General features: G+C 35.3%; 1 long non-coding RNA gene across 2 annotated transcripts; it reads right to left on the reverse strand.

Annotated features, from left to right (window-relative positions):
• Positions 1–19,305: 19,305 nt before the first annotated feature.
• Positions 19,306–40,349, reverse strand: LOC110358343 (uncharacterized). Of its 2 annotated transcripts, XR_002412703.2 has the most exons (4): positions 38,672–40,349; positions 36,281–36,357; positions 25,432–25,732; positions 19,306–22,252 (listed from the first exon to the last, which is right to left on the reverse strand). It is a non-coding gene; the product is annotated as an uncharacterized LOC110358343 (long non-coding RNA). The 2 variants fall into 2 exon arrangements; XR_010471014.1 differs by having other exon boundaries at positions 19,306–25,732.
• Between the last annotated feature and the right edge of the window lie 31,740 nt (positions 40,350–72,089).

Here is a 72,089-nt window from a genome sequence, read left to right on the forward strand (position 1 = left end):
CTAACTGCTACAGTTAATAATAATGACACTAATAATAACCCATACGTCTCTTCAAGTGAAAAAAAGCCATATGTAGCATGAAGCTTTTCTTCATAATTGTCAGCTAAGTAGGTTAAGACAGATATTGAGCCAAGCCTTGTTTGATCTTTCATAATTTCCGTCCAAATGGAGAATTATACATCCGGGAGAACTATATAGGAAGTAGCTCTAAGATTTAAAGAGAATTTTGTAGTCAGATTACAAATGAATAAAACCTTTATTTCTCAAATCTAACTGTGGAATAATAGTCTTTCCTATTACAATAGTCACCAAGAGAATTCCTTGTTAATATGAAAAATATTACCAAACAGTAGGAAACTAGGTGAGTCAATATTTCAGTAGAGTGGGCCAAAGCTGAGTTATTGTCCAACTGGAATATACTGAGTTCATGGAAATAGAAAAAAAAAAGGATGGGTAAATATGGCTACCCTTCTTTTACATGAGCTTTCCCTTCAAAGGTAGACTTCAAAGTACGTTTTATCTAACGGGACAGACAAGAACACCTTTCCAAACATTGGATTTCAGTTTTTATATATTTTTGTCCTTAGAAACATGGAAATCACCCTATTGTGGCATTATCAGTATTCAGCAATACTGATGCCTCAGAGAAGGGCAATATTCCATGCTATACCAAAGAAACGGTATTAATTGGGAAGGAGAGTGGGGCATTAATATATGAAAAGTAAAGGGAAAAAGTGATTTAATTACTCTTCAGACAGTTGGTTTAAACCCTGAGGCAGGATGCCTGATATTAATGCAGGCAAAATGAAAATCAGCACAGAAAATTTTTGATAAGCACCTAAAAGTCCACCTGTCCAACTTGTATTTTATCTAAATGTTAGCACTTAAAAAAAATCAATTGGAAATGCTAGCAACTTTTTAGCTTTCCAGAGCAACAGCATTTATATGAAGCTCACAAACACATTTTTAAGCTATCTTAACTGCAAGTATTACCACAGTACAGGAATATCAAGAAACTTCTCTCTGATAACTTCTGTGTTATATTAGCCCACAGGGGCAGAGGAAAAACTGACATGACAGTTTTCTGTCCAATTTACTTTTAATCATAACTAGGGAAATGAAAGATAAGTTATGATTTCCCCTTTTTTTCTGAACATGGATGGTAAATTTTGTGATGCAGTGATCTGGAGAAGGTGGACTCTGTAAGACTTAGCTCAGTGATGAAGGATTCTCTCAGTAGGCGGGCTGCAGGAGACACATCCAAAGCAGTTCCTCAGAGACATAGTATGTCTGGGGTGTGAAGCACTGTTGAGATATGGTACAGCCTCATGACCCATAGAATAATTCAAGAAAGGCATTATAATGCTAATTGTCTAACTGCAAACTGCTAACAGCAGTTTGGTCTTGGTGGTCTCAAAGGTACCTTTCAGCTAATCAGCTCTTTTACTCTTCTGCTGCATCTGCTGATTCATTCGTGCCTGTCAGAGGTGCAGAACTGAATCTCACATTTAAGCTTACAAGGTTAACAGAATTGGTATCATGCAGCCAGTTCATTAAACACTTGTAAAATCTACTTCAGAATATAATTCAAGTTAATTTTATTAAATACAAAAGACTTGGGGGAGCAGGGCATAAAGAGACAAGAAAGATGGTGTTATAAAAACTAATGCTCTATCATGCTGTGGGTTAAAGCTGCTCACAAGTGAACCTGGCCATAAGCTGTGGGTGATGGCCTCTAAAAATGTAAAGGTCGAATTAAGAATAAGAGTACAGTTATGTAAGTTCATTACTAATTAAGAGATACCTTGCAAATATTTTAAAATCTGATGCAGTTTCTTGAAGTCAGAAAAATGAGCTTATGTATTTCTGTATGTTTATCTTACACAACTGAAACATTTTCTCATATCACAAAACACATTTAAGTATAGTTGTGAAACATCTTCAGACTCTCTTATTCTGTTCAAAATCATTGTCATCCAAAATGTCCATTCTTCATAAGCCTGAAGTTATTAATTTTGGGAAGTTATATAAAGTTAATTTTTTGGGGAACTTGAAATAAATCCACCCACAATGTAACTTCTATTTGATAATAATAAACTGAGGAAAAAAAAAAATCATTCTTCTGAAGGATCAAATTGCCTTTGCTAGATTTTGATCAGATTCCTGAATGGACTGAATTGAGGTAAATGTCTCCTTTCTGAGTCAAACCTTTCAGTTGATTTGGCTTACTGAAGTAGATTAACTTTGTTTCACTCCCAAATGTATTTGATCTTAGAACCTCTCTAAAGGACTATTCGTTTCACATTCTCTAAGAAGTGTATTTAGAACTGAGTACTGTTTTAAGAATAATTTTTTTGCTACTTGCAGACTCAGATCAGCTTACTAGCATTATCTAATTAAAACCTCACTATTCCCTGGTGTGAGGTAAGCATTAGTATTCTGATTTTACAGATGCAGAGAGTGAGCACAAAAACCTTTGCTTTTGCCCAAGGCCACTGATTGAGTCAAAGAATCAGAAGAATATCCAGAAGTTTCTAGTTTCTAACTATAAGTTTTTCTTCATTTTAATAACATCCTGACCTAGATAAAAAAAAAAAAAAAATAAGTGGGGCTTAGTTTTTTGGTTGGTTGGTTGGTTGTTTTTTTTTTTTTTAAATAGAACTGATGAATTTCACTTTACTCCTGGTAGAAATCAGTTTCATTTCATAGAATGTTCATAGGAAGCTTGTGACTGATATGACTATTCCACATATTTCCTCACTTTATTGTGGGTCATGTTCAATAGGAAGGGAAACATTAATTTTTAGTAACTGAGCAAAGAAAGATGAATTATGTTACCAGTAGTCCACTCAGTCTTCCACACTACTTATTGTTCTTTGTGAGATTTATACCTACCCACACCATGCCTGAAATTCTTCACAGATCATATATCAGGAGAAAGAGAAAACACAAGAAACAGGCAGTAACTATAGCATATGAATCCTTCTAGGGTTTGCTACTAGCTGCACTTGAAAATAAAAGAAAGTGGCAGATCTTGAAAAAAGCAGTCCTGGTTCTGTTCACAAACTTGTTGGAAAACCAAAAATACTAGGAAGCTGGAAATATATTATTTAATAGGCTTCCCAGTTCCATTTTGAAGGTTGGATACTTTGGAATCACTTGAATAAGGCTCAAAGAAACACTCAGCCTTTTGCATAGGTTAACAGGAAACAGATCTAAGCCGAAATCTTTATATCTAGGTCCTAGACCTACACAAGTTTGGAATGACTAAAACTTGCTGAGGTATGAGCATTATTTGACTTCAGTCTAGAATAAACAGCCTATTCAAGGAAAGGGAAATGAAAAAGCTAAAGCAAATGTGTCTCCTGATCAGGAATTACCTTGTACCTGCAGATGGCATTGTTGATCTTTCACAATTTTGCAGATGGCCTGAGTAACCTGATAAGAAAATGCACACGCACACACAGAGGCAGCTGTGCAAAGGTACTGATACATAGATTAAAATAAAGATCTACAAAAACAGTGATAATGCCTAGGAAAAAAAAAAAAAAAAAAAGAACAATACTGTGCTGAAAATCTGATTGGCATGTTAGTTAATTAAAATTAACAAAAGGAAGAGCTTAAGGTCACATTAGGGATTACTTTCTGTGACAACTTTTCCAGAGTATTTCACTGTAGGAGGAAGTCAACACCCAATTTATTCATAGACAAATAATCATATTTAATCTATTGATGACATGAGATAATGAAGAACAGGGTGACACAGCAAACTGATGAACTGATAAATCAGGTCAATTCATGAGGCTCAAATGAAAAGACATATAGGGCTTTTATGGTACTCTATACCTGCTTAGTGAGTACAGCAGCAAACATATAGTTTCCTCTAACTGACTAGTACTTTGGCTAGGTCTAACCTTGATTACTCAAGGTTCTTACACGTCTATGCTGAAGGACACATTGGATTGCATGAAATAGATAAAAAATCTGTTACATTCCACTTTAAACAGTAATGTGTTTTACTTAACCTTAAAAATCCTTACTGGATCTATCTGTTCACTGCTTTACAGCTTCGCTCACTATTTTATGCTATACAGGGTAGTTATAAACTGCTAACAAATCAGAACTGCAATTGGTATTCTATATAGTTGTGAATGACTGCATATAAGGAGAAAAGATGTACTATAAAACATCAGTGATGCTGAAAGCACCTCCTTCAGATTTTACTAAAATCTTCAAAGTTAGTAAACTGTGTTTTTTTTATAATGCCCCCAAATTAAAATATTAAGTGCTTTTAGCTTAATTGTTTTAGCAACTGTTGACAGGAAAACTATTTATTTCCCCATCTGACAGAGAGGAAAAGTTCCTGCTTTGGATCTACTCTGAAGGTGCTGGTATCTTATGATTCAGGATTTCTTCTTTTTCCATATTTTATCCTGGAGCAACTCCAACCGCTTTCTGGAATAGACACATCTCAAAAATTTTTTTGTGGTCTATGTTTCAAAAATTTGTATTATACCCACACTGGTATTGAGACAGAGGTTGATCATACACAGTGGAGATCATTCAACAATACCACTAATCAAACACAAGGATAAAACCACGAATAAATGAAACGTCATTATACACTTGACTACATGAATATAATTTAGAAATAGTAAATGTTGAAGTGATAATAACTGAATTTTAAGAGTTAATTTTGAAGAAGAGTGATTGGCAGAGTAAATTTTGAAGGGACGCCAGCCACTGAAAGTTTTTGAAACCTCCATTATTCTTACAGCTGTTGGCATATACTGCAGAACTTGCTAGATCTTAGTTTTTAGGTAAAAAGAAAAAAAAATGCAAGTCTACAGAGAAGTAAAAATACCTGAATTAATTATCAGTTGAAGATAACTTTTCCGATGATCCAGTCATTTTCATAGATATGTAGACAGTGATGATGTAGACTGTTTCAACTCCCTGCATTAGGTCCATTTCTGAATATACAAATGGACTGCATACACACTTGTTGGTCTAAGCAGATTGCCACCAGCAAAATGGTGATGGCATACAATTTGTCTTTTAACTGGTCTGTTAAAAGACTGTTTTGTACACGGTTATAGCACTAAAATAAATCAGACTAATGAAGTGAATCGTGTTTCAGGTACATTCTGAGAGGCCCTAAGCATTTAGATCAACACGCTTGTTGGCTCATAGGTGAAAACTTACAGCACACGTTTTAATTGCAGGATATAAACTGAGGAATACTGGTCTGGTAGTCCCCATTTTAAAATTTCTAGGAGGTGGCATTGGGAGAAAAAGTTAGACTTCCATATATACCTTGAGACAACACAGTCACTCTTACAAGAATCTGGAAGGGCTTTAGCTGAGCACCTTTGCAGAATTTGAAATGCACATTAAAAATGCAGTGCAGTACTTTGTAAATTCACTTCTGAAGTGTAGTGACAAAAGGGAGAGAGTGAAGAAATTAGAACAGTTTAGATCATTTTATTTTTGTCACTTCAGTTAAAACAACAGAACATCTGCTGTGACTTTGGACATGAAAAAGCTAAGTGTTGTATTGCTCAGCTGTGTGTGGAAGAAGTAGAGCTCTCATTTGAGCAGCAGATACTGTGATTTAAGAACATATGATGTTATTACCAAGGAAAGCAAGCAAAAAACTGCATAATACAGAGGTTGCTGCTGGAACACAGCGTGTATTGCTAGAATGTTACTCTAAACTGAAGCTCAATAAATGAGCAGATTTTCTTTGTGTTTCTTCAGTGTAGATTTAGGTTAATAATCTGTCATTTTTGTGAGCAAATAATACAAATATATGGAGCCATTTTCAATTAACCATCTGAGTATAGTCTACTGATTGTGTAGCTCACTGAGCGTGTCACCCTGTACCACCAAGACGTATTGATACCCACTGCAAGTCTCATTTAAGAGACAAGTCCAAATAGGAAATTCCTGCTGTTCAACTTAATGCTGTATCTCTTTAGTGTTAATAGGACCTTACTTTGCCCTGAAAGACTGTTAGTGATAGATGGTCTTCCAAATAAGAAACAGAACAGGACTGGTAGTGAGGAATCAGAAATTCAGTTTCAAATTATATGAAAGAAAGCTTCAGTAGCATAATTTTGAATACACTATTATTCACTATTTATTTCTTTGCGTAAATCTTTGCAAGTGTCTCAGGCTTTCTGCAGTGCCTGTCCACATAGTCTCAAAATCAATGCCGCTTCTCAGGAGTATAAACTCTTTATGACTGATTTCAAACACTTTCTTGAATGGATTATATATTTTGTAGAACTCAAATAGAGAACTTGTTTTTCTGATGCCTTCACATTTGTGACATATGAGGTTTAATAATCTGATTGTGGTTCATCGTATCAAATGTGCAGCAAACCATAACATAATATTAAAACATGTAGCTGAAATTTTAAATACATTTTTCGTTAGTTACAAGCTGGGCACAGGTATTGAATCCTGAATAGCATTGACATTAATACTTCTTTTGAGTCGCTGCAGTACTTTTATTAATACTTTGTTCAAATTATTTAAAAAATTAAATGTGTTCTGTAAACTGGGTATGTCTTGTTTCCCAAGGCAGCAGACAACAGTAGTTTCAATATTTGCCAAGGTTTCTTTTTTATATCCTGAATTAAATGGAACTGTTGAAAAAGATTATGACTTTTAAAGCTAAAATAATCTGCTGGGCCGTCCATATGGGAAACAGTGACAGCCCTATGTAAATGGATATTTTCTGGTACTACTTACTCTGAGCAAGATGTAGCCAGGATTTTTTATATTTTATTTTATTTTATTTTATTTTATTTTATTTTATTTTATTTTATTTTATTTTATTTTATTTTGTTTTGTTTTGTTTTGTTTTGTTTTGTTTTGTTTTATTTTGTTTTGTTTTGTTTTGTTTTGTTTTGTTGTTGTTGTTGTTTGTTTTTGTTTGTTTGTTTTTTAAAGCTACTTAGAATCAGTGGAGAAAGAATTTATCTAACTTTATGGCCTAAATAAATAATTAATTACCCAGTAAGGACTGATTGGATACATCCTCTGATCACTGTGGAAAATCTTCTGTTTGTTCTAAACCTCACAACTGCCTGTGGTGGGTTTTTTGGTTGGTTGCTGTTTTTTTTCCTATGGTGGTGGTGGTGATGTTGTTTGTGTTTTTCTGTTTTTCTTTTTTTTGTGAAACATCAGATATAAGATATTGGCACAACATTTCAGGACTGAAAAACTGTTTGTCTGAATTGATAGAAAGATTCCTCTATTCAGAACACACTGAAGTTACACATTCAGAAAGTGCGGTCCCCTAACCCCCACTACCTGAAGGAGAGAAAATTATTTTTTAAAGCTTAATCTTTCCTTTTTACTTCCTTTGCCTCCTATTGTTTCATAAATATTTTCCAGAGCTATGGACTTAAATATATCTTTAATAAAACAATACACAGTATTCTTTTTACCTGATGGCCATGATCTCATAAAACCTTTTCTGTAGTTACGTCAGGAGACCTCAGAGGAATGATAAATGAATGTAAATACCAGTACATCACGGATGTCATTTTCACATTAAAAAAAAAAAAAAATTGTGTTTGAAAGACTTCTTTTAAGTTTTACTTTCCATAAAGTATTCTGCCATCTAGTCTAAATCACTTCTTTATTCAATACAAACTCTCTTGTGATAAACTCATTCTCTACTGAAAATACATAATGTTATTTAAAAGATCCCATCTTTTCACATGCCTGATATGAATACTCAGTGTTATTTTCTATAATGAGCTTGGCATACATGAATTGTCAAAACTTCATATTTTCAAACTTTCTAGGGCATACTTTTTTCTATTGTTCTCTCTTTTCAAGGTTAGCTTGATTCCCTTGCATGTTATTTTCTGAGAGCTGGCGCCATGTCTAAATGCTTATTTAATTTCCTTTAAATTCACAGGAGTTCAGAGAAGTTAAAGAAAGAGAAGACCTATTAAGATATCTGGTGTGTCTCCTTGTCCTTTCAGGATTTATACTTATTGTTCATTCACAAGTGTTTTGATCAGTTTAGAATCAGTTAAAATGTTCCATGCCCTGGGCTTTCTGGCATTTATTACCTTTGGGAGTTCTTTTTCTGCAGACTGATAGATTTTTCTTTCAGGAAGTTTTATTAAATGCTCTTGACTTCAAATTGGCATATTCCCTTTCACTGAAATGTGGACTTATTTTTCTCTCTAGATTTAGTAGTCCAAGTTTAAATCAAGTCAAAGACTCTGAGTCACTTCATTTCCATTTAAACACTGTTTCCTTTGAACATCTGATACTCTGAATTACAAAGCCTAGATCCTATGGCTTTCATTTTTTTAAAATTTTTTAATAGAATACCCTCCCATTCTTCCTTGTATTGTCATTTGCTCCAGTTACATTCTTTACAAATGTACTATCCTTTATTTTCACTGATTTTACAAGCACTTTATCTCATATGTCCTCTGCAACTGTTGGAGTTACTCAGTTTCACACCTCCCAACGGGAGTCAGAGTAAGTACTCCTGCAGTCAGTCTTAAAAGGAAAAAATTGAGTTCAAAATTCCAGAAGGTGCTAATAGGACATTCTAAAGGTCTCGTGCTGAGTACTCTTCCAATGCTTTAAATTATTAGTAAAGAAAGCTGAAAACCTGGGAAATTTTAACAGCAGAATGTAAGTGATATTTGTCTTTGAAAATGAGGCTTTAGTACAATCTTTAATGATGTTTCAGCTAGGCAATGTTGATCTGCAAATCTCATCTTCTTCTGCTAAGTCTGTGGTCCTTAAACTGGATGTAATTTGAAAGGGGCACTACAGTTATTCCTCAGGAAAAGTACAGAGTGACAGAAACTTCATACAGTTTGAAAAGGACAAGTGGGGGAGATTTTGCACCATGCTTCAGAATAGGCTTTGAACCAATTAGATGAGTACTATGATACTACAGGTGGTAGTACTCATGGGTGGTTTTGGTGCTTTCTAGGCTGAATATGAAGCTACGGTGTGCTCTCATTGCAAATGACACAAAACACAGACTACAATGCTTTAGGAAAGTTGTGTCCAGCAGACCTAGAGAAGTTATCTTCCTCCTTTAGCCAGTATTAGTGAGGCTGCACCAGGAATAACATACTCAGTTGTAGGTCCCCAGTGGAAGAGAAATGGAAACTGGGAAGGATCCTATGGAGGGTAGAACTCCTATGGAGTTAATGTCTGATGGAAACTGGATGGGAGGAATGGTCTTGTTTAGTCTGACAGAGAGGAAGGAGGCTACAGGGTGATCTAATTGCAATTACCTGAAGAGTTGTTACACTGATGACAGAGCAAAACTTTTCTCATTAGTAGCACGCAAGCAACAGTAACCACAAATTGTTGCTTTGGAGGTTCCAAGTGAATGTTGGATAAAATCTCATCACCAGAAGGGTAATGAATTAGAAATTTTTGTCCAGATAGGATGGAGAATCAGTCACCGGATTTTTTTTTACTCATCTACACAAAGCTGTATCTGACCCAGTCTATCAATCACAATAGGTCTCTTTCAAGTAAAAAAGGACCTCCACATGTCACTTTCCAACTAACATTTTTGTGAATTCTGAGGAATTCTGAATTGTGAGATTCTGAGAAGCCAAGAAAACACTGACAAAAACAAGGTAATGGCTCCTGAGCTTTTTACTGGGAAGTATTTCCAGAGTGTTGTCAGCACAGCTCTGTCCTGACTTAGGTTTGTCCTCCTCCTGTGCTGAAGTATTGCATTTAAGTCACTGTTTTGCTAGAATTGTGTTTCATCTTGCGGATCCATCAATGTGACTTGTATTTCTGCTTGTTTGGTGCACAGGGTTTAACTTAAAAAAATTCAGCAAAACATTGCTGCTAATGTGGACCCCAAATTAACTATGAACCTAACCTACCAACTCCTGATGGTACCTTTATCTTTCAACACAGTTGTGAAAGAAACTGTCATAATTGAATATCCTAATAAATATTGTTGGTCAAAAGCAAACTAATTCTGGAGTCAACTTTACTCACCAATGTATTTTAAAGGAAAGCACTTTCATCTCTCAGACTTATCCATTTCTACTATAGCCATTAATGGTAAAATTCCCATTAACTTCAATGGTTTAAGATGAAGTCCTCAAAAGGATTCATTAAAAAGGAATAATAGCAGAGGAGGAATGGGTCGACTACCTAGTACAACATATTTATCTTTAAATTGCCCAGCCTCTGTTTCTTTTTAGCAATAAATGATGTTGTATTTCCTAAACATAACATAAACCCAGATGCCAGTGTTATTTTCAGTAAGAGGAATCTGCGTATTTTAAATCAATGAGGAAAGAAATTATATATGATTTTCCCATTTGAAGTAAGTAAAAACGTACATTGAGCACTACAAAACCAATAGTAAGATAGTGTCACAGAGCAGCAGAGAACTAATATTCTTAATTATAGAGTATCTGACAGTTATATTTAAAAGCAAGGTCTGGAGAATGTTCTGTGATGGTTCTAGAGTAACTAAATGATAGTATTGGTCTCCTTAATGTTGCACACAACTGTGACATACAGAAGTTGGAAACATCTGTTTGTTCAAAAACAAAACAAAAGCTTTTTGTTTGATAAAGGGTATTTTCTCTTGTAAGTTTGCAGATTTTTAATATCATTTAGAAAGATTAATTGGTTGCTGAATTGCTAATTTTGCTATGTAGTGGAAATGGTATATCACTGGTTCACATCAGAAAATATAATTTATAACGCTAGGTATCATAATATATAATGAAATTATGGCTTTAACCGGTAAAAAAAATACAGCATATTTCATAGTCTTAAAATGTTGTATAGATGTTGGTTAATTAATACTCAGAAGAAACTTGCAAGGTAGTACGAAAGTATAAATCTACTGAGGCAGACTCTAAGTGACTTGCCAAAAGCCATACAGAAACTCATTTTAAAAGCCAAGATTAGAATTCAAAAATTCCTGGCTTTTTGCCCTGCACTCAGTGCACAGTCTGTTATAGATTTGAAATTGTGTAGGTATTTCTAACAAAATGCAATGTTCAAAGTTTAACACAGCAACTGTTTGAAATTATGTTGATTTAAAATATAACAAAATATTTTATTTCTTTGATTTAAAATATAACAAATTATTTTTTTTCTTATCAGAAGTTTATTCTGAGAACAGCTTTCATAGCTGTGATAGAAGTTTTAAGATCTTAATACTTTTTATGTAGAGGAGAGTAAGAAACCATACAGAACACAGGCAAAGCTTTAGATCATTTCTTTCCTTCCACTTGTGTCCTTCAAGCTGTAAAATAATAAAATTCCTTCTTAAGAAGTTCTTCTTTTAGGTTACATTGAGAGACATCATGGATTTCAAAAAGATATATTTATTAAAAATGTTGAACATGCAAAGTGGATTCTGGTTAGAAACTATTTACATTAATCTCTCTCTTAATTATTTCAATGGAAAATACATGGACAAGAAACTACAAAAAATACTTGCAGACTAGAGCCTGAGTGAGATTTACACAAAATTGAGGCAAAAAACTTAAACATTACAATAAAAAGTATAACAATCCCTTACAGTTTATAGCATGTGAAATTTACTTTTGCGTTCAATGGTTATATACACATGCAGAAGTGCAGTATTCTTTCTGAGCCAACTGCCTTGTGGACAGAACAGCTGTCTCCCTCTGAAATTTGGTCATGGGACCCACAGTGCCTGATGTTTTGTATAAGATAGCTTAGCAAATATTCAGAGGAAACCTAACAAGTCTTATGCAATGTTAACAAAGTTACTTGTAAAATCCTCTTCTATAAATGATAGTGCCTATTTTATTTTCTTTAGAAGCCTATTAACCAGTAGGCAGTGACCTGATGTCTAATAAAACATTTCAGATTCCTGGGACCAATAAAAAGGCATCTGAAAAAATATTAATCTAGCAGTCAGTGCTGGAGAAATTTTGTATTATGCTTGGTGTTCTGGGAGCAACTTAGAGAGCTTGCATTCAACACCCATTAATAACATGTATGTAACAGTCCCATTGTGGTTCTGACATTTTATATGCAACCTATGAGCCCAAATTATACTTTTATAAGCTCTTATGCAATATAAAAAGAATGTCTGTCAATTGTACGCTTACAATGTAACCGGGTATGAGATCTGAGACTGCTCGAACACTGTAAAATGCTTACCTTGTGTTCCTAAGATAATAAATACTTCAACCTCACTTAATTATGGTTTGCAATAGTCTCAAAAGGTTCTAAGCCATAATACTAGTGATCTGAGCATTCAGTCTACTCTGGCTGGATTTCTTGTGGATCTTTACTGTAATTTTAGTGTTAATTTATCTAAAATCTTTCTGGCAATAAAAAGAATGTCTGTTCCACAGAAAATAAATGTCTTCATTTTGAAGACCAAGCCTCGGTGAGCATGTATTCTACTGACTGCAGGATTAAGACCGTCTTCTTCTCTTCTAGTTGCATTTTGATTAGGGCCTGGTCTAGAAGACATGCTTTGAAAAATGTTTCTGAATGAGTGTAGTGGGTTGACCATGGCTGGATTCCAGGTGTCCATCAAGCTGCTCTATCACTCCCCGTCCTCAGCTGGACAGGGGATAGAAAACATAATGAAAAGCTCGAGATAAAGACAGGGAGAGATCACTTACCAATTACCAACATAGGCAAAATAGACTCAATTCAGAGAAATTAGTTTTATTTATTGCAAATCAAATAAGAGTAGAGTAATGAGAAATAAAAACCAAATCTTAAAACACTTTCCCCCATCCCTCCTTTCTTCCTAGACTTTACTTATGATTTCTCTACTTTCTCCCCGCAAGTGATGCAGGAGGATGGTTAATGGGGGTTGCTGTCAGTTCGCATATTGGTTCTGCTACTGCTTCCACCTCACTCTCTTCCCCTGTTCCAGAATGGTGTTCCTCCCATGGAATATGATCCTTCACAAACTTCTTCAACAGAGGTGACTCCCACAGGCTGCAGTTCACAAGTTTTTTAATATAAGGTTATCAAGAAAGAATTTTTGAATCTATTTGTAGCCCTGTTCCAATCATGAGGCTGCTTGTTCCAATCCATACCAAGCTCCTTGTTCCAATTAATACCAAGTTACTTGTCCAGTTTCCAAAGGAGATGTGCTTCAGAACTTCTAAATGAACATAAGATTTCTGAATTGTAGTTATGGCTTTATGCATAACACAATTGCTGCTTGAGAATCAGAACCAATTTCTGAGGACTTGGTCTTTTCTAACTAATTTACTTTCATTGTTAATAAATCCCAGTTTATCAATTTCTTTGGGCATTTATTCAGGTATTTAATTCACCACTATATGCTGAGGCCAACCCAACAGGAAAGCAGCTTGGCAGAAAAAGGTGGGGGGGTTCTGGTAGACACCAACTTGAATATGAGCCAGTAAAATTCCCTTGCAACAAAGAATGCTAGAGATATCCTGGGCTGCATTAGGAAAAGCATAGCCAGAACATCAAGGGAGATCATCCTTCCCCTCAGCACTGGTGAGACCACACTTGGAGTGCTGTGTCCAGTTATGGGCCACTCACTACAAGAAAGAAATTGACAAGCTGGGAAGAGTCCAGAAAAAAGCCACTAAGATGACAAAGGGACTGAAGCATCTCTCCTACAAGGGAAGACTGAGAGAGCTGGGACCGTTCAGCCTAAAGAAAGCTCAATGGGGTTCTTATTAATCCGTATGAATTCCTGCAGGGAAGGTACAAAGACGATGGAAGCAAGGTCTCTTCAGTGGCACCCAGTGAACAGGCCATCTGAATAGGAAACACTTTTTTGCCATGAGGGTGGATGAGCACTGTCACAGCGAGGTTGTGGGGTCTCTCATTGAAAATATTCAAAACCCATTGGACATGGTCATGGGCTCTAGGTGGCCCTATTTGAGGAGGTAAATTGGACCAGGTGACCTCCAGTGATCCATTTTAATCTCGTCTACTCTGTGATTCCATAACAGTGCAAGATGTTTTTATATTTAATGAAAAGCAATACCAAAATGTGTTTGGGTTTTTTGGAGGGTTGAGGTGTGGTTTGTAATGTGACATCAAAAATAAAGGGATTTTTTTTTGTTAAAAATGCATTTTAAGCACACATAGAGGAAGTAAGGAGTAATTATTATTATTAATAATAATAATAATAATAATAATAAAAATAAAAAATATATTTATTTTCTCCTGGTGGAAGAGATGTGTAGAGCAGACCATGCACATATGTGTAATAGGATGAGGGGTTCTAAGGAAAAAAGTAAGTAATGAAGCTCACAGGAAGAGAACATAGGAAAGATTCCATTCTGGAATGAGTAACCCATATGTCCCATCCCAACAGATGGGAATAGGGATGAGTTAACTCTGAACACGACATGTGCCCTGACTCAACAGATGAGACCAGGTGTTAGTTAACTCTGGGTTCATTCTGGGTGGTTATGCGAAGTGGATGACAGTTTTACTAAAAGTACGTGTTGGAATACTAGTTACAGCAATTAGTGGCTTGGCAAAAGTATTTTATGATATCACAGAACTTATCAACACATTAACAGCAAAAGGAAGAAAGAAAAGTGTGAGAGATCCAACCACTCTTATGGCTCCACAGCGTGGATGGCAGGACTTGTACAATGATGTATGGCCTCCGGTGTCCCACGGTGAGAATGTTGGGGTTTGTAGTTCAGGAGCGCAGTGTTGTTCGATGTCTGGTCTAGTTCCTGCAGTGAGGCTGATGGGCTGAAGGTCCTCAGGATGGTGGATTCCCTAGCAGTGCTGGTGCGCATTTATAGCGCTCCAAGTAGAAGAAAGTCTAGGGGGGAAGGGGTGATTGCGAAAGATTGACAAGTGATTGATAACTCCCAGGCCGTTTTGGAGGGTCTCAGCTTTTCCCCTTTGTATGCCAAGCTGGGCATATCAGAAGGTGGGGTATGTGCCCTCTGGCTTATCCTCTGGGCTGTGGCTCCTTAGCTTGTCACTGATATGTAAATCACAGTTCCCCCTACACTGAATGTGTCATCTCTTGTGGCTGGATGAACTAGTTTCACCACAATGTTATCAATACACAACACCATAGATCACAGATTTCTGTGAAAGATGTCAGTCACTGACTTTATTCTCTGCATCTCCTAACATCCTAGGAGAAGTGACTATGAAATAGAAATCAATCCACATCCTTTGGTAGAAGAGACCAAAAAAAGAGGGACATCAGAAAGTAACATTCATCTTTTCTTAGAACCATACAGTAGTAGATTTTCTGATTGTTGCCATAGAATCAAAATTGCCTTTAATCAATAGAAAAATATTATTCATTTTCTGAAAATTTACCCTTCCAAACTGAACCAGCATTCTGATATTTCTGTTTAAAAGGTTTGCTTTTCGTTATGTCTTTCATTCCTGATGTAATTTAAAAGAGAGAAACTTCATTTGTTCAGCCATGATAACAGATTAAAGTTTACATTCCAAGATTCAAAATTACAGTCTTTGCTTTGGAGCAAATAATCACTGTGGAGTTCCCATTATATAACAGGTTACATTGTATTCTTTGTGCTTTCTACATAAACAAAGAATTTGTTAGACACTTTTTTTTAACAACACTTTTTTCTTTTTTTTTGTCACTGTATTGGCCTCAATGCAAAATCAATGACAGAATTTAAGACTGCAGTTAACACTTCTAATTATCTTGGTTTTGCATGACCACTTTCCAATTTTGTCAGACCAATTTCTTCTGTATTCCTATTTGAGAAGTTACCTGCTCCAAAATTCTGAAAGCTTTTCTCATGATAAACATTTTCAGTGTAGTTTACTGTCATTTCGATTCCTATTTTATGAGCTTTTGAAACTGCATTCACAGCAAAAGTTACATGATGACTACATGCCATTTGCAGTTTAAATTCTCAATGTGAAAAGTACCTTCCACTAGCTTTTAAATCAAAATTACCACCAGTGTCAAATTCCTGGCAATCAGGGCAATCCAATTATTTCCTGATGGCAGAATGACATATTCTTCTTACTATGTTTTTATTAAATACCTAAAAGCTATAAATCCTAACAATTTGTCGTTCCTCTGGCTAACAATCTATAGTGTGTCAAAAAGCTTTTAGTCTTTTGTTATAATAATAACCATATTTATTGTTCAGTACTTCATAGTTAATGATATATATATATATATATATAATGCTCTCCAACACAAAGATTGAAACTTGCTGCAATATAATTGTAGCTGCCTTGTATTACTTACGCACTTTTATAATTTATTACCAATTTTTATTCTGAAACTACATGTAATAATGTGTCTCAAATACTGCTGTGGTGAACTTCCCAGGTTGATGAGACCAGCAGCAAATACCAGTTTGACAACTAAAGGCTAAGAATTCTTCCTTCATGCATGGTGCATGTTCTTGTTAGCATGGAATGTAAAAACCAAACCATTGCTACTTACCTGTTTGATCCTTTCACCCGTATGCTTTGCAGATGAGTCATTATCCTCTCTGCCATCTGCTTTTCCACTATGCAAACTGAAACATATGGCCAAATCCAGATTGTAGTCCAAAACAGGTACTTTAGAAAATATAGAAAATACTTTTATATTTGAGAATTAATTTTTGGTAGCACTAGGCATTTGACCTGACACATTTTTTGTTTGGTTGGGCTTTTTCTGATGCTACTTATAAAGGAGACTCAGGCCACATGCTTCCAAAAGCAAGTAATGATATTATCTAATAGGCAATTGCTTCTCCAGAAAGCTTTCTCATTTCATGACTTATTATATTTATTTGTGTGGTTTTTATTTAGTGGTGAATTATTATCCATTTTTTTTCCAAACACTTGGTCTTAGTAACTACTCAGGGAAATTTTGCTTTTAAGTTTCTTAGATTAATATTCAACAACTTAAAAAAAAAAAAATTAAAAACATTAACAACTGATACTACAGTACAGTAGTCTTAATTTGTTCATTTGTTCTACTACTCCCACACTATTGTAATTTAGCTTCCATGGATTGTCAGCAGACACCTATTTATCAACTGCATCTTGTTCAGCCTACCATCACGGGGTTCCCACACAACAACAAAAACAAAAAAATCACATTTCATTCCATTCTATCAGACCTTCATTGGCTCCCAGATTGCAACAAAATTGATTTTATGGAGCTTGACATGATCTTCTCTTCCCTCACTTTTACTACCATATGTTTTTACTTGTTGACTTTTAATCAACTTCACAGCACATTCTGAATGAGCAAAATCCAAATTTCAGTTTGACTGTTCACCCCGTCCAGACTATTAGTTAAGGTCTCCCCTCTATATATATTATTTTTTCCTATTGCTTGGCTGTACGGAACTAGTATATGTAGAGAAATGTATTATGCTGTCTATTTACTCACGTAGTTAGATCATGCAGGAAAGGACAAAAGAAGGAGAACAAAAGTTTGAAATGGAGAGGAAGGCCTTAAGGAAGAAGACAGAAAGAGAAAAAGGCAGGTACTCTCTGTAAGACGTTTCATGAGTCCTAAACACATTAAGATGATCTGTGCTACGATTGCATCTGTCAACAAGAAATACTTAAGAAAGTTTCAAGCAATATCAAATAGAAGGATGAAGTAAAAAGAACAGAAACTTATAGTCAACATATTTAATTTATGCTTCTGGATATATTTACAAGAGGGGACACTAGCAGCTTACTGTTTGGCACTGACAGTCAAGAATAGATTATCCAAGATGACTGCAGGGTCTGTGTGGGAAAAGGATTAAATTAATTGGGGAGATCCAAATGTAGCAAATCTGTAGGATCAGGCAGAATTCAAACCACGTTGTTTAGAGGACAGCAGAATCAATGTTACTTGCAATGAAAGAAATCCAAAATAAAGGTCTCTAAAGGCTAAGAATGTGAAATGAGGCAGTAAAGGCAATACTGTAACTTCTGGTCAGCGAAATACAAGTCTGATAGCTAGTTAGTAGAACTGCATCTGCATTGTCACAGAGGCATCCCAAAAGTCAATGTATGTCGGGGATTGGCTCAAGGAGCACAGACATGAGTCCACCAAGCAACTGTACGAGCAGAGCCCATTTTAGTTGACATAAGTAGGCCTTAGTTAGCTTGTCTATTAGGCCGTGGGAAAGGGGGGAACGGAAAAGTACTAACTAAGGCAGGGTCAGGATATTTTTGAAGAGATAAGAGTCAGAAGAATGTGGGATGCGCATAGCTAGCTAAACCCAAGTAGGTGGAGTAAGTAAATGTGCTTAGCCTATTAGATAGAGACAAGTATGCATAATTATGGTATTTGGTATAAATGCACGCTATCTCGGGCAATAAAGTTGAAGTATGCTTTATCACTCATATTGGGTCGGCCGCATTTCTTCCTCCGTCCGCTCGGGTCTGGAACTCTGATGGGACTTCTCTCGGCAAATGTAGGCAAACAATAAGCTCCAAACAGACTTTATTCCAACTAGAACTGTTTAGCAGAGAACCGACTAGAAATGGGATTTATCCAAAATTATTCAGCACTCTGGCAACATTCTAAAACACAGGTTTGGATACCAAGTAGGAGTTCAATTACTACACAACTGACTCAGACTAATGTGATCTGACCCAAAAACTCCAGACGGATGATTCAAAATGCATATCTTCCCACTCTTACAAAGTGAGGACTCTCAATGATACCTAGAAGACTGCTTGCCAATATGGCAAGATGTCTCAGTCTTCAAGGAATGTTCCATGGATGGCCAGTCTAAGGAGAGGAATCTTCGACTGTAGACCCACTGCTCCAAGGAAGACCAACTCTAAGAGGCATTCCAGCAGGCTTCATTTATGCTCTAATTGAATCTGAGCTGCCGTAATTTATGGTAGTGGTTCAGAAGCTCCTCTCAGCCAAGGCATTTCATTGGTCAAAGGCCCTGTCTGTGAATCAAGAGGCATGTGCATGGCCATAGTGGTCTATTGGTCTAGCAGCTCTGGTGCTTTCAAGATGGCAGGGTGGAGAAGTGCATCTGCCACATGCATGCAAAGTCTGAAAGAGAGTTTATGAAAGAAAGCAAATAAATGTTCAGAGTGGAACTCTATTGATTTATAAATAATGCATTAAAAAAAATAATAATAAAAAAAAAAGACACCACTTATTCTTTTCTACCTGCTTAATATAAGTCAGATGACTTACTTTCTGGTGGAGCCAATATTAGTGTGCACAGAGTGACACTAAAATTCTCTGCAGGACATCTTCCATTTGCAGAACGCAGGAATATCTGAAGCTTAGCCCCTTAATACCTCTTCGATTTGATGGATATCTCAACCTTTCCATCATGTGGGCTCATCCTCTATTATTTTTAAGTTTTCAATAACGTTTCACAAAAAGCAAAATATGAGCTATTATTTTTGAATTTAAAACTATTTGATGGAATTATTCCTCAGGGAAATCAGCTGCCTTTACTATGCATCACCATTTTATTTCAAATTCATAAATCTGTATTGATTTTCTGTGGCATATAGTATTTGGGTAATAGCTCAAACAATGGGTTCTTCTGGCACAATCAGCTGGGGATGCTGAACTGGTGATTCAGACTGAAAAGTTACAGTATGCTTTGTCAATAATGACATACCAGCTATTCAAGAGGTAATAATTAAAGCCACAAAAGGAAAGAGAAATAAAATAATAATTTTAATTAAAAAAATATAAAAATATGAAGCAATAGAACAATGTACTGTAAGATTTCATTCTACAAGAAAAAAAAAATATATATACAATAAAGTAGATTTGATGAAGAAAAACATTTAATAATTAGTAAATATATAGCCTGGTACTTGGTTTACAGAACCAAAGACATTCATTACATTGTATAAAGAAAGGAGATGTTGCTTGAATTTTCTAACCTGTAATCTAAGTAGCAAAGTGAGTGTTGCAGATATCTGATATATTCATGAAGATCCTACACTAGAAGGAATATCACCAGATATGCCTATACTTTAGTTCATTGGTGAAGTTCGTAAAATGAAAACGAATCTAGGGCAGTTACAGAACCTTCTATTAGAAGTCAGAAAAATACATTTGGAAAGTATCAGACAGTATGAACCTCTCCGGCTATATTTGAAGCAACAGGAATTATAAATTCTTCAATTCCTAAGTAGTTTTTGGTAAAATGAAGCTCAGTGGCTTTGTCTGTAAGGAACAAGTAAATAAAACTAAAGCTTTTTTTTTTTTTTTTTTTTTTTTTTGTCCAGCTGCAGTCACACACACACAGTTAATAATGAAGTTAGGCTTTTATTACAAGAAGAGGTGGTATGTTATGGATTTGGCAAGGTATAATTAGAGGTATCAAACAACCGCAAACACTCAGATCAGTCTCTTGAGCTTGACGAGGACACATATGCAACAATTGCTACTGTATCTGTAGTGTGGAGAGTAGCACTAGACACCAGAGTTTTATGAGGTTACAGAGCAAAAGAGCTGAATGTGAAATAACTTGTTTCTTTTTGCATCACGTCTACTTTCTTCATCAGAAATGTGTTTATAATACATTCATATGTATCAAGTTATGGTTGTTGTTTTTCTTTTTTTCTGAATAGATAATGAAATTTAGTGGTGAATTTACAGAGGATGAGACCTTTTCAAAAGTAATTATTTGAGCTGTCTTAAATACTTTGCCTAAGAGTTAGACTATCCACATAAGGTATCTGCCTTTCTCCCCCATAAACTAGTAGTATATTTGAAATGCACGATGTATTTCTGAACAAGCTGGTATATCCACATAGAGTAGTAGTGAAATGACATTCAGAGGAGAAGGAAATTAACAATTCTGCAGCAGTGCTGCAGTAGCGACTTCGATTTCTTGGGCTGGTTTGTTTGCAACTTTTTGGTACTTCTTCATGGTGCTTCATTGGACAAATACCAAGCACACCCTAGAAGATACATTTTGCTAGATAAAGTTGTATCTAATCTTTGTACATTTTTTTTTAATATAAATACTAACGCTACAGCTAACTGTATTTTTTGAGCACATCATTAATTTAAATACATATTTTGTCATCTTTATTCCCACTGCAGTTTGCAATTCCTGGGGTTTTTTAGGCCATATCTTCACATAGAATATTGGCACCAGAGTTATACTGTTAAAAATAAGATGTCAAAGGCTTTGTTTAATTGGTTTACATGCTCAGGCTTTCCACCCTTTGAAGCCCAGCCAAGGACAGGTGATGATATGTATTTAGTATATCCTCATGCTTGGGTCAGGATGTAACCTAGACATGGATCCTACAACCGGGGCTGAAAAGCTCTTCCGGACTTACCATGGCCAGTTTAGTCAGAGAGCTGCTGAACCAAGAGAAAAATGAAAACTCTGCAGCCCAACTTTTAGGGTGATAGGCTGGAAAAAAGAGCTCTAATATCTGTTTCTGTGTCCTATTTAGCCACATCTCTGACTTAGGTACTCAACTTTTTATGAGGAAAAGTTGTAACTTTAGCATTTGATGTATTCATTTATTTTAGTATTATCTGCTGTATTTATTTATTTATTGTTGTATTTGTAGTTGCTTTTCACTGCTCCCAATGCAAGATGAATAGTGCCACTTTCCCCTCTAGTTTACAAAGGGCCTCCCATCCTTGACTTTGCTGATGCTCAGGAAGACATCCATGAAGCCAGACATACACACACAGAGACAAAAGCAGGACTTATTTGAGTAATTCAGGTGTAAAAGCAGAGTACCTGAATCTTTTTAAATGCATACACATGCAGTAACAACCTTTTCCTTAAATGCAGTGCGACACTTCGGTCAGACAGAAGTACGGAAACAGTACTATGATCTTCTGACCTCTTACGTAGCACTATGGGAGAAATATAATGTTGACAGACTGCAGACATCATTTTGAGGCCTTTGAGGTAATAACTAGTAACATCACTGTTGAATTTGGTATGAAGTGTTAATGATAGCATGCCAGTAATGCTCTTATTTTGTATTACTTTTTATTATTTTAAATGTAGGAGGAATATATGACATACATTCAAAAATACATTTAAACTAAAAATTTAAAAAATAGTATTAAAAAGGCAGATTGTTTTATGTGCCAAGACCAGACCTTGGGAAGGACAAGTTTCTCCCTGGATGAGAAAATTCTGAGATCCGTGTCTTCAGTGAGCTGCAAAGGCCTGTATTTTCATTAGCTGAGTCTAAGGCAAAGCTGCTTATTTTCTTGTTTTCTCTGACTTTCCTTTTCTGGATGATATGTAAAATTGCCTCAATATATTATAGCAAGTGACACCTGAGGCTGAAATAAGTGATGGATAACATTAGCAAAAGGAAATACATATGTGAAGAGAGAATGAAACCACAATGTACTAAGCATAAGATTAAAACAACATAAACAAATTAAAGCTACTTCACTACTTTGACTACTTTTCCAAGAATAGAGACAAGGATTTCTTTTTTTTTTCTAGAAAGAGATTTCTCTGACTGCAGCTTCTCTCTGCAGACTAAGCTAATTAAGTAAAATAGAATAGAGATTTCAACTCTAATAAATCTGACTCTTCATTAAGACACTCTGTCACTTTTGTAGCTCTTTCAATAAAGGCAAGAGGGATTGATCTTAAAGACTTTTTAATCATTGTGCATGATATTAGAAATATTTTTTCAATCCTACCCTATCAAACCATTGCTTAAAAATTAATATCTACATACCCTGCATCAACTGGTATGATATAGTTTGTTAGTGAAAAAGACAGCTGACAGACTATCAAATAGAATTCATGTTGTATTTTTTTTAGGAAGCAATATTGTAAGAGAGACTGATTTTCACTGCTGCAATATTCAATATTCAGCATGAAATGCAATCACAGTATTTAATACAGAAAGTGGTGCTACAAAAATAAGATACAATGAATTTTTCCTGCTGATTTTACAGAATGCCATTCAAGATGTTCTTGGAAAGTCTCTCATATGAGTTTTACTTTTTATTTCTAGTCTCAATTAGCTTTATATTACATTATATTTAACTGCCATTTGAGAAGGAAAAGCAAAACTATGATACATTGTCATGAAAATACACACTGAGACACAAGTTCCATGAACTCTTATTCATGTGCTTAACTTTCAGCATCTAAATGTCATACAAAAATTAATGATATAACCATGCTAAATGTATGAATAAATCTATATTTTCAAAACGGGACTAATCTTATATATTTTTCTTATAGTATTCATCATAAGCTTAATGATGTCAACATTATATCTGAAACAAAGCACTGAATATAATTCCATGTTCATTTTGTTTCTTATTAAGTTTGCCCAGTCAAACACTGAGGGTTATCCTTAATATAGGTCCTTTGAAGATATTAGTCCTTTAAAATCCAGATCTCTTACATCCACAGAACCGAAGTCAGAATTATAATTCTGCACCAGGTAAAGTTAACTTTCAAGTTTGTAAACCAAAGTACTGAGGGGTTTTGGTTTTTTGTTTGTTTGCTTGTTTTATTGTTGTTGTTTTGTTTTTGTTTTGTTTTGTTTTGTTCTGTTCTGTTTTGTTTTGTTTTAAAACAAGTATTCCTCCATGTGCCTGGAAGCTGAAGTAGCAAGAGGGCTGTAATGGTATTCACACTGCTGAATTGGTGTTATTAACAGTTCTTCTGTTATCCTGTAGGTCACTTGCTATAGAGGACAAAGTTGTAAATCTAGTGAGGATCCTTCAGACAGTAAGTCAAAGGTTAAAACAGGCTATAGAAAATAAATGGCTAAACTGTTCCTATGGGAGCTTTCTATGCACAGTGTGTTGGTGGGATACAGGTTTCCATGGCAACCACAAATTCAGTGTCAGAGCATAACCCTCCTACACTGTGCTATATTATTTCTGATTCCTTATGCCTAGCTAGCATATCTGTATGGCGTCCTCACCTATTAAGGTACCAAATACATTTTTCACTTCTCTTTACTTTAAAAGTGGACTCCTAAGGTATCTCATAAGCCATCAATTATGTAAGTTAATGGCATGTATACCTCAGATAAGCCAACATTTTCTTGACCTAGGCAATTTCAGGAACAGTCATCTTTACATGAGAATGAATTGATTTTTAATAATTTCTACAAGGTGCTGTTTTATAAGTAATGGGGAGATGAATTGGTAAATGTTTCATTTTCTTTCCTGTGTTATTTATTTTTCCACACATATGAAATTTTATCTGCAGTACTAGAAAAATGGTTTATTCTGCTAATACACTATCAGCTATTTCTCCATAAGGGTATGAGATAGTAGCCACTTATAAGAAGCTTTAGAAGATTTCTGGGAATGCCATTGTTTAAATAATGAAATATCTGAAAATCTTTCAAACAATTCCTGATTTCAAGCAGTATATATTCCTGGAGCCTGCATATAGTTTTGTATAATATATCGATAATCACACTTATGTGTTACACTATCACCTAAAATCCTGTTGTCAAAGCTGCTTTGCTATGTGGGCATATATGAGGAGGTGAACATTCAACCAGAGAGATTTCATTAAAAAAAAATTAAAAAACAGTTAAGTGACACAAACAGAAAGGAAAAGGCTCATTATCTGCCTTGTTTCAGTTAGCAAAACACTTAGGCATATGCTGAACTTAATAAAAATGGATTTCTTATTGAAATGCATTTCTCAAGGTGTGACCTTGAACAAAAAGCTTACTTTAGATGCACAGCTGTTTGATGCTCCCTGTATAACGTAAGTGCTTGCTTCAGGTTGTTGTGTACAATACATGGTCTGACTGTTGTACAAATCCTAATTGTCTATTAGAGATTGGCACAGAAAGTCTATCCATGATCACAGAGTGATCTATGGCTTCTGTACCAGAAGTCTTCTGCACAGCTCCATTTGTGAAGAACACAGAAATAAGATGAAAAGCTGTAAAGATGACTAGAAAAAAAAATGATAATAGAAAAATTACAAGCTAAATAAAAATAGGGATTCATAAGTCATAACACTTAGGTCTTAGAAATATAACTAGTGAGAAATGAAAACTTTTTTTTTTGCAAAGCTATACGACCATTCATATGGGCCAGTGAAATTGATATATATATTGCAGAAGGCAGAACTAGATTCTTTGGTCTTGGTACATTTCTTTTCTTTCTGATACTTTCTGTTCTAGTGGTGTTCATCATATGGTTTTTCCTCCAAATCCTACAAGTTTATATGAGACCATTGAAAATCATCAAGTATGATCAAGCTACCAGAAGCACTATTTGAGGACAAAACCAACCAACCAACCAACCAAAACCTAACTAACCGCTTTTAGCTTGACTAATGGCCAAATCCAGACTGTATTTTACCAGTAGAGTCATTGGTGAATGAATTGCTCTAAAAGGCACAAAAAACAACACTGTCAGCATACATACACAGCTAATCACTAAATCAGGAAACTTATTTTTTTTAGTAGTTATGGCAAATAAATGAATTCAGGTCACTGAAATTTCAGACTTACCATGGGAAAAATAACTCATAATTATTTTGTTCTGTTACATTTTTGTCATTCTGAAAAAGTAAAAGGAGAATTGACTGGCAAAAATTCCTTGTGTAACTCTTCTTCCATGTTTTTGCATGATGTATCTTAAATTGAACACTGGAACAGGCTGCCCAGGGAAGTGGTTGAAACACCATCCCTGAAGGTATTTAAAAGATGTATAGACCTGTTGCTTAGGGCCGTTGTTCGGTGGTGGACTTGATAGTGTTAGGTTAATGATCAGTTTCAGTGATCCTAATGGTCTTTTCCAACTTGAATGATTCTAAATATAAAAAAAAAAAAAAAAGAAAAAGAAAAAAAACAACTTAAAAGCAAATAGAAATTTTAATCTGCAAGATGTGACTTTGCATGTTGACACAATTTTTGCAAAGTTACAAATGCAAAAAAAAAACAAAAAACAATGAAAGCTTTAACATACATATTTATCTTAAACACATAATTCAACTAGAAATGATCAGTCATCTGTACTGAATATAGGGCACTGAAGTGTTATACATTGCAGCACTTTCTAAAGTGGAGAATGAAGAGTAATAAAAAACGTATTCTGTGTTTTTTGTTCAGGTTTTGATTGTGATATATAAGCTTGTCTAAAATAATTAAATATTTGCTGGGACATGAAAAAAGAATGACACTGTATCCTGATCATTAGTACATTCATGTAGGTGAACAAAATTCCATTCCCTTTTGCAATTAAGGACTTTACACAAAATGGAACAGACTCAAGAGGAGAGACTGGCAAAGAATGATGATAACCATGTAGTGTGATAAGAAAATGTTTGGGTGTATGGAGGAACTTGTCTTAAAAACTTTTCATAATTTGGCTAGGCAAGGAAGAGAAATTAGGGGTTTTGGTGTAACCAGGTATTTTTCTGGCAACATATTAAAAATAAAAGGAAACGTTGAATAATTAAAAAACCAAAACTATCAAAACCAAAATAATTTTCTGTGCCTTGAGACCTGATTTTAAAGCTATACATTAATAAAACAGATCAGATAAAACTTTGGAGATAAGCATAAAAGAACTTCAGTTTATGACTTCATCCAGAACTAAGGGGCTTTTAAGTTTGGGAACATGTAAATGCTCCTGAAGTTATATTGCAGCTGACTTGAATTCTGAAAACAAAAGTCTTGGACTTCAGCATATAAAATTAAGTTAGTGAGAAAACCACACAGATGAGCCAACAAAAAGAATTCTCTCTCAATTCTATCTCTTTTAGGTATTATAGAAAGGCATTAAGCTTTAAAATCCCTTTTCACAATGTATTCGGGCTTCAAATACAATTGTGCATATTTTAATCCCAGAAGTGCTTCTTTTGTTCCAAAATGATAGAGTATCTTTCTGTTTTATTTTGATTTTGGTCTATTGTTCTTTTTGGTTTGGGATTTGGTTTGGTTTGGTTTATTTTGCTGTTTGTTTTTTGTTTGTTTGTTTTTTTCCTTTTAAAGAAATAATATGATAGACCAATATTAGTCAAAAATTTGCAATCAAAACTATAGAAAAAATATTTTTTCAAGTGAAAATTGGTGTCAATTTTATTGAACTTATTATAGAAAGGAGATTTTCAGGAGTAAAAAAGATCAATTTAGATCAATAAAACTTCTGTCACAGACTTCCTGCAAGACTTGTAAACACCCTTCTGATGTAATCATCCCATACTCTCCAGTTCTTCTGTGTTCTGTCTCTTTTCTCTCATTCTTTCTTTATTTTCCAATAAAAAGGGTAATGGGGCGGGGGGGGGGGCATAGGTTGCTTTTTCTTGCTTGGTTTCAGTTCATTTTACTTACGTGAATTGACATCACTAGTTTTTCCTGTTACAAAATAGGTAGTAGAAAAAGTAGAAAAGAAAAAGGATAAAAATGTAACAAATAAAAAAAAAAAAAAAAAGGAGAAAGAAAAAAGAAATATTGCTGGGAAAGGATAAGGAAATATGTATAGATCACAGACTTGAAACAACTTGAAGACCCAAATTATGCAGACGCTATTACAAAGAAAGGTAGTGACAGGTAAAACGTGGTATAGCTCCCCTAATATTACTGTAAAGGAATATAAAACAAAATATAGCATATAGAAAAAAGTAATTTAAAAGTTTGGCAATTGATAAAACAAAAGTTCTGCTCCAAAGAATAAGAATATATTCAGACCTTTGCCGCAAAGTTTATGGAAAAGCAGAATTGATCATAGGAAGAAATACTTCTGTAATTCATGTATGAATACTTTGTGAGTTTGTGCACCATGGAAGTCTAGTTTGTGAGAACCAAAGATAGAACAAAGGCTTTTGAAGCAAGAAGTGTAGAGAAGACAAGTGTTGAGGCCTAAGTGTACGGAGGCAACATGTTCAACTGAGAAAAGAAATAATGTTACTTTGAAGGAAAAAAGAACAAATAAATCTTTCAAACCCTATGCACGTTACTGAAACACTAAACATATCTGTCTCTTTCCTTAAGAGAAAATATTTTTTTTTTAATAAATAATCCAGTTAGTTCCAGATCTTAACTTGCTGAATTGTGAAAACTACTCTAGATGTTCTGCAGTATTCATGACATACTTTTTAACAAAATAATTTATTACTAGGAATCACTTTAATTTAATTTGGGGCAAAATAATAAGTTTCAGATAAGACTAAAATATAAGCACAGATGTGACTCTCACATGAGCTGGATAAGTTTTCAAGATAGACATCTTTAAATAGGTTGTATATGTATTTTTGTATGGAATATCTATAATGTATGTACCTATGTATTATTATCTTTTATTTCTTGTTTGGTATTGTTTTGGATTTTGTTGTGTTTGTTTGTTTTTCATTGAGTAATAACAAAAATAAAATTAAGTTTTCCTATTAACAGTTAAAATTAAGTTTTCCTATTAAGTTTTCCTATTAACATCCTTGAGATGTTATATATACAAAACCGACTCTTCTGACCTTAATGTGAAAAATATGGTTAATGAGAAAATTTGCCTATGATCTATGATTGGTCACATTTTGTTTAATTGTTATTTGCAGATGAATTTTAGATGCCTTTTCATTTGTCTTTTATTAAACATCTTTCCTTTTTAGAACCTGTTCAAAACAGTGTTTTAAACATTCAAGTAAAAATTGTATTTTTTTCCTTCATTCTAATTTCTAAAATTTGAGTGAAACTTAAAAGATGATACCCGATTTCTAAAGACACAAAGAACTGCAGATTACCAGAAATGCATAAATCACATGTGAAGAAAATAAGATTCTAAGCATTATGACTGCATAAGACTCAATGACTGATACAGTATTTAAACAAAGTTCTCTTTGATGGTGAAATTTGAGTAGAAGGTATGCTTTGTGTTCATATCACAGGGCTGGTGATATCCATCCGCTTTTTTACAGTTCTGTGTGCACTATGAAGTCTGAGCCAAGCAGTGTGCAGCACATTCATTCTGACCAAGATAAGCCAAGTGAAACAAAACTCACATTTTTCAAAGTCTTTTAGAACTGATAAAGTTTTAATCAGCTCATATTGATTATATGACACTATGTCCTGCTTCTTAATGGCTAAGCCTGGTAGTATTTCACTTCTTCAATCAGGACAAAGAAATATAACATTAAAAAATAAAGAGCTTGTTTTTATGTTTCTTTACATGGATTTTGTGTTTTGGAAATACTGTGAATAATATTACTTTGGACATATGAGAGCAGAAAATTCAGTTAAATTTATAATAATTCCTTAACAATCACATCAAAACTAGCATCAATAAAAAGTAACATATAGAATACTAAATGTATCAAGAAATCCTGATAGTTACTGAACATTTAACTTGGGCCTAGGGTTTCATTTATTTCGCTGGGAACAGTAGCAACTGAACACACAGCTAAGATTTCCTAGGATTTATCTCCTACATAAGATTTATTTATTTTCTTTTAACAAATTAACAGGAGTATAGGCACTAGTATTGCTGCAAGGTTTCTAGGCTACTGTCTCCTATGACGGAATTGGATTGCAAACTTTAGTTATCTGTTCTGAAATGCTACACTATCAGCAATTATAAGAACTGTGAAAAGTAAAATGGTAAGTTTTCTTAGTCGGGGTTATTTTCTCTTCACTTCTGGGACTACTGGTATATTGTTCCATGTCCAGATAAAATTGAAATTCACTCAGTACTGCACAAGTGGTTTCATATTTGGCTTCAAGGTGTCCCAAACTATTTAGTTATGGATAGTAGTTGCTCTGTCAGATTGACTTGGAATCTCAAATGATAGCTAGGCTTCTGATGTCCAGGAGTATTTAAATTTGTTTTTTAGATTTACATTTTCATATTGAAAATTACATTCTGCCCCTTGCCTTCCTCATCCAGTTCCCTCAACACTGATTTATTCTGAAGGTCAGTCTTGGAATAGGAATTACAATCTCTTCACACAAGACAGAGAAATTCTTGAGAGTACTGCTTTACACATTTTAGAATAAATTACACTGTTAAGAGCATGAGATGTCCAAAAGTCTTGTCTATGGAAAAACTCTCAGCTGGGAAAATTCCAAGGAACTTTAAAGACAGCTGAGCTCAATCCCACCCCATGTTCCCATAGTATCTAATGGAGAAGAAATACAGTTTTTTCCAGAAATCTCCATCTCATAGTTGGTGTGGAGTAATTCTGCACTGATACATATGAAGTCACTTTCAAAGATCAGTAAAGAACTGTGTCTTTACCTATGTACTCTCTTATTTACCTCTTATCTACTCTCTTATTTACTCTCTTCATCTGCTCCTATGTCCATATGATATTAATCTTACTATCTGTTTCTCTTTCCATAAGAATATCTTGAAAATAATAAAATTCACTCTACAAGTAATTTTCTGTAATATTTCCATTGATCATTATTTTTTCAAGTATATTTTATATGTTTGTCAAAGAAGGTCTAGCAACACATACACTTAACTTATATAATGAATAGACTTTCATTTAGATTTTGTATCAATAACTTACTGTGTACATGTCTTGGTCTTATTTGGCAGTATCTTTTGAAGAAAAAAGGCAAAGTTCCATCTGACTTTGAAAAAAAAAACACAACCAACCACAACAACAACAACAAAACAAACAAACAAAACAACAAACAAACCGACCCCCAACAAACTAGGGAGATATCTAAGGTTTATCATGGGATTTCCATCCCTGTAAAAAACAATGGAGTGTGCTTAAGCAGTCCCAGGGAGGGAATATTTTGTGGAGAGTTCACAGGATTATCGAAGATGGAATAGACGGGGGAAAAAGCAATGCTGTACACTCTTGTACAGCAGTGAATGAAACTGAACAGGATAGTGAAGGCTGAATTATGCATATGCATGAACATACAGACGATGTGTGGTGAATTCTTTAAACAAATTCAGACAAACAAAAGGAAACCAGCTGCTACTACATCATCCCTGAAGTATTTCTTTGGAGACTAGCCTTCCTCTATCCCTGTACTAAATTCTCAGTGCTTCCCAGAGGTCTTTACGTTTCTGGCCTTTTAATGAATTTTATATTAGAAACCTGCTCAGTATTTTGTAGATACTTGTTGCTTGAAAGATCTATTCTCTTTCATTTGTTTGTGTCACATTTGTTTAATGGGATTTATTTTTGATTAGGATATTATTTAGGTAGACTATGAACTGAAAAACTATCCATGTAGCAACAGCTGTTCTAGTCAAGGGCCGAACACGTCTTGTTATAATATAACTCCACTGAACACCAAAACAAAATCAAGAGGGATACATTGGGTACTTTATAAGAAGTCAGTAAAGGACTCATGCAGGACTTACTTAAAAAAAAAAAAAAAGCGTTCCATTAGTTTGAAAATGAGTTTAGCACCTGACCACACATTAATTCAGTTGTTATGATTTATAAATATGGAAGTCTAAGATTAAAATAAGGATTGACACCCCAGCTTTTTGAATGCAGTACAAATACACAAGTTCTCTTCCTCAGAGGTAGGGGTTTTGTGGTTGGTTGGTTAGCTGTTTTTTTGTTGCCGTTGTTGGTTTTTTTTTTCTTTGTTTATTTGTTTGTTTGTTTTAACAGAGAGCACATAAAGAAGAGAAATTAACAAAAGTGTTACTGTCATTAGATCTCAAAAAGAGATAGTGTCTCTATAAAGCTGTAATAAAAATGGAGGAATTCTGTCCTCTCAAACCCTCACTGGTCAAGCTTTGACAGCATCAAGCGTATGGATGACTACCCATGTTGAGGTAGGTCTCTTGATTTGTGGAATCCTGGTGCTCTTTGTACCTGGTGCTCTCTGTAGAAGAACAATGAAACCTTATTGAATCCAGCAAATTAAAGATTCAGGCATTCGATCCAAAACTGAGAGGAGCCCTCCAGATCAAAGGAGAAATGAATCTGCATCTTCAAGGTGAAAGAACTAGCCAACACTAAGAAAAACACAGTACTCTCAATCTGCTGTACCAGAGCAGTAATAAAATAGTCTCTGGGCCTGGGAATGAGAATATATAGGGCTTGTGACATGTACTTGAGATTGAAACATTTCAATTTCCATGTTTACTAAAAATCTGGCTATTTTTTTATTAGGATATCACTCTCAGAAAAGTAATTTAACCACTATACATCAAAAAGTCCCTCCTACAAATCAAGGATAAATAATTGTTCCACGCAAATTAGCAAAACATAGTTACTGTAACTATGTCTCACACAGTTGGCATTAGCTATTGGTAGAAGCTATCTGCAATCCTTTCAGCTGCAACTATTGCGTGCACTGAATGACAGAAGAACCCATTAAACAGTTCAGCAGAATTATGTGTGAAGGAGTCCATTTGTGTGACCAAAAGAAAGACATATTTGCGCTGAAGAACTCAAGTGAAATCCTTTCAGTAGTATTGCATCAGCAGAAGAATTACAGAAATCCAAATAAATTGCTAAAAGTTAGTGGAAAATTAATATTTTCTAAAGTTTAATGATGTGTTAGTGAGTGAAAAGTGAGAAGACTAAAATATTCTGAAGATGTAAAGAAAAATTATCATATAACTTGCTATTTCTGTAGACTAGTCTAGTGGGGGTAGCTTAGAAGACAACATTCAAATGAAAAAACTGTCAAGAAACACAGTCCTACAAGAAAGGATGTGGTACTGGACCTGTTGGTCACCAACACTAGTGAGGTAATCAGAAATATGAAGATTGGAGGCAGCCTGGGCCACAGTAATGATGCATGGGTAGAGTTTGAAGTCCTGAGGGGTTGTTGCAGGGGAATAACTTAGGATTCTGCTTACTGCAGAACATTGTTTAGTTGTCTCAAAGAGAAGTGCAATTTAAAAGTGTTTGGTAGTGGGTTTGCTCTATTATTTAATGCATAGAGGAAATATGCCAAGCCAAATGCTGCTTACCTTCTTTCCAGGTGCCTGTACCTGTTCACAAAGCAAACTTTCAGGAGTTTTCCCTCCCCGATACCATTCACTCTGGAGTCCATGTCTTGGAGCTCCAAAGGCAAACTTTCAGAGGAGGCCTGTACCTGTTCGCAAAAGCAAACTTTCGGGCATTCCCTCTTAGATAACCATTTGCTCTGGAGTCTATGTTTTAGAACTCCAGAGACAAACTTTCAGGCAATGCCTGATAACCATATGCAGAGCAGACTTTCAGGAAATAAACTTCCAGAAAAAATTAAAAAAAAAAAAAATGGAGTAGAATAGCAGGAAGGCTGGCTCAAGCAGGATACCTGCATAGAGGTTACAATCTGACCATAGAAAACCATAGACATTTACATCTCTACAGACCATTCATACCATGATTCAGTCCCATAGCAATATTCCACTTTGGGGTCTTTTTCTTGTCATTGAATCCTTTCCACTGATATCATATGTGCCTTTGTTTTGTTTAGCTGTAGACATTGTTTATAGTGTATAGCCTTGTAGGTGATGTTTTGTCTGAATAAATCCTTTCCTTCTTAGCAAAGTGCAAAACAGGCTTTATTTTTCAAGTGTACAGTGTAGTTTGTAGTTGCTTTTGGTAAATATGAGCAGAAATTTACAGCTTAAGATTTCAGCAAATCCATCTTACTAAGTAACATGAAGCAGAGAGTACATTAAAAATCATAGAACTTTATACTTCTAGATGATTCATATTTAGTATGCATTTACTTAAGCTAAATGATTGATATGAAACTTAAATTGGGCTCATCCACTGACCTGTGAGTAGTAAAACCATTGCCATAAAGCCAGCTTATTTGCAGAGCAAGCTCAAAGTAGGCTCACCTTGGCTGTCGTATTTATAGAATAAAGCAGTTGACTTGTAGTCAAACTGCATACAGTAGGAAAAGTATGCACAAGACTCCCTGCACCCACAATGTATCCATGTTCAGTGCACCATTCTGCTTCCTTGTGGGTTTCCTAAAAGGAGTTCTTGGCCTGGCTACAGCTCAGGCCTTTGCCTCCTCTGGACTCTGAACCAAACTGCTGCTGGTTTGGCTGGGGGAGGGGCGTTGGGTGTTGAGTGCATCCACCACAGGGGTAAGGTGAAGAGTAAAGTCAGGATCTTGAATTTTAGGAAAGCCAACTGCCAGCTGTTCAAGAAGCTAGTCAATGGGAACCTCTGGGAAACAGCCCTCAGGGGCAATGGAGCAAACCAGATCTGGCAGATCTCTAAGGACACTTCCCATAGAGTGCAAGAGCTGTTGGGATGTAGGATCCCAGGTATAAGAAATCAGGAAAGAAAGGGAAGAGAGCAGCATGGGTGAGTTGAGAACTGCTAGTAAAACTAAAGAGCAAGAAGCAGATGCACAGACAGTGGAAGTAGGGACAGGTATCATGGGAAGAGTATAGGGACACTGCCCAGTCTTGCAGAGATGGCATCAGAAATGCCAAGGCACAGCTGGAGATGAACTTGTCAAAGGACAGAAAGAACAACAAGAAGGTCTTCTATAGGTATGTCAACCAGAAAAGGAAGGTCAAAGAAAGTATAGCCCACAGATGAACACAACTGGCAAACTGTTAAGAACAGATTAGGAGAAGGTTGAGGTACTCAACAAGTTTTTTACCTCAGCCTTCATTGACAGTCTCTTTCCACACTGTTTGAGTGGATGGACCTCAAGGGAGGGACTGGACAAGTAAAGTCCCTCCCACTATAAGAAAAGATGAGGTTCAAGATCACCTAAGAAACGCAAATATACATAAATCTCTAGAACCTGACAAGATATATCCCAGAGTCCTGAGAGAATTGGCTGAAGTAGTTGCAAAGCCAGTCTCCATGATATTTGAAAAGTCATGGCAGACAAGTGAAGTCCCCAATCACTGGAAAAATAGAAGTCTTGCACCTATTTTTAAAAAGGGTAGAAAGGAAGACCCTGGGAACTAACAGCCTGTCAGCCTCACCTGTGTGCCTTGGAATATCATGGAACAGATCCTCCTAGAAGCTAAGCTAAGGCAAATGGAGGACAGGGAGGTGATATGGGACAGCCAGCATGGCTTCACCAAGCGTAAGTCTTGCCTGACCAACTTAATGGCCTTCTGTAATGGAATAACCACATCAGTGGACAAAGGAAGGGCTATGGATGTCATCTATCTGAACTTCTGTAAAGCCTTTGACACAGCCCCCCACAACATCCTTCTTTCTAAACTGAAGAGGTATGGATTTGATGGGTGAACTGTCTGGTGGATGGACAATTGGTTGGACAGTCACATCCAGAGGGTAATGGTCAACATCTCAATGTCTGGATGGACACCACTGAGAAGTAGTGTCCCTCAGAGTTCCATATCCAGACCAGTACTGTCTTATATTTTCATCAATGATATATATCAATGATACAGACAGAGGAATTTTTCCCTCTCCCTCTATCTCATCTATACAATTTCTCTTTCTAATAGACCAAACCACCAATGCCCTTTTGCTCTTCCTCCTGGTTCAGATATGGTGACAGTCACTTTCTCAAAGTAAATTCCTTAAGCCTTTTAAAAACTGTAGGCTTTGTTGGTTGTAGTGGGTTTGGGCTTTTTCACCCTTACTTGGCACACTGGGGTCTCATAGATATTCAAAATCTGTCCCTAATTACTATTATTCCCCTCCATGGAAAAAAATTACTTCCTCATACTATGCAATTTCATTTAACCTAAATATTCAGGCTCTGTTTTTTTGCACAAAAGAAAACAAAATTTACTTCAAACATTGTAACAAGAGCATTAAAAAAAAATAATAAAAGAAACTGCTAGGGGTTTTTGCTCCATGCCAGTTTGGCCTTGACTGTTTCTAAAAACTGTGGAGTCTACAGATAATTAAATATTTTTCTAAATAGCCTAGGTTTACGTGACTTTTTAGAAAAGTTCATGGAAGTTTTCTTTGATGAAGTGTCAGCAGCTATCGGAGTATTTTTTCATGTGTGCTGGTAATGGAAAATAAGCCGTTACAGGCTCTCTCAAAGAAATGCCACAAATAAACACAATAAAAAATTCAATAATCTCCTTATCTACCAATATGTATATTAGACAGTCTCATTAGCAGAGAAATATGATGGCCAGAAGATATAGTACTCTGTTGCCAGATTTAGGATAAGATGCTCAAAATCAGGCCTTGCTTAGTTCTGATTGAATTGAAAGAACAAATTTTAACTGATTCTGTTGCATGTTGCCTCAAGAAATTACGCTATACTTTAACAGTCAGATGAAGAAGCCAGTGGGGATGACAGTAACTTGAACAGGGTGTTGATGATTCTGTCATCTTACATAAAATAAACTGAATGTAAATTACTTACGGTATCAAACTGTTTAAATTCTATGCACCATACTGGTTTCCTGCAGAGTGCTTACTAACTTAAAAGTCTGAAGCAATCTGTTAAACATGCATGGTCTTGGGCATAAACTCACTGTGCTGGAGGAAGGCTACCAATAAACCCTGAGGTGTTCCTTTTTCTCATATCCTGCGTGTATTCTGATGGCTGCTTCTGGAAGAAACAAACAAGAAGGTATTTGGAATAAATCAAACTAGCTATTTTTTACACAAAATTCCTCCATACCAGTTCTGGAACAGCAGGTTACCAGGCATGTAAATACACTCAAAGACATGAAACAAATCAAGTATGCCCATGTTCATGCTCTAGTGTTGAAATTCTTGCACATATCAAAACAGTTTTCCACATATTAATTCCTTCCAATGCTTGGATGGCAGAATTGCATCCATCTCAATGAGTCCCCATTCTAAATGGAATTTTCTACACATTAATTTAATAGAAATGAGTATGGCAGCTATAAATAACTGTAGAAGGCATGAGGCTGTGTATCACTACATATGCAATAAATTCATCTTCATCAATTTGATGTGCAATGAAGACAGCAAATTGTTCTAATGATAAAATGAAAGAGCCAGAAAATACAAAGGAATGAAGGAGATGAAAATAAGCAACAAAAATTTAATCTCAGAAAGGCTAAAAACTTGTTTGAAAGTCTCTAAAAATGGGAAGACAATTAATAAGCACACACACAGAGAAAATCAACAAATATTACTTTATTTCTTATATTGTATTTAACCAATATTGGTTAACAAATATCTCAAATGGAATTTCAAAACTAAGAGCACTTTAATTCCATTATTTTGTCAAATTTAATGTGGAACGATAAAGGTAAATTTACAAAAGAATCTCATCAAACCAAAAGGTAGTTATGTAAGAACTAAAGAAGATCATTAACCATAATTGAAAGCTGTTGTGGGACACAAGGGTGAAACATTCATTACACTTCATATTCATGCACATATGGGGCTGATGTACAAAAGGTTTATGATTACTCTCAATTTCAAGATAGAAAAAAATTTCAAAAGGTGCAGCAAAATTGTTAGGAACTGAAGATCGGGCAGCAATCAGCCATGAATGGTGGAGTCTGGAAACTAATCTGAGTAATGAGGTAAGATGACATAGAATAGAACGTAAGGTGTAGATTTTAGCAGGATTCATTTGAGAAGCTAGTGATGCTATTGAATTTAATCATTAAGGGTAATAACAGTAGCTTTAGATTAGACATAATCCATAACTTTTTACTCACACAGAAAGATACGGATTTTACTATCATGTTGGCCCAGTCACTGAAGATAACACATGCATCTCAGTTACAGCAAGTAAGGGATCATCAGACCAATAAATTAATCATTAAACTACTGATAAGATTATGGCAGCAAAACATAAGCTTTACTGAGGAGCAGCACTCACATTTAAAGTCTCTAGAGAGGCAGGAGAGGACCTCTCTAACTCCTAAGAACTCTAGTCTGGATATCCTGCAAGTATTTATCAAAATTTTTGGATCCTCTTCTGTTAGAAGGATTTACATGTATGTGCATTTATGCACATGCAAATATCCATGCTCGTGCACTGGCAAAGTGGAATACAGAGACTTGTCAGCTTTTTTCTTGGAGTACAGGGTTATAGAAATAATATAAAAATACTTGCGTTTTATCCTAGGACAAGTTTTCTATTGCATCACTCAGCTGGTACTATAGATTTGTGGCAAACCAAGTTTCTCATTCAAAAAGTGACACTTTGGGAATCTTTTAATGTTTGAGAACTTGGAAAATTTTAGATTTCTGATCAGGTAGTCATTTTGACTATTAAAGTCTTCTTGCTTACAAGGACAGAGGGACATCCAGCAAAGCCCCATCACCACCTCTGTTGGTTATACATTTCCCTCAGACTGGAGCTCAGCTGCCAAACTGCAGAAGAATGGTTGTGCATCTTTTGTGTATCAGTGGAAGTATCCAAGAACATTTAAATGAAAGCAAGACACACAGTTTGAGCTTTTATTTTATTTTTTTTTTAATTACTTTTTCCTTTTTAATTGGGCTGCTGGTATCTGAAGTGACAAGCATGGAGAGGGAAGGTAAAAGATTGGAAAAGGGCTTTGCTTTGCTTGCCTGTAATTCACCATTGCAGATAGTGCTCATTTGTACATGAGTTTGGAAACCTAATCTCCAACATTAATAAGGAGAAGCCAGAGACAGACCATGGGAATTTCTTATTGAAGTCTGTTAACTGACAGAGGAGGAACCAGAAAGTCATTCAAGACATAAAAAAAATAAATCCCTGGTGTGAGGAGCTTGGGCACCAGGGTCATTGGCAGCCATAAATTTAGTTTCTGCACTGGCTTGCTAAAAACTATGTACAAAGACAAAAATCGTTCAGGGGATGAACTCTTCCTATTCCAAGTCTTTGCAGATGGTTGATTCTCTAGGTATATCACTTTTATGACCACAGCTGAAGTAATGTCACTCACCTTGAAGCAGCCAGTCAAGCTTGTTCTACTGAAGGCTGTGATTATGTCCTTTTATTATTCTTTCAACTTCTCTTTCTTTCTTTTCTTTTTTTTTTTTTTTTCTTTTCCTTTTCTTCACACACACAGATGGGCATTGGATGAATTAGAGGAGATTTCTGAGAAAGAATTTCAGATTATTAGGAAGCAAGAAAAAGAACTTTCATCCCCTCAAGTTGATTCTTCTTTAACTTTTTCAATTTTAATTTGATATTAGGTTCAATGTCACAACAAATAAAAAATCAAATCTGCTACTAATAAAGTTTATTTCTGTTATTTTTTTCAGATATCTGTTGTTAATATTGCATAAAGTACTGAAAGTATATAAAATATGTTTTCTGTTTTTTTTTTGAAAATCACAAAATGTCATTAATTTCTGTATCTTTTTTTCCTTTGTAGTGGTTAAACAGATTAAAAAAAAAGTGTTAAATGCCTCTTCTGTCAAATATGTTACATTGTTTCTGTTGAAAAATGATGTGTTTTTATTTGTTAATATTTTCACAGACATTGGAAATTACTGTGATTACAGTATTTTGTGTTTTTTCTTTATTTCTCTCACTTTTTCCTTTCTGCCTTAGAATGGCAGAAAATTTATAATATTCATGTTTATATCCCCCATCCAGTTTATTTTCTTTTCTGTTTCATTTACTACTGCTTTGATGTTTTGCTTTGTCACACCATATTTTTTCAATAACTTTCAAATTTTGGAAAGAGTTACAGTGATAAAACCAGAGTCTCAGTTTTCTTATATCCATCAGTTACTTTTCTAAAAGTTATTAGACAACACTTTCAAATTACAGAATAGCAGAATGAAGGATAAGCAGGCATGCATGCAGAAATGATGGAACCTGTGTGCCACTCAAACATATAGTCAACTTCAAAAAGAAACCCAAACAAAAAACAAACAGACAAAATAATACTACCCTGAATAGGATGTGGAAGACGGTAAAAAGAAAGAAAATAAAACTACAAAAATCAAAGAATTCTGTTGTAAAAACAGCTAGTCAAGCTTTTCAGGAAATGTTTTTTAAGTAATGGGAGGGAAAAATGAGCAAATTCCTATTGGAAATTAACAAAAAAAAAAACCAAAAAGAAGACAGCTTTGCTTTTCATTCCAAGTAGAAGGCTTAATCCAGCATTATCCATTTTTTGTTACTTTAAACAGCCTTTTGTTTGGCAACTACTCACAAGCATACTTACTGCTCTATGACGTAACAACGAGGTATCTGCCTGAGAATGCAGAACTTGAAAAACAGAACAGAATTGGTTGAAATGAAGAGTCTCAGGGTGGCAATGCTTTCAAAAAACTAAAAATAAATTTTTAGACTCTGCTTTTAATATGATCATGTTATAGGACAACATGGAAAAAAAATGATTCTTTGATTCATCCTCACTATCTTTGCCTGACTAAGATTAGACATCAGCTGTTGTTTAAGATGTCTGGATATTATTAATGATACATTACTACTACTTCTCTCACTACTTTCTTAAACCCTATATTGCATTTGTATCCATGAGGTAGCTACAACTTGTAGCCAGTCCTAAAAAGCAACTTCTCTTAGACATGTAAAGGTAGCAATCAAGCACCCAGACTCAGCATAAATAGTCATCATCTGTCACTTCCCATTAGTAAATAATTATAGTCCTCTCCTAGTTTCTTTTCCAGGCTCATCCCTCAACATGTTTAAACAACCTTGCTCCTATTTCATTCCAACCCATCAGCAGATGCAGGTCTGAAAGATGATATGTCAAAGCTGATTGTAGGTCTGTCAATGTGAACAATGAGCATCAGATTCTTTCTTCTCTCTGCATAAAAGCATGTCTAACCTTTCTGACCTTGCAGATTACTAAAGTGACCATCAACTCCACTTTAACAGTGGCATCACTCTGAATAAACCAAGTCTTTCACATCCTCAAAATACGATGGCATTTCTTCCACTAATTATAATACCTCTTTCATTACCCAGAGGTGTTGACTGATAAACAGGGCAGCAACTGTTATCTACAGGGACACAGAAACAGAGGCTCAGCAGATACTCCTGATGTCTTTCCCCTTGTCACTTCTTGAAACTACCAAAATTTTAGCTTGCTTTCTCAGGATTTTGAGGCTTGAAATGTCAACATTGTCAACAAACTAAACATTCCCAATGGCACATGCCAGCAGAGAGGACTGTGCTAGAGAAAATGAACAATGAAAGTTAGGTCAAGGGGAAAAAAACCAAACCAATATAAAACAGGTTTTTGCTCTATACTTAGTATGTTAAAATATAATGCTGAGATGAAATATAAAAGAAAAACAAAACAAAACAAATTTTACAGTATACTGGATGTTCCAGCTCTTACTTTATAGATATTAGAATTAGCCATTTTCTTCTCATATTGGCAGTAGTTACTGGGAGGTAACTGCTTAATTAGTTATTGGCGCAATCATTTTGCCAATGAGCCAGACACAGCGGCTTGGTGAAGTATCTAGCACTTGCTGCCAGGCTCTCCCCAGACTCCTCAAATGCAGCAGTTCTCTGAGCTGCTCCCAGCTGCAGCAGCAATCTTCACTGTGATAATCATCATTTCACAGCAGCTGTAGGAGTTGTGCAGGGGGACTTTTAGTAAGCCCAAACACATTCTAGATGGAAGGATTTCAAATGTCATGCCTGTTCACCCAGGAGTTCATTCACATAAATGTTTTTGCTGCAGGCTTATATCCTGGGGGCTGTTATGCCATGAAACTGACAGCATAAGTGGAAGATGAAGTCCTTTCATGAGCCCAGCTGAACATTCAGTAGTCTTGGAAGCTTGGTCCTGGGAGCTAGTAGCCCCAGGCATTTTGACTTACACGGTATAGATTTAAAACACAAACCAGCAACAACCAAAAAAAAATTAATACAAAACAAATAACATAACCAGGAAACATTCTGTAGGACTTGGAATGTAATTTTAGATGAGACACACCAATTGGCTCATTGATCCAATGAGTGCAGCAAGAAGTTTGTGAGAGTCAATAACGGTTTTCATGTTGTCTAGAAGAAAAATTTCACTGGAGAAAGTGATGCACCAGCAGTGTTACTTCCTGTCACAATGACCTACAACAACCTGATCTTTCCTGGAGGTATGGAAGATAAATAGAAATAAATAGTTAATGACCTTTTGTTGAACTGATGCTTTTACCTGCAGGGAGTTTGCAACACTGTTCCAGAGATCCAGAGGATGAAATGGCCTTTTTTTCTTTTTCTTTTCCAGGGAGAGATTATTTCCCCTTAAAATAGCTCTGGACATCTCTGCTGTATTAACCTTAAAACTTGTTTCACCTTCAGTCTTTTTTTTGCGGATGGCTGATATTTTCACTGATGGCTCAGGAGTCTCTTAGTATAATCCTCTTTTAGTGTGTGTCCAGAACAAAACTTACTTCTAGATGGAACTGAACTCCCTGTGGTGTATCGGTGTTTTAGAAAGGTGGAAAATAACATGATTCACACCATAGACTTGAGCTATTTCTTGATTTTTCTTAGTATCATTATACATAACAGTAATGGGCACACAATATAAGTTGTAGGAAAAAGGTATATACATAGTATACATAAAATTAGTTGAAAATTATTTATACATTCTGCTTCTTCTTAGTTATCTTTCCCACTTAAAAACAGATGTTAAATTCTTGAAAAATCAGAGCAATCATCAATCACATTGAGGTCAGGGTACATCTAATCAGTCTTCCCAAGCTGTCCTTTTAATTTGCTTTGACACTTCGGAGATATCTCAATGATGGTTTCCTGTTTCCCTGTTTCAGTTTCTAATCTTCCACCATTATGTGTCTCAAATATTGTCTGGGGGATGTAAAAGTTCTTTGCTAATGAGCATATGTTTATTCCTTCCCTAAATGCCTAATTATTGCATTTTAACTATGTCTCTGCAATAAATTTTAAAAAAAAGATTTAAAAAAAAATCTCTGCGTCTGACACTAGATGATATCAACTTAATGGTACAGATGCTCTCTACGGTATTTTCCCTTCACATAGCAGTTGCATTTTTGAGAATAAGTAGTTCCAAAGACCCAAAATGGATCCTGGAAGAGATTGAACAGTTATTTAGGGTTAATGGTCAGGTGGCGAGTGATTGCAACCAGTTCCTGATCATCTTAAATTTCACAAAAATAGATGTGACTGTTGTATTTGAATACTTATGTATGCTTATGTATGCTTAGGTACAAGATAGAAAAAAAAAAACAAAACACCTTAACAATCCATTCTCTGAGCAGATGTTACCCTGCACAATAGAAGACGCTGCCACTATCATAGGATGGAACTGTTTATGTAGCACTATAAATGAAAACCCATGGACTGGAAGAAAGGTAGGAGTGCACTTCAGGGGTCTTTAAGGGCAACAGTGAGAGCGGAATAGTGGCTGCTACCATCACTTGCACTTGAAAGAACCCACAGTCCCAATGGACTCTGTGTGTGTTCAAGTGTGTATATGTGTGCACTCATGTGAATACAGGTCTGAAAAAATATGAGGGTTACAGATCACTTAGCTTCCCCCCCACTTCCTCTCTTTTTTCTTATCTTTTCCCTCTCGTATCACAGAGACATATTGTTTCTGGAAGACAGTCTTTTGGCGCAGTTAAATATAATTTCGTAGCTGTCTAAGAAGTGATGGCATGTGAAGGATAGAATTATTCTCCTTTGCCATTAGAGTTGTCCCACAGCTTTTTCTTTTTAACCGGTCAAATGAGATGGGAAGAGTCCAATCCTTCCAGGTGACTGTGGCAGCCTGGGAGTAAGTGGGAAATACATGCTGGAAAGGAGAAGGCAATGAAATAATTCCTTCTGTCATCTAACAAAGTCATGTCCTAACCCAGAAATGTGCCAAAACTGGCCTTGATCTTCTCTATGGTGTGTTGATATACACATTGCAAAGGTGTTTGGCATGTTGTCTAACTTGATTAACCCAGTAGACAGTGCATTCTGTTGCCTTCCCCTGTGTTTTGTTTCAATTCTCTTTGTTCTATGTAAGCAAGTAGAATCAGTGAGGCAGTAGAAGAATACAAATGCATACACCCACTCATCTCTCCCGGCAACATAATGAGATCCTTTTGGGTGCCTTTTTATTTCTTCCTGATTTTCTCATAACATAGGAATTCCTCTCTAACAACCAAGTTTACATGTTTCAGCAAATGAAACTTGTGGCTGTGCTGCTTGGCATATGAACATGTGTTGTGTTCACAACATACCACTTCTCTTCCCTGCTGTAGACTGGGATGGAGGCATGAATTGTATGTGATTTCATTAAAAGCAGGAAGTTTTGCTTCTGCTTTCTGCAGAGGACTTGTCTGACAAAGACATGAGCATCTTACGGTTACTTGGGAGTCTCGAGAACTACATTAGTTGTTAGAATGCAGCAGTGAGGTTGCAAAGTATGGAAAATGGGGTAAGAAAATGTTTATGTAAATGTTTAGATGAAACATTTGAATGTTCCTTAGTGGGAATGTGGGAATTATATATGCATATCCAAAATGTAGAATTTTGGAAATACAGACTCCTCATTCCAAGTTCTGGGCATCTGAATGTTACCTAAAATACTTCAACTTATTCCACTATCACTAAGTTGATAATCACTGTATTTATACTACCTGATTCAATTCTAACCTAAGACTTTCCACCTGTAAATGCTAAGGATATTAAATATTAAGAATATTTATCACCTTTTCTCTTTTTTTTTTTTTTTTTTAATTTCCTCAGGAGCCCACTGCAAGAAGTAGTGAAAATGCCAACAATGACCCTACTATTTACTGAAAGAAAATGTAGTTACATATCAACAAACCCTGTTAATGGAATCACAAAGCAAGTTTTATTTGTTAGTACTTTTTGTGTTAACACTAAATTCTCAAATGATTAAACCATCTTTTTATAAATGAAAATCCTTTCTCTTTGCCCCATTGTAAAGACAAGGATATTAATATAATGAAAGGTGAGAGGATAGCTTACGTTTGTTGACTACAAATTCAGCAGTATAGCTTCTGGAAATTTTTGTCATTTATTGCTGTTTAAGAATTTATAACCTGGAGAAGCTGGTGATAATGGACTTTAAGCCTTACAAACTCCCCAAACCACTGGATTAAAGAAACTGCTGTATTCTGTGTAGTCCCTGAAGCACACTTTAATGGTTCTGCTGAAAGGGTATCAATCATACAGGAACTGTTCCACAAAGTTGCAGTGAGGCACTCAAAGATGGTTAAATGTTTGCATTTTCTCTAATATAATACAATTGCAAAACAGCTGTATCTAGGAGGCCTAACTATTAGAATCTTTGCAGCAAAAATTACACCATCCATGTTTTGCTTTGTTTTTAATTTCTGTAACTTTGGACTCATAGGATTTGTTGAGTTTTTCTATTTTTTTATATGTTTTTATTTCAGCTTTTTTTTTTTTTCTGTACTCTGCTATTTGATTCTTATACTTTGTGTTTCTGTTTTTCTGAACTTTCCACTATACATTATGCTGCCTATTTATATCGCTTAGTTTTTCTCTCTCTACAATCTCTTTCACGTTCAAGTTCTTGTCACATTGTCTGTATCGGGAACATGAAGACATATTTCTAATTTTAAAGAACACTTTTTGAATGCTGTAAGAGACATGCATTGTGACTTTTTTTTATTAACTAATTATACATATTTATTGACAAGAACATGGGGAATGTTTTGCTTGGTTTCTTTGCTTGGTCTGTTCCCTTCTTCTCCCCCTCCCACAATGGTCACCTGTTTAGTTGCCAGTCCTGGGTGATGTATCATTCAGGACTGTCTTTCAGGTTGTCTGTAACCTCTAAAGAGGACATTTTAGATAAAAATGAACTAAAGTTGGTGCAAGCCATTTTTCCAATAAAAACTGGCAATTTTTATAAACAGTCTTCTTTGCACTACTACTATGAAACACTTGGGATATAGGAAGTATTTAACTAAACCCAGTGCAATTGCACAGCTGTTTGAAAGACAAACAGCCTAGTGCTTGCAAGATGTAAAGGCAGTTAGTGTATCACCAAGTCACAGAGTAAAGCGATAAGAGAGCAAATAATGGAAACTATGTGAAGGCTTGAAGAAGTCATCTTAACCTCATCACTCTATAGTGACTCAGGTAAGTGCTTTTCATATTCTGAATCTTAATACTAACTCTTATCTGTGATACACAGTGAACTATCAGAAAACTTGGATTGCTCACCTATCCAAATTAGATTTTGATGACTTAGATTTGCTGAGTTTTGAAAAACCTGATCTAAGACAGCCCTAATTTGAGTGAGAAGGAAGTTGTATCAATTGACCTCCACAGGTCTGTTTCAAACTTTGCTACTTTATGGCTTTATGACTCTTTTCCAAGCCTTTTCAAGTCCAGTATAAAATCTGCAAATATTTATAATATCTAAAAATATTCACCTATCTTACATTTCTCATTAGCGATAGCTTCTAATGCTTTTCACTAAGTTTTCTTGTGGTCAGTTCAAAAGAAAAGTAGAATCAGTACTTTCTCTCTCTTCTGATGAAAATGATAGAAACATGGAGTTATGTTGGAGATAAATGAATTTTTTGTGTTAAAGGAGGCTATACACAGAGTTATATATTGTTTGGGATTCAAGGCTCATTTACAGATGTCCAGTGCCATTCAGGATACCTGAGGGAAGAGAAGAGCACCAGGTTTGTTGGAGAAAACCACCTAAAGCTGGGGACAATGACAGAAGTCTTACATGAGATATGTATCTTTTTTGAGGCCAAAAAAAGATTTCCTAAAATGTCTCAAATGACAGCAGACACCTATGTTCAGGCAATTGAATCTTATCCATGTTATATAACAAATATTAATCACCAAGTTTTTACCCATTTTTTAAGAAATGAGGCTGAAAATATACATATCTGACTAAGAAAGCCATAGAGTGACTAGCCTAGTTAGGCCACAATCTCTTTGCCTACAAAGGATATCTATTTCTGCCAGCAACTAACTAATAGGTTCATGATAGTTCAACAAAACAGTAAACCAAATAGAACGGATACAAAACTGTTCAGTTTTGAACAACCCTATAGTTTAATTTCACATTTGCCCACTGGCAAATCCATTGCATTTATACTCATTCAAAGCTAAATGTCACTATTTGGTGTTGGATCAACTATATTGCTTTTCTTAATAGCTGGTGAACTTTGCATCAGTTAGTCCCCAGGCCTGGTTCACAAATCAGGCTATTTTATAAGGTATTTGTTGAAAACAAATAAATAAACATAAACAGAAATGTTAAGATACAGTTTTTCCAAGTGCCATCATGAAAACATTAGAAAGGAACAACCTGCTTGATAAGAGCTTCAAGTCCATTCATGAGCACGTGATGAATAAAGAACTTTTCAGTAGTTGTTAAAGTTTTATGACTTGTCATGCCTTGAATCAGGTTGACCTCATGTAATCAGATCAGTTAATTTTGCAGTGTGATACTCTTCCTTTCAACTACACTTTTGGTCAATTTGATGCACGGGCAAGACCAGTTTATTTTTTATTCCTCATTATAACATATATTTATATGTGTATGGAATAGGACAGCCTAACTCTAAATAGTAATTAGATGCATAACTTCTTTTGAAATAGGCTAATAGAGGAGATTTAAACTGATATAACTCTTTCCCACTTCCACATAACAGATTTACTCTGTAATAGCTGTAAAGCTGATGTTTTCTGTAGAGGATTGATATTTTTGGGAGGGGATAACTAAGATACTGTCTATTGTTCTCATTCGATAGCCTGTGCATATAAGAAGATAAGGTGTACCAGTTCCTATGAAAACAACTATGAAACTCTGTAACAGGGGGGTTCTGTGTTGTTTTTACATCTTCTAGATTCCTATGCAAATAGGTAATTCTCCTTCCTCATTCCATTTCTCATTGTGGTATACTGTCTTACAGTTCTCCAGTAGCTACAATTTCGACACCCTGCAGTGACTTTAGAAGTAGTTCTAGTAGTACCTCTCAGAGCTTACACTACTTCAACAGTTCTGCCTTGTTGTATTGTGATCTTCATTTCGTAGCACTTACTCAGGCAAACTTTTAATTGCCTTTGTTGCTTTCCAACCTAATGACCAAAAATCAATGCTTTCTTTTCACTCCTGTGCTGTGCTGAAACCAGGTATGGTTGCTCTCATTCCGACAATATTGCTCCAATGATTTTCAGCATACTTATAGTTCAGTCTTTTCTGAATTTCCAAGCAAAAGTAGTGTCCCAAGGCCAGTAAAGATAACACATTTTCAGTAAAATCAGATTTTCACACTATGACATGATATCTCGCAGTCAAAGCCAAACAGGACTAACTGCTAAACAAGGTTGAACAGTAGGGAAGAGAAGGTATTTTTCTTTATGTGAAACTAATGTTCTAATTATACTCACGTATTTCCTTTGTCATTTCTCTGTTGTCCTAGAGAACTCTGCAAAGAAAGCATCAAATGTAGAATTCAAAAATATGTAAAAAATTCTTTATGATTTATTATTAAATAATTTTAATACTCCTGATACGAATTAACGTATATTGCACAATATAAGAATTTAGATGTAAGGACTTCAGAAGTTCTCATTCAAGGCAGTTATTGTTCTAAATATAAAAAAAATGTATTCCTGTTGTTCTTACAAAGTCACAGTTGCAGAGTCCAGACTGAGAAGCTATTCATACTGCACAGTCTTCTTTTTCTTTTTTTTTTTTGGTCCTTTTTTCTTTTCTTCTTTTTTCCTTTTTTCTTTTTTTTTTCTTATTTATCTTTTTTTTTTCTTTTTTATTTTTTATCTTTCTTATCTTTTTTTGTTTTTTTCTTTTTTCTTTTTCCTTTTTTCTTTCTTCTTTTTTCTTTTTCTTTTCTTCTTTCTTTTTTCTTTTTTCTTTTTCCTTTTTTTCTTTTCTCTTTTTTCTTTTTTCTTCTCCTTTTTTTCCTCTTACTTCTTTCTTTTTTCTTTTTTCTTTTTATTTTTTCTTCTTTTCCTTCTTTCTTTTTTCTTTTTTTCTTTTTATTTTTTCTTCTTTTCCTTCTTCATTTTTCTTCTTTTCCTTCTTCATTTTTTCTTTGCAAAATATTGGGCTAATACGATACCCATGTAGCTTCTTTCTTCCCTAGCCAAAATATGCTTCATGTCTCTAGTTCTCTGTTCATCCAAATCTCTTTCTTTTTCCTTGCACTCTTTGAATCTTTTATTGCACTCAAAAGAAACTTTTGTCTGAATGTGGACAATAGAACAGAACCGGTAATGACATGAGTACCCAGAAGCAATCAAGTATATAGCTTACTAACTGAGTCATGCCAACATGTCAAGTCTACTTTATCTCTTTCTAACACAAAAGGCTCCTCAATTAATGTGTTTGTTACAGACATTCAGAATTGGATATTGCGGTTCTTTGATGTGAATCAGGAGGCAGTCAAATCTCATCTGCACATTTAGTGTGATATTTAGCTAAAACATCTAGTTACTGTGGACATTTAAACCATGCATTTTTCTTTCAAAATTTTACTGCTGCCTAAACCTGCAAATGCTGAAATTCATGGTTTCTCTGGTTTTGTTTGGTTTTGGTTTTTGGTTGGTTGGTTGTTAGGGTTTTTGTTTTGTTTGTTTGTTTAGTTTGTTGGTTTGTTTTGATTTTTTTTTTTCTTTTTTTTCCATTTGTCATCCATATTTCTGGTCCTGCACAAAACTAACGATCATCTATAGCTCTAGCTATATGCATCGAGTACTCACTAGGAGGTTTTCTTTCTTCTCTGCCTTATTTAGAAAAACTGAGAGAGAACATCTATCCCACGTGGTGAAGGATCTATTCAGCAGTAGGCTCTAAGAAATTCTCATGAGAAAAATGTATTCTAATAAAGCTATGGAATTTTCTTTAAAGAAAGGAATACAAACTGGGTAAAGTTGGAGTGGTCTTACTGAGGAAAGCAGATCCTGCAGTCTGATAGTTTAGATAATGATCGGATGAAGGTCTGGACCTATTTCCTGGTTTTACTGTTCTGCACATATTCCAGTGGAACAGCTCCAAGAAAAGCAATAGTTTAAAAAATATTTAGTTGAGAAGTCTATTTCAAACATTGAGAGCTCTATTTCAAACCTGACAATAGAAATACATACTATACTATATTTCTGCTATTCCACATGACTAGTAGTTGCTCTAACAAATAGATTATTATGTTCAAGGAAGGCCTCTGGCTTATTTTTTCAGGAGTCTAAGAAAGGAGTCTGACCCAAGAATACAGACAGAAGAATCTCCCATTCTGCCCACAATTTCACATCCCTGGAGACATCCAAGATGGACAGGGCTTTGAACAACCTCATCTAGTTGAAAATGTCCCTGCTTATTTCAGGGAGTTTGGACTAGATGACCTTTGAAGATCTCTTCCAACCTAAACTGCTTTATGATTCTATGATTCTACGAATTATGAACCTACTGTTGCAAGGAAGCAGATAGTAAGTCCCTCTCTTCCTTTTTACACTTTATTGCCTCCAACTTCCCATTGCTTAATTTAATCATTGCTGTGAAATAGACAGGAAAGTTCTCTAGGCTATGAGATGGTACTCTGCAGAAGTATATAGAAGTAACCGAACAGAGTGCTTCATTAAGTCCTGAAGAGATATAGAGCTTGTTTGTTCTTGGTTTTTTCACCCACAACAAGTTATCAGTGTACACAAGAGCTGTTAGGAGCTTAGTTTCTCCTTGCATAGATGAACATCGATCCTTGGCAGCTCACTAATTGAACAGCATACAACTTGGGCAACAAATTCCTTAAAGTGAAAATATGCCCAAGAATTAGGCACTGCCATGTCTAAAATCTTTTGTGGAACTAACCTAAGTCATTTGAAACTGCTTTGATAAGTTGTGTCCATGAGGAGAAATACCTAGTAGTTTAATGAGGTATCAGGGGAGAGAGGAAGTTTAATTTGTTTTTTTTCAAAAAGCCCAAAGTGCAGTTGAGAAAAGGGTGGGAGGTCTTTGAATCATATTTTATTTATGGTTTTCATCAAAAAACAACTCTATATATCAAAGGGTCATACCTCAAAGCACAAGTAAAAATTTCATTACCAGGGTTCCCTGTAATGTCTATTAAGATCTGCGTCATGCAGAAAAGATAGCAAAGGTTCAAACAGAGGCTAAAGAAAAACAAATTTTGCTCTGGCTAAGACTGTATGAAGACACTACTTTAAGTTACCTTTTTGAGATGTGATCTGATAATTTGTTTTAAGCAAACACATCTATAAATTCAGAACAGTTTATTTTATGACTACTCAAATAAAACATTCTAATATACCAGCCCGTCCTTGCAAGTTTCAAGGTTACCTACAACAGATTAGAGCTGCCAAACCTCATGGTGCTTATTATATAATGTTCCTGTTAAGCTTTCCCATGAAACCATTAGCCTTTTCCTTTGACATTTCCTGTTCTGCATGGGTGAGTATGTTTATAAACCACATATTGCTTTGAAGGTAGTCTAAGTAGTGTTCAGGTTAAATTAGTTCCTAACAAGTTACACTTATTGAATTGCCTTTGTTTACATCACAAAAAAATATTGTTATCCTTGGTGGTTTCAACAATTTCCTTTCAAGTAGTTCATGTATAAGCATATTAATTATTTTATTCTTAATAGGAACATTCAGAAATTGTGTTCTGGATGCTAATAACATAGTTAATGAATTAGTTCTTACATGCTAGTGAAGGATGTAATAAAATTAGTTTAAATATTTGTTTCATTGAATAGGTAAACAAAACAATCAATTGAAGGCACATTTTGCCTAACCATTCTGTAAGAATATATCTGTAAGGATAGTAATAAGTTGCTACTCAGTATTTTGTAAAGAATAGAATAAAGTAAACAATTAGAAAAAATAATGTTAATAAAAGAATAGCTAGGAAAAAAAAACAACAAAAACTGAGCAAAACAATAAGACCATTAATAGGTACTGCATTGTTATACAATTATATTCACTACTCTTTTTAAGCCCATATTTGCAATTGTCTAATTTTTTTCACTTTCTCGATTGAGTATTTTTATGACTTTTCCCTCTTACAATTAAATGAGACTTTTAAAGACAGTAGAATTGTGTAACTGGTATATTAATTTTTTGAAGAATGGAAATAAACCTAAGGATTTTCCACAGATAGAACAGTATAACTGTAACACTTAAATTCAATAGCTATGTAAATCCATCAACAGAATTTGTACTCCTAAGGCAGATAGAATATCCAAGTGCAGATCCTCAGCTGCTGTAAACTGAATTTCACCATTTGAGAGCCCAATGGTAATTTACTTGAACTGGGCATCAGACCCCTCCTTGTTTAATTTCCCTGATACAGAAATGTGAGATCTGCTTCCAGTATAATGAAAACAGAGATATTTATGTTAAGCATTTAAATGACTTGTTCTCAATGGCAACTTTGTTCTAAATGGGTTGTTAATATAGTAAATGAAAAACAGTGTATTTGTTGCTTTCATAAAGCTTTATGCTGTGTGCAATACTTTTGGATAACTTTTATAACCTCTACATCTTTGCAAGAAGCCAGTTGGCTGATGTTAAAAGAATACATAAATTTTCTACATTGCTTCCCCTAGAGTGTATGGCAAGAGTTCAATATTTGCAGCTGACTCTATTTAGTGGACAATAATTCTGTGTGGAAAATTACACAATATGTATAGGCTGACATAGTTTAACGTAATTGACAGTTTGCTGAGGGACATCCCAGCTGAATTAGCTTGCACAGAGAATAGCTGTCTATCTCAAGGTTAGACTAAGGGCACCTATGAAACCATGATATGCAAAGGTACAGCAATTTTACAGAGAGATTACATCTCCTGACCTCATCACAATAAATACATAGCCTCCTGTATTCACCCTCTGGGCACTTAAGTAGCATAAAAATTCAAACAACAAAATGTAAATGTTCCTTTTATTGGGATATAAAGCTATCTTGTGAGATATTAAAACACTCATAACACATTTGTAATGTTTCTAAAATGCTAAAGTACTATTCAGAATTTGACAGCAAGATAGTGCAACAACAGCAAAAACTGAAAAACACATAGCACCTCTTGTTCTACATTTATCTCAATAATATATGTACACTGTTAATATATGACACTTTCTGCAGTAATGTTTTTATGTCTTTTGACAGTGCATAAAAATTGTGAAAACCAACATAAAAATCTGAGAAATATAGGAAGCATTATAACTTTGAAATATTTTGCTCTATTTTTTCTATTTCGAAGGAGGGAAGGAGGGTAGAGAGGAACCTTGGGCCAATGTTTATCAGCAGCCTACAGAGAAAACAGATGTTATAGGGAATATGTCAGGCATTATTTAATTTGACTGGTTTTATATAAATATTTAGCCGGAGATGTGTGATAACTACATTAATAGTAGACCTGGATGAATGGAAAGCTTAATCTTTTTGTTTGTTTGTTTTAATTTTTTAAATAGTATTGCCAATTACAGCATGTTCAGGATGGAAAAGAAAAACAGGAATTCACTTGAAAGTTTCACTTATGAGCTGAAGCAAGGCCTTTACTTGCAGTCCCTTTATACCAAGCAAAAAAAATATTTCAGTCTGTCTCCTCTGAACAGGAAAACAGTAGTTGAAGAAGGGTAAAAGATGTTGTTGAAAAATATTTTATTTAGTATTGGTTGCTTATTTTGAAATTCAAAGCTATCTGGAAAATTTAAACATATCTTGTCTAAACATACAAAATAGTTTTAAAAGTACCTTGAGAATGACAAAGGGAGTAAAAAAAAATACCACCAACCAAACAAAAACAAACAAACAATAAGGGGAATTTCAGTAATTAACTATAGATAGTTAAATACTTAATTAGTTTTTTTAAAAAAATATTTGTCTGAACTAGAATTTAGGATCTATTTTTTTATTACTGGTTTATATGACTCATAATGTCAGGGATCAGATCCATAATTAAAATTCTTAAGCAGTACAGAAATATAATGCTTAAATGGAAGGTGGAGATTCTTAAAAGAGATAACACACAGAGAAAAAAAACACTGTAATGCTGAATCTATGCCTTCTTTATGAGTTCAACTCAAATCACACAAAATTAAATGTTTAGTCTCCTGAAGTGCATTGCGCAACTTCCACAAATATCAAAAATACCAGAACTTGGGTGCTGAACTAGACAAAATAGTAAATCTGACATTTATACTTACAGCTTTTGTACAATCATCAGAATCTGTCAGCATAATTGGATGACCCCATCCCACCAAAAAGTAAAAAAAAAAAATCACAAGCTGTCCACCAACAATGTCCTTGTATTTTCACTGTACCATAGTATATAAATTAGTTCTTGTGAATTCTTTTCTGAATGTATTTTCGCAAAGTAACAACAAAGGTTTTATTACCACATTAGTAAAAACTTATTTAATAACTCAAAATCTATGTACTTGGAAAGCCCATTTTGTAAATGACAAAAAAGCATATTTGTAACCCTGGCCACCAAAAACTCTTTAAAAACTCAAAAATAATTATGAGTAAAAATTGTATACGAACATAGTGTTGTGTTTCTCATACAGAAGAGAGAAATATGTGAAAATATGTTATGTAGGAAATTTTACTTAAAGTAACTTAAACTACTGAATTTCAAAGACATAAATTTTCAGTGTATGTAATGGGATTAGCAAACCATTTAGGAAGCACTTTTGTGAGTTTTTGTGTGTGTGTAGAGGGAAAATTAAAGCAATCTGATTTCCAAAGTATTTTGGCTGAAAGAACTATGAAGAGTTGAGAATTACACATCCTCCAGAGGTCCTTTCTAACCTAAATTATTTTTCAGATTTATGATTCTATGAAAAGAAAGATGACTTAAGTAAAATAAACATTTAATAACTCTTGTACTACTTGGTTCCATGGAATCTTGATGGTTTTTACAGGAAAGTACGACCTTAAACATAGTCAGACCACCAGAAAGACTTGTTCATATGAGCCATTTGTTCTTAGTTATCAGTGTTTACACCAGTAGTTATCCTGGAGTGATGCCCTTGTGAACTGTTAGGACAAAGTCAATAGCCAAGGAATATATTTTCTGTACCACAAGATTACTCAAAGATGTCTTAGGAGATCCAGGGACTAATTTACTTACCCTCTGCTCTGGCAATGTAATCAGTTACTAGTAATTACAGCTCTTACAAAATTTCCTCCCCACCCAATACAGAATTCCTGACTCGGCTGTATGATTTATTCAACAGAAGGATAAGTAGTAAGTTAATCAGTTCTCTCCAGAAATCTCTAAAGCACTTACATAATTGTTTGACATATTTGATATCTCATGCAAACAGAAGTGCTCAGTTATAGACAATCAAGGCAATCTTTGAGCTATCTGCAGGTTATAGGTGCATTCACTACGCATAAACATATTTCCAGTTGAAGGCACAAATAAAATAATCAAGAATACCTGTAGAAAGAACTAAGAAAAAGCCAGGTCAATCAAATGCAGCTGAATAACTGCAGGGGCATCTGCTAAAGCAATATTTTTTGTTAGATATTCTTTACTCCTCAATTTACTCCCCTCTCCATTTCTGCATTAATTGTACTAAGATCAGGCATAGAGATTCTACAAGCCAAATGCAGCCTCCACCTACAGCTCTCTTGCCATTTCTCATAGCATAACATGTTGATATTTAAAAAAAAACAAAAAAACAAACAAACAAAAAAACAGCAACAAACCACTGCTTGGTGGAAATTATCTTTACTTGACAAAATAGCTGAAAAAACTTCAGAATGGTTGAGTAGGAGGAAAACAAATGTTGATAAAAATTAGTCAAATGGCAGCAAAAGAGTAAACATGACTTTTGCCTGTGATGTGAAGTTAATTGTAGATTCTGAAGCTGAGATATAAGCCAGAGCAGAACATTCCCACCACCAAGGTACTTAAGATGAAGGTGAGAATGTATTTTGAGAAGTGATTTTCATATAGATTTTCCAAATATCATTTAAGGCTATATGCCTGATCGTTTTTTGCACTTTCAAAACCTTTTCTCAGGTTACTAAAATGATCAGATAGAACTCTGAACCTACTCACAAGGAGTCAGAACAGTGGAAGTATCATTTTACAAAATAACTTTTCAGAGGGGAATTTCTCTTTAAGGAAATTTCTGCTCCTGAACACTAAGCAGGAAACCTCTGAATCACCTCCTTAGCTTTACCCTGGTGTTTTCCATCCACTCTTCACATTTTGAGATCAAGAAGTCCTTTATTTTTTACTGTCTTAAACAAAAGCTTAATAATTTAGGTACTTTTGGTGCAATCTTTTTTAAATTATCTGCTGCACTTGCTCAGGAAAGCAATACAAAACATAGATATAATGTACTAAATAAAAGAATAGTAAACATCATCAAAATGAACTAAGTCCATCTTTAGCATGAGACATATTGCATCTCTGTAATGCAATCTCTTTCCAACATGATCAGCATGATAACTATTCCTGAGAATATCCAGGAAAATCTTCCCTGATCTTGACAGATGTGTTTATGAAATCCTGTCTAACAACTTTCACCTTACTCTTGCGAATATGTTGACATGGCCTCCAAAAGTATTTCTATAACAACAGTGTCAGGAACAAAGTCACAATCCTTGTCCATGTCCTCACACAAAGATCTATTGTTTGGTTTATCACCTTTGAACATACTTTTCTACCTTTAAATCTATTTTTTAAAGTAATTTTAATTTTGACAGCTTGTACAGTATTTTCCACACAAAAATCAACTTCTGAACTGCTAGAACAACAATATCATGTCAATAAATTTTTTCCATAAATATATATTTCTTCCTCCAAAACATCACAGACATGGTTTTGGTTTATCAGTTAAACCTCGAGGAAGTAAAAACACTAAAAAACCTAAAGTCTTCTATCATCGGCTGCTTTTCTACTAATTTCTATTACAGCAGTTTAACAGATATTTGAGAGAAAGTGTGTGTGAATGTACTATTTCATTACCAGATATATTGAAATCAAAGGGAAAAACAGTGTATTGTAGGAGTACTAACATTACAGATTCAATCTTTAAAAAAAAAGTATACAGAGTACCTAAGTGGCTGCTTATCTGTTTAATAACCTTCAAGCTCCTATGTTAATACATGCATTATGATGCATATTTTCTCTAATGCACTTTCCCCCTCCCCCCCGCCCCGATCTAGTAACCCAGTTCCATATGTGTTCAGGAGGAACAATACTCACTGAAAGTTTATGAGTATTTTTTTTAATCCTCCTCTACAGTCTTTGTATAGCTTTCTTAACTATTTTACTACCAAAAATTTAAAATCTGCTCTGAATATAGCTTTTCAGTTTGATCACTGTATTTTCTGTTGTTTGTAGTAGTACAGTGTAGGTCCGCTCTTTCTTCAGAGTCAGCTGAGAAAGAGTCAGGGAACATATGGACTGGTCAAGTGGAAAAATAGCAGTAGGGGTTTTTTTCTCCTTTTTGAATAGTAGTAGAAGACAAACATTTGGGAGTGGGGAAATTGTACTGCAGGAACTGCAGGATACTTTTTCCAGGATCAAGAGCAGGTCTCTTTTGAAGAAGCTTCCCATAATTAATTTAATCAATTCTGAAGTTTTCAGACATTCTGTTCAGTCTAGGCAACTAGTTTTTACAGCCTAGCTAGAATTTTTAATTCACAATTTGGCACCTTAGTTTTACTTTTCATATTAACCAGTGATGTACCTATATAGATATGCATAGGTGTGTATTTAAACACACACATACACGTAGGTATATCACATACACTTAGGTATATGTGTATACATAATACGCTACAATTGGTTTTATTCAATGAAAAAAAAAATCCTAAACAGCTATAAAGATTAATCTGGCTCATTATGTGGATGTATAAAATCCAAAGCTGAAACCATTTTAAAAGTGTCTAGTTCTTTCTCTAAGAATATCAAGAAGTGCAATTACAAGCTATAATGAATTGCTCCCCAGGACCTAAATGGTGAGGAACTCTTTAAATATCTGATGACACTGACACAGGGAGGTAGCAAAAATTCTATTCTTCCTGTATGACCAGCATCAAACTTTTTCTTTCCACTTCTTATTTTGAACTGTAACAAGTTTCTCTAATCTTATGCACTTAAACATTTGTGCAAACTAGATGCAAAAACTCCTGGTGCCTTTGCTCTTTCGTATTATCTTGGCAGTAGTTTGTTTCTAGTGCACTAGCAATGAAGAAAAACAGTAAGAAAACTGAGAAAGAATCTTTAGCTGAGCTTAGCTGTGTGTTTTTTCTTCCTGAGATATGCTACCAGCTCTGAAGCTGGAGTATTCTTTTGTTTTTGCAGGTATTCTTATTTGCAGGTATTTTGCAGGTGCTCCAGTAACTCTGGAAAGAGCCACATTAGAGCTGGTGAGGATGTGCCTACACTACCATACCCTTCAGAATTCAAGGGGCTCTGGTTTAAAGAAGTAGTCAGCTTCATTTTGTGACGTTTTACTGTTTTTATGTTTCAAGTTTGAGGGGAAGATTTTTTTTTTTTTTAAGTTATTTGCCTGTGGCAGTAAGCTTGAAAAACACAGTTGTATCAAAAAGCAAAATAGCTGTATTTATAATTTAGCTCATTAGCTGTACTTATATTCCTGTGCTTACGTTATTCCTATTTTAATGTATTTTAAGTATCCAGAATCTTGATGATAGATTAAAACATGGAGCAAACCACCTTTAGGAACACCATGACAATTTGACATACATCTGTCTTACGATATAGGATACATCTCAAAATATTTGAGATATAATATTTATTTCAGGTTGGTTTTGTTTGTTTTTTTTTGTTTGTTTGGTTGGTTGTTTGGTTGTTGTTTTGTTTTTTGTTTTGTTTTGTTTTTTAATTCTGTAGTTACTTTGTTCTGGTTTGAGGTTAGTGCATCTGAAAGATAAGATTTTCCTTTTATCATAATGACATAGGTACAAGACTTGTATTTATTAATGTATTCAATTTATGTTTTTGAATATACATATTCATTTATAAATGGATATTTAAATATCTTTTTATATATAAAATATAATTACTATATAAAAAGAAGTTCAAACAAATCCTATGTACAACATGTCTTGGCCAAAAGATCACTGGATTATAGCCTTGATTAATTCAGCAACTGGACTGTATCTGCTATGAAGGTTCTTTTAATCTTCTAAAAAAAATCTTGACATATTGGCTGTGTTTAGACTTCTTTCTCACCACAGCCTGAAGTGTCTTATTTGCTTCCCACTGTAAATCCATAGGATATCTCCGGGACAACAGTGTTATGCACAGTGGCAGCAAGGATTAGCCACTGTTGTTGGCAACTCAGAAGCCCTTGATTCTTGTCAGCCAACAAGCCATTACTAGACTTGTACCATACGAGCCTAATCTGATCTGCATCATGTGCACGTTGTAATTCACTAAATTGCCCTGTGTAAGTTCATGCTAATATCTCAAAATTAGTATTCATGCAGGAAGGGAATAGTGAGAGATACAGCAAGAGTCTTAAGAAAGATTAAGGCAAGTAGGCAGATATATCTGTGTTTATAATGGTGGCATGACAAAGTTGACCTCTTGGCCACCTAATACATGCAATGTCATGGCATTTAAAACTGTGTCAGCTTGAGATTCAGACCAGTCAATCACTATTCAATGGACCAATAAGGTAATAGTTTGTGTTAGGATCACACCAATGTGATGGATCATACTCACTATACATAGTATTATTTTTTCCATCAAAATGTTTTGACAGGATTATGTTTTCATTTAAACATAGGTTGATGAGCAGTGGACAATTTCTCTAGGCTTTATCTTTTTCCCCAGAGATGTTTGATGCTCTGTCAATTACATTGCAGAGAACTAAGAAAACAGAAGCATCACAGGTGTGTAAAACTGAATTTCCATCAACTTTATTTGCATATTATTAATCTCTCCTTGAAACTCAGAATCAGAAGCCATTATCCAGATCTGTATACTCCTTCAGTCTACCATAACCCGTCATATCCCCACAGTGGGGCTATGAAATTCACTAAAACTTGCTTTTTGATTTAGTGGAAATATTTGAACTGAAAACATTTCTGTACGACTTCTTCAGAGTCATCATGCTCTGATTTTGCACCTGCAAAAATAATCAATACTTGACAAATATGGACCCACAAGTTCAAATTACCACATATTATTATATCCACAGGTAGAGGGTTCCATAATTCCAGGAGCACTTTCCTCTCAATGACCTGGGGATGAAGTAGGATGCACCATGTCTTCAACAGTGAAAATGGGCTCTCAGACACCCAGAGCCCTGGGCTACGGAACTATGGCTCTGAGAATGATAAACTTCCAACCAACCCAGAACTTGTTCAGGATTTTCTGCTCTAACTAGATTCTTAAAAGTGTATGGGGCCTGATGGGATTCATCCAAGGTATTTAAAGAGCTGTCTGGTGTCATAGTGAGACCTCTCTCCATGATTTTTCAATGCTCCTGGGAATCTGGAGAGGTCCCAGTTGACTGGAAGCTGGCAAACATCTCAGTCTTCAAGAAGGGCAATAGGGATGACCCTGGCAACTACAGGCCTGTCAGTCTCACTTCTGTGCCTGTTAAAATTATGGAGAAGATTATTTTGAGAGTTATTGAAAAACATCTGAATGACAATGCAGTCATTGGTCCCAGCCAGTATGGGTTCATGAGGGAAAGGTCCTGTTTAACAAACTTATTTATTTCTATGACAAGGTTACCCACCTAGCTGACCAAGGGAAGCCTGTTGATGTGACCTTTTTGGATTTCAGTAAAGCCTTTGATACTGTCTCTCATAGTATCCTCCTGGACAAAATGTCCAGCATACAGCTGGGTAAACACACAATGCAAGTGGGTGAGCAGTTGGCTGACAGGGCTCAAAAGGTTGCAGTTAATGAGATTACAACGGGCTGGTGAAGTCATTAGTGGGATTCTGCAGGGACCCATCTTAGGGCCAGTACTCTTTAACATATTCATAAATTAGATGGATGCAGGACTTGATGGATTACTAAATTTGCCAATGACACAAAATTGGGAGGAGCTGTTGACACTCTCAAGGGCAGAGAGACCCTGCAGAAGGATCTAAACAAATTAGAGAACTGGGCAACCACCAACCATATGAAGTTTAACACGAGCAAGTGCCAGATTCTACACCTGGTACACAGCAATTCTGGCTATACATACAGACTAGGGAACAAGATGCTGGAAAGCAGCTCTGCAGGGAGGCATCTGGGGGTTCTGGTCAACAGCAAGTTAAACATGAGCCAACAGTGTGCCCTGGCAGCCAGGAAGGCCAATTGTGTCCTGGGGTGCATCAAGCACAGCATTGTTGGCCAGGTGAAGGAGATGATTGTCCCACTCTGCTCTGCACTGGTGCAGCCTCACCTGGAGGACTGTGAGGAGTTCTGGGTGTCACAGGATAAAAAGGATGTAAAGCTACTGAGGAATGTTGAGAGAAAGGCCACAAAGTTAGTGAAAGATTTGGAGGGGAAGCTATATGAGGAGCTGCTAAAGTCATTTGGAGTCACCTGGAGACTGAGAGGAGTCCTCATCGTGATCTACAGTTTCCTCATTAGGAGAGGAGGAGGGCCAGGAATTGATCTCTCTTTTGACTGATGGTAGGACCTGAGAGAATGGCAGGAAGGTGTGCCAGGGGACATTGAGATCAGATTTTAGGAAAAAGTTCTTCACCCAGAGGTTGGTGGAGCACTGGAACAGGTGCCCCAGGGAAGTAGTCATGGCCCCAAGCCTGACAGTATTCAATAAGATATTGGACAATGCCCTCAGGACACACGGTGTGAACTGTGGGGTTGTCATATGCAGGGACAGGAGTTGGACTCAATGATTCTTGTGCGTCCCTTCCAACTCAGGACATTCTAGGACTCTATGATTCTTTTAGGATTTTATACTTATATATAAACACAAACAAAAGTCTTGCAACGCTCACTGAAGTGGTGTAGCGGCCTGAGGACACAGCTATGTAATGGATAGCATTTAAGGATTATTAACTGAATAGAAGGTGAAAATAAATTAGAAGTCCAGCACCTGTGCACTTCAGATTTTTTTATTACAGAGTAAAGCACATGCTATAGCTTAAACTTTATAGTGCTGGTTTAATTTCTTTCTAGGTTGGTTTTTTTTTTTTTTTACACTTTTGTTCAGCTAATGATAAGTTAATACTCCTGACAACTAATACAACTGGAACATCTTCCAAATATAAATATAGGTTCAACTCAAAGTGAAAAATGTATGAGACAGATTATATGTAGTATTATAATACACCTGATGTTGATATCGACATCTCTTCAAGATTCACTAACAAAGTAGATGAATATGAAGAGAAAAAGGAAGACTTCATGCATAATTATCAAATAACTACCTAAGAACTTTTACTTTCTGCCTTAACATATTTTTCAACTGTAAAATTCTCTTCCAATGTGAAAGTTGCCATATTTAAATAAAAGCTGAATAAATAATTGATCATATGTCACTTGATAAATGTCACCTCCTTTCCATTTTTTCTGGAACAAGAAATTTCTCCAATGGATTTGTTATTTGAAATGATCATTGGCTCACATATAGAAATAATTTTACTGTTGTAAATAAAATGAACTCACCTTTTGTGAGAATTCTATATTTGAAATGTAGGCTGATTTTACTGATGGTAGGTCATACTTACTGTATTCTAAGGCAAGCTGATGTGTCTTTAAGAAATACAACTTCAGATTAGAATATTCTTAATAATTTGGAAATCCATTTTTTTTTCTGTGAACTCTCTTTTTGTGGACAAATAAGAACTCATGAGTGGATACAAGAATTTATTATTAGTCAAGTTATCTATTTTTTAACAACCTAATCAATATACAAAAAAAGTTTTTTTAGTCCAGGTGCAATGATACTAACATCATAGCACAGATGATCTAATTTTTATAGAAAAACTTTATTAAAAATACATCAAAAAATGTTCTACAGAAATTTTCTTGTATCTATGCTTTTTCACTGCTGTTACACTCATCTTTCCAATGCGCCCTGAGTTCTACGACTGACGGAGCTGATTTTCCTGAAGAAGAATGAGGACTGGGAGTTTCCAATGCCCAGTCAGTGTGCCAAGTTCTCTGTTGGGAGGAGTACTGTCTTGATGTGTGGAGTTTCTTCCTCATTTGTCTTAGACTGGATTCAGGTTATTGTTATGTGTTTTCTGACATAGTTTGCTTACACATTCTTCCTTCACTCATTCCTAATTAAAGTTTTAAGTATCCCTATACCTTAGCTATTAGCTAGTCACTTAATAGGGTAACGTCAACCACAGTTAATACACAAGGTCAATGTTAATTACTTAAAGACTACACATATTTCTTAGACCTTTTCATAAATAGTATTTACAGAGTTAAGCTAAAACAAGTTAGGCAACAGTCACCTGACCATTTGACAGTTTCTATAATGACTAAAACAAGCTAAAACCAGCTCAGATCAAGCCAGGTCCAGACAATCCATGGGCCCTGCATTTTTAGATCATTACAAAACCTGGAGACTTTCATGAGTTATGAAAATACCATTTTTATTGGACAACACTCTGTACACAACAAAATAATTACATAATATTAGAAAGCATGCAAATGGGCTCAATCTTACTTGTTGCTCTTTATAGATTCAAATACAATATTTGTGATTTGCTATACGGTCAATGGATATTGAATTTTTACCCATGGTGAACTCTATATTATTTTCTCAATGACTGCTTTCCAGAACTTAGTCCTGCAGTCCACATATAAAACCCAGATACCTTATTTTCCCAAGTCTGTTTTTTTAGTTGACCAAAATGAAAACGAAAATAGTTGAAACTTATTATTTCTGTTCTGTAAAAGATTCTGATATTTCAAAAAAGACATAATCTTGACTAAATAGGCCATATTTCATGACAGACATTATTCCATAAAACCAAAACAAACTGTCAAAACCAAACAAACCAACAAACCAAAAACCAACCAATCAAACAAAAAATCCCCAAACCCTTACTTGTTTCCATTTGATTGGTTTCAAAATAAAATAATCTTTTTGACCACCTCTGGTAGAAAGTGCCAGCCAAACACAGGTTTATTTACCGTTCTGACAATTTTGTATAATTCTCAAATTTTATCAACTGAAAGTCAGTCTCAAGGCCTGTGTTAGAAATATTGAGTAACATCAAGTCTACTGCTTATAGTGGTATATCCTTCCAGGAATTCAATGAGGTTTGTCTGTTAGTCAGCTCCTAATTCATGTAACATGTTGTGCCAGTGTGTACCAACTGCTATTTTCTCATGATGTCTTAAATTTCTGCTTCATCAGAACTAAGATTTCCCCACATGTATTATGATAGAAGTAGAAAGACCAGCAGTACAAAGAGGGAAAAAAAAAAACAACAAAACAAACAAAAAACCAAACAAACAACACAAAACAACAACAAAAAGCAAACACAGAAGGACAGGAAAACAATATATTTACAAATAAAGTAAAATGAATTATTGTAATTAATCTCAAATTTTTATTTCTGTTGTAGAAATAAAATATGAAAAGAACTCTTAGACAATGACAACATAATGTTTATTTTTTACTTCGTGTTGTCTTTTTCCATCACTACAAGGTGATGAGCACTCAAAAGTTTAAGAAAAAGACACTTGAGCACCTTAGTGCATCTGACATTATTAGACTCCAGTATTTGAAGACATCTCAGTATCTTATCCAATAAGTCATCATTCAGAACTTCCAGAAGCACATATGAATTGAGTATACATGTATTTGTCTACATGTCCTGAGCATCTTTTACTTCATAAGAAAAAATTGAGCTTTTAAGTTTTGCCAGAGGAAGGGTGACCAGTGGTGGGAAGTAGGGAATTTTATCTCAATTGTGTATTTTATTTAAAACACATGAGAGATAAAGAAGACATTTTTATGGTCAGGAACAGACTGCAAAAGGAGTAAATTCAGGTTAAGATATGATTCCTGACAAAGAAGGTAGCTAGGCAGTAAAAGAGCTTCTTAGAATAAGTTCCTGTCTTCTTGATCATTTAAGCTTAAATGAGATACTATTCTTCCCTAGAGAAAAGTCCTGCTCTGAGTGGAAAATTAACTATTGACTTCAGGCTTAGGCAGATTTTATCAAATTAATTCCAAGATCCATTTCCCAATTTGTGAACTATGTCTACTGAAGAAATTCAGATTTTTCTTTCTGAGTGACTAAAAATGCAAGAAAAAAGAAAGTGCAAAACTCCCATGTGACTGGATTGCCAAAACAGATTGAAAAGGTCAGAGCTAGCACCTGATTCTCTACAGGTTGCCTGAGAACTTGACAAAGAATGTTATTTGAAGGAGAAAGAATCCTTCAAGACAGGCATGGCAGTGACACCCACCCCAATATGGTCCAGAGTTTTCAATAAAGCAGTTGCTGGCTCTTTTGTGCTTTGTCTGTTGTCATGTACACACCTTGATACTGATTTGAAACCATAACATCCATCCTTCCTGGGGCTCGATGACTCCAGTCACATACACCCTCTCAGCTGTGGAAGCAGGAACCTGTTCAACAGACAGGGTCCTCAGCCAATGAGATGCTCCAGGCCCAGAGAAGCTTTTGGACCATGTCCATAAATGACCACTGTCCAGATCTGACCAGGCTATAAAATAGGGCCTCTGTTGAAGACCTCCTTTGACTGAGTTTCTCAGAGCAGTGAGACTGTGATTGGAGCCCTACCCTTAAACAGGGCCACAGTTTAAACAGACTTCCTGGGACTGAAATCCCTCACCTTCTCCTTGAATGTACCCTTGAGTGAGCAAGGGATTATTTCTTCTAGTTGTCCTTGCGTTAAAAAGGCTTATTTTGAGTGAGTGCACACTTTTAGTCATCAATCTTGTGTTGTTGCATAGTAATTATATCCTCAACCAGTATATCTAACCTGTAGTTTGTTAAATGTTGTCAGAGTACTGACTGATTTTGGAATATCCTTCCCAGTTCCCATGTCACATTGGTTCCCATCATTTAGTTTTGGTCTGTTGTTTTGGTTTCAGTTCCAAGTTGGTTTAATTTATTATGTGCTTGGAGTCATTTGGTGGTGCCTCCATCACAACAGGCCACCAAGTTCATCCATAAGGAATACTGAATTCGCCATACATCTGCATTAACAGTGTCCATCTAGAGTTGGAGTGTAAAACTCTACCTTCTTATACAAATGTAATATTCAGTGGTCTATTCTTTGCTGGCATTTCTTTTCACTCATGGAACGCTCAGATCCAGGAAGGACTTTCTATATCTATATACAACTTTCTGTTAGTTAGGGTTCTAAACCATGCAGATTCCTGTGATAGTTAACAAAGATGCACATCTTTAGGAACAGAAAGAAAGCCTACAAGCTGATAAAGAACAAGTAAATTCACTAAATCCAAAACTAAATCTAGATAAAGACACAATTTTAGAGTTTTATATGTTTATCACCTGTCTGAGGATTCTCTCTCTTGTTTTGTTTTGTTTGACTGGTTTTGGTTTGTGTTTGGTTTGTTGTTGGTGGTTTTGGTTTTGTTTTTCCCTTTTGTTCAATGTCAGATGGGGTGGAATTTTTCTGTTGTGATATAAAAAACATGCATAACAGAGGTCCATTAATTTGTAGGACACAGTAACAGTCTTGCTCAGTCTAAAGTTTTGCAATCTTATATGTGATCTTATATACTCCTTTACATGGTTAACTGAGCCTGAGAGTGCTTATCTCTGATAAATGAGCAGTGTCCAGTGATTAATTTTTTACAAATGACTTTCACATTCTCCTGCCAGAGTATCTTAGCCAGGAATTGAACTCATGTTGGTGCAGGTGCCATATCAAAAGGTGATACTCATTCTGTTATTTTCAGCTGGCAGGCAATGTATGCCACATGAATGTATCGTGAGCAGTGACCATGACTGGTTAAATGACTACAAAACTATTACACAATCTCAATTCTTCGGCTCAGATGAAGTAGTTTTTGTCATAAACTGTTAAATAATTTTATGACATCCATGCAAACAAATTTGAAACTCACTTTAAGAAACATGACCTATGTGTCACTATATTTACATATTTGTATATCGTAATGAATAATGCCTCACAAGTGGCTATTTTTTTTCCCCTTAATTAACAACACTATAAAGTTCACAATTTTCAGTCTGGGGAGATTTTTATTAAAGCGGCTGCATATTGTGTGTACCATCTCCAGTGTAATTTTACAGAATTAAATAGCTATATTCATTGCAATGGAGTAAACACTGACTCATTAATTAATGGATAAAAAAGTCTTCTCAGTAAAATAATAGGTGTTGTAGGAAAATAGGAAATTAGGATTTTAGGCCTATATCAGTGTTATAAGCTGTGCTGCTAAGGCTGAAAGTCTCAGCTTGTCCCCTGTATAGTCCTTACCCAGAACCATGAGCGTGGTTACCTTATGCTTGCTTTGTACCCTTAGTTAAGACATTGATAAATGCTATTCTTAGGGTTGCTGATTTCTATGCTAGACTGGTGAACTATGGATAACAAATGAGACAGGTGGAACTTCAAAAGAAGCTAGCCCTGTGACCCGATGACCTTTCATTCGGTACTTGCCAAGAAAGAAGTAGTGGAACCCGCAGACCACTGGAACGGAAGCAACCTGAGGATATCGACAGTGATAGATATCGACAGTGATAGACAGTGATAAATTTTGCTTAGTTGCATAATACCTGTTAGAATCCTATATAATGACTAGTTATACTGCTGTATGATTGTCACTCTCTGAGGAGGTGACCCAACGCTGCTGTTCCTGTGAATCTTCTACAATAAATACTGCTCAGAGTAACCCACAAGAGTTCGAGTCTCTACCCAGCGCCTACCTACGACCTTTTTTCAATAGGAACATAAATGAACTATAGAACTTCTCCCAGTTTTTGGTGACATTTTGATAAATTAAAATTGTAATTATTTTAACTTTTTTTGATAGGGCTGACACCGGGCAGAGCCTTGATTTTTTTTTCTATACAGAGACTGCATCTTAGTATAATAGAAGGTGATTAGCCCACTAGAAGGTTATTGAACTTTTATTACCTGGAAGGTTACAAAAGACACTTCTACTGTCCCTTTATTTGACTGCTTCTCGATCAGGGCTAAATGTCATCTCCACTACCCAGAACTGAAGTGATACCAGTATCTAACATAAGCAGTAAATATTTCAGTGTAGATGAAATAAATTATATTTCTGCTCTTGGCCAAATTTTACCAACAGATCTACAGTATTTTTTGGGGCATCACATAGGAAGTTTATTTATGTTCTGGAAAGTCACATTTTTTCTTCCTAGTTATAATTCCTTATAATTTATTACATAATATTTAGTATTTAAGGAGAAAGTGATAAATACCACAAGTTAATGAGGAACAAGATTAAGAAAATTATGCTTTTAAATGTCTTCTTTTTCAGAGTAATCCAAAAATTCAATACTATACAAATCTAAGTTTCTTTTGGAGAAAATAAGTGAAGGTGGAAACAGAAGATTTCACAATAACAGATGTTTTGAACATTTTTACTATACAAAAGTTGTGCATTTTTTTCTCCCTCTTCCACACCTTCTTGTGCTTGATTTTATGTTTATTTGTTTGTTTGCTTTGTAAAGCAAGGCAGCAATCTAGAACTGGGCAGTTCAGCTAAAAAAAAAAAAAAATCAGTTTTATGAAAAATTATTTTAAAGTGCAGGAAAACAGGGGATGCTGAATAAAACCAGGCTGACTGCAATAATCATTCACAGTTCTCTCTGAAGTTCTATTTACTTTACTGAAGTTCTATCTATCCTTATGTTATACATTAAAAAAAATCAAAATCACTATGAAACACTTACAAGGCATATAGAACTTGACTTCCGAAAAGTCTCCAGCAAATTGCTATATAACAATATGCAAAACCTCCTGAGCTTATCTCTCAGGGCTCTGCTCTCTAGGTGAAGGAGGATATCACGGGACATTTTTGGCCAGAACCTGGCCTACAGTACCAAGCCAGGTAAGTAGAAGAGACCTGGAAATGTTAGACAATTCAGCCAACAGTCTGGATCAATATCACAGTGATGAGGCAGGTCTGAGGATGAGGTTGGGAAGTCAGCTTGTAGGTCAGTGTTAGAATCAGGACTAGTGATCACTAAACAGGTCCACAATGAGGAGGCCAAAGCTGGCAGTCATTCCATGGGTTGGGGTCTGGATAATGGAGCTCCATGGCCAGGCAGAAACATGGCTATGGCTGAGTCAGAGATTTACTCTTCTCCAAATAGCTCAGGAAGGGACTGATGGCCCTGGGCAGAGCTGAAATGGAGCCTCTTGACCTATAGTGTAGGGTAAGGCTTCATGTGAAACTGGCAAGAAACATCAAGGTTTATTTCCACATGTAGGGACCTGAGATAAGCCATAGATTTCAGGGCTGATAGTGTAGAGCACAGAAAAGGGAATGCCACAGGAGAACCTCACTGAAGTCTCCTTGAAGATCCATACTTAATTCTTCCCAAAACTCTAACCAACAATTATGATACTGCAATGTTAATGCTTTTCCATGCTGACTTGTTCAGAAAAACCTCTCTTTCTTGGAGTGTAGTCTATGGCTACTTGGGCCAAAATGCCAGTGAAGGAGCATCAACTCCTGCTATAAATTTACTCAACTGCATCTTGGTTCTCTCTGCAAAGGCAATCCTACATACCTAGTGTGCAGTTTGCAGTCCAGTCATCCTTACTTGAATGAGTTACAGTGGCATATCTAAAGTACAGTTCTTTGTACTAAATATTGCAGAGGACACCAACTCTTAGTATCACAGCAGTATTAAACATTCTCCAATTTAGTTTTGCTACCTGACATGAGAAATAAGGTCTACAGGTCTGTAGCCTGCTCCTTACAATCAAATATTGCTGGTTTAGATGCACTGCCTCTCCCTTATTAGGTGGAAATCTCATTAGCAGCAAGTAAGATGCACTGCACAATGTCCCAAATGGAGGCATGGCTCATTCCATTTGCATTCACTATGTTGGTCAAAAATCTTCAGTCAAAATTCTCTGTTCAGAATTAAGCTAAGGTCTTCTTTTCACTCCGTATCTCACTGCTAATGTGTGTCCTTTTACACATCAGCATATCTTCTAAGACATGCTGTTCCAGACTGCTCCTAGTAACTGAAGAGGAGATTTGCTTTTAAGAAGTTCTTTGGACCAAAAACCTATTTTGAAGTACTTTGGGGTGAATTTCCAGAGTCCCATATAGTAAAAATCCATTTTCATACAAGCATGCAGACACAGTTAGTTGTTTCCTGTGGTTTAGATGACCGTGCTGGCCATTTCCTCAGAGAAAGATATTTAAAATCTGTGTAGACATCCAGTATCTTCTGAACTCTTTAGTTGTCTTTGAGACACAATTACAAAAGAATTCAGAATCAAATGTCACGTGAATATAAACCAAGGGCATTTATCCATCAACTCTGAGTTAATGGTTACAGAGGACAACTTCCTTTTACACTGAAATATAAACACCTGTTGCATGGGTGGAGAGATAATAAATTGCACCTCGTGCTAGTGTTGAGCATGTCTTGATTCACTGATTCTGAAAGTGAGATTTCTATATTCCATCCACCATTTATAAAGTGTTTGTTACTCCTTGAGACAGAAATCTCAATTTCATTTGCCAGAAAAAAATTGGTTAGTCTTTTATATTAAATCTGTTTCTGCTCCTCTGGCTATTGAAGAAAGATATGTTTTTAGTCTATAAAGGTTTGATGATTACTTCTTGTTTGATGTGCAAATGCTTTGAGAAGTAGTGTATAATATAAATGGTGATTAATATCATTTACTTTCAACAGTGAGTTTCAGACTCCGGATTCTGAAAGAAGAAGGTATGACCTTTGCAACCCAAATTTACAAGGAGTTCCAAAAATGACCAAGAGCTTACCTCGTCCCTGTGACTAGCATTTTTAGTTTTCAGCCTTTCTAATCTGAGTTTTAGTCAGAATATTTGAACTGTTATCTGAGTCAAGTAACTGTTTTTATCTACCAAAACTTCATCCTCAGTGTTGAATGGTGAAACATGGAAGACATTCAGATCACTGGGCACAGAAACATTTTGAGTCATGGCTTCTTCTATGTATTCAAAACTTTGATTCTCACCTTCCTTGGTTGTCACCTAAAGCCTTTCTGGATTTAGGCTGTTAAACATACACACACATGTACCACCCCAAACAAACAAATAAACAAACCCAATAACAGCAAACCTGACAAACCCTGTGTCTTCTATTGTTAAACTTAATCTCCCACAAGAAACCATTTTGATTTCATTGTTGTTGTTGGTTGGTTTGTTTTTGTTTGTTTGTTTGTTGTTGGTTTTTTATTATTCTCTCTGCCTGAGGTTGCAATCCGCTAAACATTTTGTTCCTTGCTTTCAGGAGAGTTTGGTGAGTATAGCCATCCCAGTAACTGCTAACAGAACAATTGTCAGTGAAAGCTTTCTATACATGTTATACACTTGCCTCAAGGTCCTATTTTTCAATATTCTTGAGGGTTTAATTGTTTTCTGGTTAAAGGAATCAAAAAATGACAAGAATGTTCAAAAAATTAATAGAATGAAAACTAAAAAATAAATTAAAAATGTTTTATCTCTCATGTTCATTCACACATTTGAAGTATATTCATTTACTTAGAAATGGAAACCTGCATGTGGAATCATGCATCAAAAAGGAAGAAAATAAGTGACCAACAAGAAATCTAATCTGTCAAGGTTTTACAGGTTCGAGAAGAGATGTAATATGACATGTAATATCATATGATCTGAAATGACCACAGCTCTTTTCTACTAATTAATTTTCACAAATTCATAGATTTTTTGATTTAAAATAGATAAGTGCAAACACCTAATCTACTTATAATATGCAATATATATATATATATATAGTATGGATTCTTATCTGCTTCAATCCCTTTTGAAGTAAGGACCATTATTGGAATTTTAAGCACTTGCAGTCTTTCACATAGAATGAAATTCTACTTAATAGCTTACCTGGTTGGCAACCTAATTAACTGTTTTAAGAGAAGTAACTAGAAAGACAACTGTGATATTTAGGAGTAGAAAGACAAATGATGTTCACAAACAAAAAGTAATTTCATTTTGGGTTTTGTAAGCTGTGTATAAGGTTTCAGGATAAGTTAATCCACTGAATCAGAGTAATGCTCAGAAAAATACCAATCTAATTTGATTTTCAATGCTGTAAAGAGCATGTATTACCTGCAGTAAAGTGATTATTTCTCAATGAAATTCATAAATACAATAGCTATAAAATAAAAATGCCCCATCAACTCTCAAATGAGTTTTCAAGATTATGAAGAAAGTATGCTATG

The sequence above is a fragment of the Columba livia genome, chromosome 1, assembly GCF_036013475.1.
Source record: "Columba livia isolate bColLiv1 breed racing homer chromosome 1, bColLiv1.pat.W.v2, whole genome shotgun sequence".
In the NCBI taxonomy this organism is placed as follows: domain Eukaryota; kingdom Metazoa; phylum Chordata; class Aves; order Columbiformes; family Columbidae; genus Columba; species Columba livia.